The 60,948-nt window shown below is 38.5% G+C and overlaps 1 long non-coding RNA gene across 2 annotated transcripts; it reads right to left on the bottom strand.

The window, feature by feature from the left end:
• Window positions 1–4,506: 4,506 nt before the first annotated feature.
• On the bottom strand, window positions 4,507–33,048 carry LOC148214263 (uncharacterized). Of its 2 annotated transcripts, XR_015798392.1 has the most exons (5): window positions 32,961–33,048; window positions 12,906–14,060; window positions 9,354–9,472; window positions 8,769–8,913; window positions 4,507–7,178 (listed from the first exon to the last, which is right to left on the bottom strand). It is a non-coding gene; the product is annotated as an uncharacterized LOC148214263 (long non-coding RNA). The 2 variants fall into 2 exon arrangements; XR_015798393.1 differs by lacking the exons at window positions 12,906–14,060; window positions 32,961–33,048 and adding an exon at window positions 11,824–12,565.
• Between the last annotated feature and the right edge of the window lie 27,900 nt (window positions 33,049–60,948).

Genomic DNA, 60,948 nt, shown 5'->3' with positions numbered 1-60,948 from the left:
CAGGCCAAAGCATATTTCAAGCAATGTGCCAGAGATATAGCCCTGCCAAATGATCTTAGCCAGGCTCCACCATATATTAATTCAGTGAACTCACAAAAAAAGTGTTGCTTCTGCACATTACCTCTACAATATTGTCCCTCAAAACCAGAAGAGCTTTTACTCTTGCTCACTATAATGTCCTCCCCTCCACTCTCTTGGGGGGAAGGTTCTATAACATACCAAAAGAGCTGTGCTCTGTCCTTGTGGTGAGGGGAAAATTGAAACTATGGGTCCTGTGTTGTTGCATTGCCTTTTTTATAGAAATCTATGAAAAATGTATATTTCCTCATGTATAGCACAATACCTGGGCAGGCCAGAGATGGATTACCTTAGTCTCTTGCTACCTGACCAGACAGCAGGGATTTCAGACAATGTAGCCCATTTTTGTGTTGGAGCTACGATTAAACATGAACAACTCCTCCAAGTGAAATGCTGCTGAGTCTTAACTAGACTTCCATAAATCAATATATTTCCTCTTCCTTCCTCCCTGTTTCTTTCTTCCCCCCTCCCCCTTTTTCTTTCTTTCTTTTTTTCTTTTCTTCTTCTCCTTTTAAATATATGCATGCCACTCTGTCTTGCTATTTCTTCGTTATAAAAGTTCGGGCCATGATGGTCTTAATCCCAGCAAACCCTGGCAGGGTTTCAGCAAGTACTAGACTTAATATAAGTTAGCATCGCTTCATGTTCTTATAGTGTTTTCTAAATTCTAGTATTATTTCTGGACTTTTATAGTTATCTGTCCTAGTTATAGTATTTAGATTATTCACTATAAAAATTAATTGTAATTTTATAGGATTTTTTTGTGTTTTAATAATTCTAGTCTGTAATTTTACCTTAATAATTTTATCTTTACCTTATTTTATTCTATCAATATGACTTTTTATTTTTATTTCTATTTTAGTGTAATTGTTACACTAGTTCTATGCTGGTCTATGACTGAAATGAAATTGATTGATTGATTGATTGATTGATTGATTGATTGATTAAGAAAAGTGCTGATGATCTGGTCCACAATCAGCAGAGTTGCAAAAGGGTCAGTAGTCATGGGCTGGGGCTAGGAAACTTTTTAAAACCTTGATGTCATTAGCTTTCCCATAAGAAAAGGAATAGGAATTTCTGGTTGTTCTGTCAGACTTCTCTCAGATTGATACCTAAACTAAAAGGCTTGCAACCCTAACCCTGACTCTCAATATCAATGCTTACCCACACTTCTTAGTTCATTCTTTTTCTCTTTGTATCCCCAAAAAGGATATAAAGCTAGGATGGCCACTGCTGATCAAAAATGGATTAATGTATCATAGACGGTCAGTATATTTCTTCATCAATCTCTTTCATCTCCATTTTAGTCCTCTAACTGATGCCTGATTCAGCTTTTCAGCCTTTACTATTCCTGACCAGGAGAACAGGGTTAGGAAAGAAGCAATCTTCCATCTCCTTGTAGTCACTTTATTCCTCCCCAGAAAGCACTGCTGAGGGCCATATGCAAGAAAGTTTATTAACTGAATAACACTAGGATCACACTCCTCTCCAAAATCCCCCTTTTTCAAGAACTAAGGACATGTCTGGAAAAGCAAATAGGCCCATAAACCTCACTCCAAGCAACAGTGAGATGAACCGTTACAGAACCAGCTTATATCCCTTTATCTGCATGAGCACAAATGTCCAATGGAAAATAAAACCTATAACAATATGGCCTCAAGAGAACAGCTACTCCTCAACTCAAAATAAACTCAGGCTTCTAGACTCTACTGCACAAAACTTTCCGGCTGTTGGAAAGGGCTTTATAATAGGCCTGATTTATTGTTGTCAGCATGGGACCTGATTCGAAAGCTCAATCACCGTGACTCCCCATGGTGGGGTTTGCATCCTGGAACAGGCCTTGGAATTGGAGGGGAATTTACCTCCTGCTGCAGAACATTACATAACAATCAACTGAAAACAAGCGGAGAGCAGCGGGTGGTCCTGTCATTAGCCCGCACAGTCATGTTAATGGAGATGACATGCACACACATCTATCTGTACTTAATATAAAGCTTGCCAGCCTGAAGGATGCTGCAGAAACAAGAAGATGGAAGGAAGAGGAAGCATACGTTCCAACAGATTCCAAATTAAAAAACAACAGTTGGGAATCCACTAACCAATTCCCACAATGGCTGGGAATTCTGGGAATTGTGATACTACATATCTGGAATGTGCCAGTTGGACAAGCTGCTCTACATGGATTCCACAACATATCTATTAATCTTTCCAATGTCAATATAAAGCTCATTTCCAAATCATGTATCATCTTCTGAGATATACTAGATACATTCCTATCCAAAGATATATCCAGATCCTATACAATTTGTATTACACTCTCAGTTCTCAAGAAGGTAACTGACATAACTCATCATAGATCACTTTAGTTTCATGGCCCCTGCCTAACAACATCTTTCTTCCTTTTCTTAAGAACCTCTTCTGTTTTCTGTCTGCAGATAAAATAGTTAATGCTATTCCCTTGATTTACAGCTTGGCAGATCTCTCTGTACATATTCTTGATGTGTGCTGTTTTCTAACAAATTGGTCTGTAGAATAGGTATGTGCAAGTTATCTCTTGATTGACCTGAAAATTAATTAGGCTTTTTAGGCAGCATGGCTTTGCAGAGCTTGAGAGAAGTCCACTGGCAGGAATTCTTGTCTCTGCTCCCATTGCCTGGGCTCAAGTCAGCTGTTACCCACTTCTGGCCAGGTGCAAGAGGTTCAGCATCTGTTATCCAATTGTTTAGAACTCTTCTCACCATTCTTCCATACAGCTGCCACCGTAGAATACATCCAGTGGGGAAATGGCTGGCATGTTCTCCTTTTATCTTCACAAAGTCACAGAGACTTTTCAATGCCACAGAAGAGTGGCAGAATGGCAGCCAGGAAGCCTTTGGGGATTTCAATGATTTTGTTTACAATTGTCCTTCTCTTGCATGTGTGTAGTGGGAATAAGGAGACTTTTTGCTGCTCCACGATCAAGTGGTAACCAGGGAATGAACTGCTGATGGAATGACATTTTTTGCATTTCCCTGTTGGTCAGCTGATGGGAGCACTAATGGCCTCATCATGTTCGGTGCCTTTCAAGGTTACCAGCAGTGAAAGCAAACACAAGTTGATTTCAAATCATTTTGTGAGGGTTTGGGAGAGGTAACTCTTGTGTAGAAGCACTGCCATCCTCTCTTACATGAACTGAAGCAAACGTTTTGTACACCTACAACAATGAGGAATGTTAAAAGGGTCAAGACACTGAGAGCATGCATGCTGATTTAGTATGAACAAAGCTTATCCATTTTCCTTCAATCTAACATTACCTAAATGCATAGCATTTCTTTAATGGCCAATAACCCTCTCTTTTTAATGTTTTTTAATATTCTCTCTGCTGATCACAAATTTATTGGCCCATTTCCTATTATATTTCTTTTTAGTCCTAATTAAAAGTGACAGTGTTAAACAATCATGATTTCATAATCAAATCGGCTGGCATATCATTAGTTTGTGGGCTGCCACTTCTGTTTGCTGATAAATGCTATGGTTTTCCATTAAGAACAATGACTCTTTCTCTTGCAAGCCATAAGTGACTAGCACATTAACCTAGCTCAAATGGACTATTTTTATCCCTGGGCAAGTGATTAATCAGAGAGAAACCTTCTTAGAAATTTCCTCCTTTGCCTATTCTAGATTCTCTCATCTTAATTTCATGCACACCTTCCCCCAGGTGTCAAGAAATATTTGCAAACTAATGACTATTTCATATTGAAACTGTATATTTGACAATGCATGATTCACCTGAACAAGAAACTGAAATATAGTCATTGAAAAGACATGACCAGTAAGAAAAGGTCATCCAGTTACCTGATAGTGCCTTGTTTCTCCTTTTTACTGCAACTACCCCTAACAATACTAGGCTGCTTCCAAATCTTCCTTGTCAGATTTCTCCTGTATCAAAACTTCTTACAAAAGAACTGATCATTGTCAGAATTCATGATTCTTCTGTAGTTCCAGAACACATACTGTATTTAAAGAATTCATTTTTAAATGTTAAAGTAATATAGTTCTTTCATTTATAGTTGACCCCCAGTGAGAAGGAAAAAAATAAAATTAAAATGCTGACATTGGAAATAAAGGGAAAATGCAAAAATCCAGGATTTTAATGTATTTGTAACTTGGATGCAGGTATGAAATTGTGCAAGTGCTCAGTTGCAGGAAGATTACATTGGACCAATAACAGAACTGGAGAAACCATTCATTCCTAATCTGAACACTCTTAGGTTGTCATCTGAAGTGTATTTCTCTCTGAAATCAATGAGATTTAGTCCTCATAGACATGCTTAGGGTAGGCTATAATAATGACAGTCAAATCACATTGGATTTTTTTTTTAATGTTGCTTGATTTTTCTTATTAGCACATGTGTTTTCCAGTCTTAATGGCAAAAGCAGTTCCACGTTTTATAGCTGTAGCACTTTTTCTGCTTCCTCATTTGATCTTTTCTTCCATGAAGCTGGATCATAAAGGGAATTATAGTGGTTAATTTGATTGAGCAAATCACCCGTTCTGTTATTACAATGATCACACAGTAGGGTTGTGCAAGCATTGAAAGAGATGCTTAGCAACTTGCACTAGCATGAACAAAGCGTCCCACTTCAAACATTAAAGCAGCCTTGTCATTTACAAGGTTCATGAGACTGCTTTGAAAGTTGCTCCCAGCTATCTCTTCATGTGTGCGCATACACAGCCATTTCCTTTGCTGGCAGTTGCAGTGGAAGTGTTGTTTGTGCACTGAAATACATACACAGAAAGAACTTTTGAAACAAAAGATCCAGCTGCCTTAATAGCTCAAACAGCAATGTTTTGTTCCGGCTAATGCATTGCACAATATCTTTTTTGAATGCTATATAGTGTCATATCACACACTATTTTATTATGTTATTGTTTTCATTAAAATGCTAAAATGCCATTTTAAATGTAAAAACTAAAACCCAAGGATATAAACAAGAATATTCAATAAGAACCACTGATTAAAAGTTAAAATCATTAAAATAATACAATCATTGGGAATCAGAATATTCAAGCAAAGTGTTAAGTTTTTAAGCAGTAAAAAGAGTACACACTAGGGACTTGCCTAATTGTAATGGTAGGCCAATCCACACACAGCCAACCCAGAGTTTTAGCACAGACATCTCTATGTGTGCGGTAAGCAGCCACAGAAATCAACCTAGGCTCTCCCAAACCACTTCAACAGTAGCTCTACTTAGAGCATATTATAATAGTAGCCCAGCCTTGAAGTTACCAATGCATGAATCACCAAGGCAAAACTATCCAGGAAAGTCTGTAGCAGCCAGATCTGGTAACAGAGTTTCTTCTCTGGTAAAGCCACCTGGACTCAAATGAAAACAATTAATTGACAAGTATCCCAAACTTCATGTGTGTTCCTGCAGGGCAAGTACAATCCCTTCCAAAACTATTAAATTGCCCAGCTCCTTGACTTTACCAAGATTTATGTTCAGCCTATTTTCCCTCATCCAGCCTACCCACCCTCTGCTTTCTGACTGCATACAGTCAAACTTTACTCTGGTGCATGCACAAAATTATATCAATCTATTGATCACATCTTGTCCCAAATCCCCTAATGATTGCACCCAGCTGCTAAATACCATTGGTGATAAGATGATGCCCTATAGTACCACACACTACAGTTGCCAAGGACCCAAGACAATTTCCCCAAAGGCAATCCCTGGGCTAAAGTTGTGGGTTAGAACAGAACACACAAGCATCACACATTCTATTCCATATAGGTAGACTTGTGTGTCTTCTTTTTTTCTTCCTTTCTGTACATAATTTCTTGTAGCAAAAGCAGAAAGCTGACTGCCACGCTAGTCTTACAGCAGCTTCTAAGTTCTCCCAAGACAAAGCTTCATGCCAAACAAAATTGTCCTAGTAGCATTTTCTTGCTGGGCGGCTATTTCCTACCTTCTTGATAGGCTATTCTTGGCTGTTCCAGTACATTGACTTGAAGGACAATAACCTCTAGCTTGTTTAACAACTTGCACAGCAGGGGCAATTACACTCCCTTTAATTGGCTTGTGGGGTTTAATCATCCCCTGGGACACTACTTCCAGCGTTTCTCATTAATTGTCAGCTTGCAGAGTTATTCTAAGGAAGATAAGATCTACTCAAGAATGACAAACTAAGGGCAGCTTGGGGTCTCAGGATTCAAAGATAGTAATGGTTCCTACCAGCATGATGATATATAATGCTCTTCAGCAAGTATCAGCCAAATAATTAACAATTGCCTTGTACCATCCCATGATTTCAACAATTCCCTGTTTCACATTAAAGTGAACTATTTGTTAGAGAGAACTATGTATCCATCCTGGTCAATAGAAGTCGAAGTAGGTCCTTCCTTACAGCTGTTATCATACAAAATACCCCTCAAGCTATATCTGTTAACAATCATCTTGTATCTATTTGAAAAACCTTAGATAGGTTTCATCTGTTTACATTTTGTTAAGTTTCTTTACTGCCTAGAATTGTGTGTCTGTATATGCTTATCTATCTATCCAGAAAACAAGAAATCCTTATTTTATCTCTTAATACCAAGGATCCAACTCTATTAATACCTTATGAGTTTATTTTTGCAAGTTATCAGCTGAATCATTATAAAGCATCCAAAAGCCATTTAGCTGGGTTGCAGAAGTAAAGAAACAGGCAGCCCTGCATAGCATATTACAAGCCCAGATTTGGTTAGATGGGATAGGAGAGATCAATCTTAAAGGTCAGACACTGAACGACAGCTGCAGCCATTTGGAGGCAGCTGACAAGAGATAGCTCATGGGAAAAACTACAGAATAGGCAGTGTGAGATTTAAGGAACTGCCATTGGCAAGACAAGCTCTAATCAGGGCTATGTTAAACTGAGTCAATCGCTACAGCAGTCAACCAAGTCATATTGTGCCAAACATACGGTGTACAAGCCAGAGGCCAGGATTTTCCTTCCACCAACGTTGCAATGACTTGTAGTTGCAGATCACTGTCCTCCAAAAATCACAATGGGCTGTATGTTTATTCCTCCTCATGTCATGTTCAATAAAACTACTCATCAGAAGCAACTGGCACAATTCCTGTGAAAACAAACAATATTTTAAGCATGTACAAAAAGACAAAGTTCAAAAGCATGCTAAATTATCCAATGAAGAATAAAAAAAGGGGGGAAAAAGTGTTCATGCTAACATTTGACGAGGCCGCAAGAGGAACCGAAGGACAAAGGTCTGTCTGAGTTGAACAGATCAGCAAGGATGCAGTTTTCCCCAGAAAGCTGGGGGGAAAAAAGGGGGGGGGCACAGTAACAAAGTGGCCAGTGCTTTAAGATTTGAGGTTAATTATCACACAGCAAATCCAGTTCCTTTAACTGAGTTTTCTTTATTCTTAAGCTATATATATGGAAAACCAATTTACATCAAAAACTGATGTTAAAGAGAATGCCATAATAGAGTTGTTCACCTAAAATGAATACTTATTTTGTAAACAGCCCACATATAGGGTATAATAGACCTAGGGACTTGGCCCAAACTGGAAAAAAACCTTAATAGATAAATTTTATCTTCAAGGCTTGTTGTTTCTGTTTCCGATCAAGCACAACCATATGTATTCCTCAGGATAATTAGGAATATTATCTGGTAATGAAAATATTCCATTTCAAGTCCTCTGCTATCAGTCACCACTGAATCTCCAAGGTTCACAAAGCCAGACATATCAGTCCTATTTATGAAGTCATTCACTGCCTGGTCCAAGTTCAAATTAAAGGCAAGGAACTTTAAAAAGGGAGTGCTTTGAAGTTGCCCATCAGCCATTAACAGTAGATCAACATTTCTCAATCTCAGTAAGTTTAAGATGTATGGACTTTAACTCCCAGAATTCCCTAGCCAGCAACTGAAGTCCACACATCTTAAAGTTGCTGAGATGCTGAAACACTACCTTAAAGAGTAGACTGAGAAGGGTGCTACATGGCTATGTTCTTCTTTATTCTGGTGAGGTCTACTATATTTCTATTTAAATGACAGAATTATTTCAAAATATCTATCTAGGCATATAAATAAATATATGCAGATGTTCTGCAAAGTGGTATCCCCTGTTTTTCACCTTTTTTATGACAAATAATTGACTATCCTAGAAATGGATGTATATTTTAAGAGTCAAATAAAAGAAGAAGAAAATCTTATGGAAGACTGTGTGATCACTGTATATCGAAGGAGGACCAGAGGGCCTTGAGAGCCAAGGAACTTTCTATTATCCTTCAGCTATGCTCTGTAGATTTGTTTGATTTTTCCATCAGGATCTTGCAGTTTTCAGTTCTTTTTACCACAGGGGGAAGTTGCAGGAAAGGGGACTTAGGAGCAAGGATCTGTCAAACAGTTGTTTTATTTCCTACAGTGCTGGCTGACTTGCCAAAATCCTATTAAAAAAATCAAATTTAGGAAAACAACCCTGAACATGTCAAGGCTGTTGGAACAAATGACACAATAGAGGGCTTTCTTCCTTTTTTTTTTTTTTGTCCTGCTACAGGCAAGTTTTTTATTTATTTATATCAACACCTTTTCTTTTGCTGTAACACACTGTTTCCCCCAAAGAGCTACAAAGGTTCAAAAGGACTCAGAGGACCGATAAATTATGGCCATATAAATGTCTGCTCATAAGACTTGATGCTTATTTACCCAGAGCTTTTCTGCCAATGTTCAGGCTGAATTCAGAGGAAGTAGATTTATCTCCTAAGAGATGCCCCCAATTCACAGAGCATACATCTCTCCAATTACATCACTTCAGATTCTTGAAGCCAAGATGGGAGCCAGATTCCAGCATCTGTTTGATAGGAGATCAGATACAGTTACAGTACTTACTTCTACCACTACTACTACTATTTTTTATATTGCTGTTCGCACATTAAAATCAAGTATCTATCTATCTATCTATCTATCTATCTATCTATCTATCTATCTATCTATCTATCTATCATCTATCTACCTATCTATCTATCTAATTTATATAGTTCCCCATCTCACAAAGCCAGTGACTCTGGGCAGTGTACAACAGAACTAAAACAATTAACAAATACCTAAAACCATTATCATTATAAATTATTATAAAAACTATAAAAACAGAGCTAATGCAAAAATAAATTAGTAAGTAAGTAAGTAAATGGGGAGATGTTAATAATAACAGGACTCCTGCCGGATCAATTGCAGAAAGGGCAACAATGAAAATATGGCTGAATAACACCTTTAAAAAGACCCTGAACTTACTTCCAGTTGACATGTCACTTCTTGGCATAGCTCGGTCTTCTTTCAGAAAAATGCTTATAGTTCAGAAGTAATGAATCACTCTGACTATACTAAATACCATATGAATAGGTGATACGGTGCTATCAAGAAGCAAGAAAACATTTAAAAATATTGTCATTAAAAAAAAAAAAGACAGCTCAGACAGCTATAACCATTAGACGCCTCTATTTTAAGCCTATGACACATTTGTTAAATAACCTATTTTATATGACAGAATGTCAACACCAGCCAGATGGTCATTTACAAACTTACGATCATATCTAAGAGATACTACCATGCCTTCAATAATAAGCCAGCTAAAATATAATTCTTAATTTTTGTCTGTAGCAGCATTATAATAGTTGTATACAGCAGGGGTGTCTGCAGGCTATGGTGAAAAAAGTCAAGATGGCAGTCATAATAGTACAAGCAAAGCTCCACTTGTTTTTTATCTGCCTCCTCTGATGTGTATAAAAAAATAGGTGGAACTTTAATAGCATTGTTGTGGCTCCCATTCTGACTTTCTTCACCATACCTGGCAGATGGCTGCAGATACTCCTGCTATATAGGATAAGTGGGGGGGGGGGACTTAGTAAGTTGATGCCCCCTTCAAAAAATGACCCCAAATCATAAATCATTGTACTATGTGATGAGAACTAGGCAAGTTGTGATAAAACTTCTGCTCCTCTGAAAGTAATAGACCAATTTATACATAATGTATATTAAAATAAAGCTATGAAATCAGACTGCCCAACTTAAGTAAAACAAACATCTGTCTTTGACAAGTGAAGTGTTATATACAATTGCTTGGCTGTTTGCCTTAAACACACCAAGTTCAGCATCTAATTTTGTAAGAGCTTTCTGGGGTTGCCTCTATATTCTCTGTCTTCTTTCAAGTGCGCTATAATTGATCTGAAGAAATAGAAGAGTAGCTAGTTAAGAATCTAAGAAATAAATAAACCGCACTGAAACCATTAAGTCATAATTTACACTAGGAATTCTACTTCCAAATAAGATTGAAATATAACAAGGGAAAGACTGAAACTATGTTTAGGAAGAAAAAAGATATAGCGTTGGCAAAAATAGAGCACATTCAGTTTTTCCGTTTTGCAGAGAAGGTCCCTGTTCAGCCTACAATTGCACTGTTCGCTAGGAAAAGGAAGGGAAGTATACACTGGGTTCATCAATCATGCTAAGCTATAATGTGATTTGTGTGGTTTTGGCTTTATGATGCTTTTATGGCTTATTCCACAAGCTTTGATTAAGCAAAATGCAGCTTAGCACACTGTGTGCCCCCAGCATTACTGGGATAATATAAGAAAATCAAAACAACTCCTGTAATGACTTAGTATAGCGTTATGCATACAATATGAATCCAGTGTATATCTTTCAATTTTGTTTGCACAGTGCAGTTGGGGGATAAACAGCTGGTGAGATTGCTCCCACTACCCCAACATAGGCTGATGGGCATAGTTCCAAACAAAGCCCCAGCCTGTAGTGGCCCATCAATTTTATTTTCTAAGAATGCCTATGGAACTCAGAGGTATCTTTGTAAATAAAAATCATACTAAAAGCTGGCACTTTGTAGCGTGTCAGCTTCCCATTCAAACAAAATGTTAAAAGATTGTTAAAAAAAAAAAAATAGTTGAGGTAAGAAGTCAAGGATGGTGTCCAGGAAGAAGACTGCTCAGCCCCTCCTTAACTTCTGTCCTATATTGGCTTTCCATTTCTGAAAGAAAATGTTGAACCCTGAACCCTGTACATCATCACTGAAACGAGTGTAAGCCTTTTTCCTCTGAAATTTCTAATGGACAGTACACAATGGTAGAATTTGGATTAAAATGATGAACTTCACGCCATTAGAATAATCACCGTTGTTTGTTTAGCTTGTTTCCCATATCCTTTCCAGGGAACAGACCATACTTACAAAAGAGATTCAGTTATCTGTAAAAGGTCAGCTCAGTGGTTTTAAAACATGTTTCTCTCCCTTTTTCTCTCTCTCTTCTTATCATAGCTAAGAGCATGAGATAGAAAGGGAGAAATGAAGATTCCTTTGCTGTTTTGTGTCCCACCACCACTACAGCCCCAGGAAAAATCTAGTGGCCCTAAAAAAAGTTTTCTTACTAATAGCCATGGACATACGTATTGTGAGTAATATGAGAGAATTCACAAAAATATTGATGACGTTAAAAGAAATATAATGAAGGAGTAATTAAATGAAAGGCTTTGCAAAGAAGCCAATTCTAGTTTTCCTAGTCTTCCAGAGAGGAACTATCTCCCAAATGTTGTTTGTATGAAGCTAAGAATTTGTCCTTCTTTTAAAAAAAAGTCTTGATATATGTAAAGAAATAGAATTTATGCAAGATCATTTTATCTCCCCAAAGAAGCCAAAATACAGACATTCAGGATAGGAGGCATTGACTTAAACAAAGCATAAATAGTGATAGCCTACCCATTATGTATCACGATCCCATCAGCACTATTTAGCTGTCGTCAAGATAACATCATATTCTGGAAAGCAGTATGATCTTTTGTATTTGATTATCTCCACCCATCAGAATTTTGTTAGATGTGCCAAGCCCCACATCACATGCAAAAAGCAAGCAGGCATATATTCCAGATTAGACCACCACCTAGTACATTCTAACAAAACAGAGAAATCCGATGACCTCAGGAAAGCCATAGTTCCCCAAACTGTTGTATATGAACCCTACAAGAATAACTCTGCTTCTTCTCTTCTGTTGTCTTGAGTTGCTGCGGACAGGGATGACCACAGGGCAAATACAGCCTCAGTACAGAAAACTGAGGTGTCCCATCCGTTTCAGTCACGCAGTCAAGGTGGCCCGCTTTTACTCTGCTAGGCTTTAATGTTGCTTTAACGGAATTATTTTTGTGCGTGCAAAAAAGACTACTGAAGGCCACTTTTATTATGACACAGCAGCTCCAAAATGACACCTAGAAACATCACTGAATAAAGATGGATCAAAGATGGACATTTTGTTGAAAGCTCAATTAAAGCAAAGTCCCTTTAGGATCTCCACACAGGCCCCGGAGATAGATTCTTTGTTATCTACTGCCATTGAAATGTTTTTATATAAGAAATGAAATTTCAGTATGTTTTCCTCTCACATCATTCACACCTGTTATTAAAACAGGTGCTCTACTCATTTGACCTATATAATATACAACAAAGAAAACCTGTGCTTGTTTGCTCAGAAATAAATTCCTTTTGTCCCCTTATTCCCTGATAAGTGTGCCAAGCAATGCAGCCCCTTCTAGCCTCTTACCTAAAATAATCAAACATTATTCCACACAAAGTGCTTGCTTTGTCTTTATCATTCCTACTTCCTAGCTCTGGTCGCCTGGTGTTGCTAACTGTTGTTCGAGGCTTATCTCATTCTGCGAAGGGCTATGTAAATGCATGACATGCAGTAATTACTTTACACTCACTAGTTGGCCTTGTGAGATTTTGCTCAGCTAGGCCAAGTCATTATGTGAGATGAATAAATAAAACGTTATTGGAATTTCCATTACCATGATAGTAAAGGCAGATGCTGGACAAGCCAAATTTGAAGTCAGCCAAGTAAACACGCATAATCTGAAAGTGCAGGATTCACAATATAATATTTCAGCATTAATCTGGATGAGAACTGGTACAGGAAAGAAAGAGAAAATGACTGGGAAAGGCAAACAAAAGAATATGATTTTTTTTTAAAAAAATCAGAAATTATTTACTTTTTTAAACAATGCTTGCTTCCTTCTACGTGATTTTTAGACAAGAACAATCTCAAGCATATTTATATGGAAACAAGTATCTAATATATAATTATCTGTGTGTGTGGACATACGCATGTATAGCTTCTACCCTATTTTCCAATCAATGACAGTGAAAATCTCTGTCTCTAGCAAAATGGACAGATAGAATTGCCACGCACACAGAGAAATGTGTGTGATTGATACAAGCAAAATGAAAGGTGGGGAGGCTGGAATTATAATGAACTATAAAGATCTGGATGGAAGAGGGGGAAAAAAGGCAGGAAATCATTTTTAATATGATTAATATTGCAGTAAAAAGGAGAAGAAAGAAAGAAGATGGAATTCTTTTCCTCCTTCCCTGTTATAACACTTTCTCCCTTGCAATTCTGCTTAGCAGGAAAAGCTTTCCAGCTGAGGGCTATGAAACAGTTATCACTGTTAGGTGATTAAGTTACTAATCCTTCAGGGAGAAGACATTTAGAGGCCCATATTAAAGGAGAGTGAGGCAAAATTACATTCCGTTTCAATTTAGTTTAGCAATTCTAGTGATTTAGTTAAATGAAAAGCAATTGTTCCAATTAATAGTATTGAATGTTATTCATCAAAAGTGTCAAAACAGCTGTGTTGGTGCATTAGTAACCTATTCTCTTGTCAGAGATATGGATAATTCCCCTGGACTGAAGCAGAGAAATGGCATAACATTTCGAAAAGGCTGCAGAACAACAGTGGAAAGAGATTTTTGTTGCACTTAAATTAAATTATTTGGTACAGTTTCAAAAGGATCAGAGACAAGCCACTATTCCTAAGTGGAGTGTGCATTTTGTAAAGATACATATCAAGCTTCTTCAACACAATATGCTCCATCTACAAGACCCATCATCTGCAGTCAACAGATCCATGTCCTTATTTCTTCTGCAGTAATCAGTAAGTTTCCTAAAAAAAAAAAAAATTAAAGGAAAGTAAAAGTATGTTCAATTCATATTAGAAGATATATTAATCATTTTTTAAAATCTTTAAGATAGAAGACAACTAAATATAGATAATATCTTTAAAAGGCTTCTTTTATCTTAATCTGGATATAGAACTGCTTCTATAATTGCTTCTATAGTTCATTTTTGGCCTTATTTTGAGCAAGTATGTGTATGTATATATGAATTCAAAATTCACAATCGTACACTGTACAAAATATTTAAATTGGCCAATTCAAACCTTCCAGAGAATTAACTGACCTCAGCTCTGAAATGTGATATGCAGGACAATCTTATGCATCTTTTTTCAAAAGTTCCATTCTGTCCAATAGTCCTATTTAGAAATGCAATTACTGTTATTTCATTGATCTAAAAAGAATAGCATTTTCCTTTTCCAAGTAAAAGCAGGTCCACATGTTACCTTGTCCTTACCAGATTAATTCTTCAAAGTCATATCACTACTAAAAGGAGCAAATGAGTTGTAACAATGGCTACTATTCATTCTTGGTACACAGAATATTTAATCACCATCATAGGATGGAAAAAGAGTTTAAAAATGGCATAATATTACTTATCCTAAGAAGGCAGTTGGCACTGCCAACTGGTATGATTTTGAAGTAAACGGTATGGTTCTAAATGGAAAAAAGGGAAATGGTACGGTTCATTCAGATTCAGTTCTAACTACCTGGAAAAAGTGAGGTGGCTGCAGTTTTGCAGAATAAAATGAGCAAAGGCCAACTTACTTATGCAATTATTTTTATAATGCCTGAACAGGAAACAGAAATTCAACAGAATTCTTAATCTGCAAATCTGAATGACTGGGAAAACTGACCACTTTAGCAATGAATCAGTGTACTCTTTGTCAACAATTATTATTTCTCTTTTATAAGAAATAAGACCTAGTTAGTTTCCTGACTCTGCAAGAATAATACACAGGCTTGCTAAACAAAACTTGGCTGGGCTCTGGCTAGCAATTTCTTCCATGCAGATTCAGCTGGCAGCTATATGACCCTCAAGTGAATGCTTCATGCCACATTCTTTTATATACAATGGATGCATAACTCAGGTCAGATGTTTCAGGGGCTCTTCTCAGGGAATCAAACCGTCAAAACGAGTAATTAAGGAGCAAAGAGGAAAAGTTCGGAAGTAACCCCTGAATACAATGGGGTAATAAAACACAATGGTGCTGATAGCCTGGGAATATGACACACTGGCACAAGATGGAGCCTTCTATTTTGGGAAACGGAGACTGGTCTGAACATGGCTGAGGGCATCCTGGAGCTCATTAATCTGTATGGGAATGACAGAGACAGGATGAAAGGTCTGAGAAGGCTTTCCTCCAGCCTTTTCCTTCCAGAACATTGGCCCTGCAGCCGCCACAGTTATCTCAACTCAATAAGGCTTTATTACATTTCCTCCCGGGACTTATAATTGCTGTCTCTATACGGGTGATACTATCATCGTCTTCCTTTCCTTTCAAATTTCCACAGACTTTAAATGAGAGCTACAAAGCCCTTGTCTTTTCTGAATTTCATTACTGCAGATTTTCCCCCCGCCTGAGTCATTCAACAAAGGGAGAGAGAGTTTCAATGTGTGTAAAACACTTGCAAGATGAAGGACAGAAGATGGGATAAGAATTTTTAGAACCAGCTCTTTAGGAGTCACTGACCACTGCTTTTCACACCAGGTAAGAATATAAAAAGAGATTTGGAGAACAAAATTGTAGTTTTCATTACTGTCCAAGCAACTCATTAAATAGCAACCCATAACCAGTAGGCTATGGGCAGGATCATAAAAACCAAGGAAGCTGCCTTATATTGACCCAGGCTATCAATCCATTAAATATAGTGTGGTTGCCATTGACTGGCAACAGCTGACTAAGATTTTTCCAGAAATATAGCAGGGACTAAATTGGGGCCTTTTATTTTCCTAATAAATGCTGTACTGCTGAGCTATGACTCCTACATGATGAATGATATAATAATGAACATCAGATTCCATTTAGCCAAAAGCAAAATAGATGAGCTTGACATGGCCGCTACACTGTGGTTGATTAGACTGTATGGGATGATTGGGAGGACAAAATGGTAAGCAAGTAGCCACGTGGTATCCAGAAAGATAGTAAATGCACGTGAATGGAAGATGTGAATGGAAGGTGGGGCTGGAAGAAGAGGTGGCTTACTCTGCATTGTGCTTACTGGGCAACTGAATGGAAAGAAACACAGAAACACCTCTTGCCTACTAGGATAGGTCACGGAGCTTCTGAACAGCACCTCTGTTAATTGCATCAATAAAATCCTGGAGCACAGTTTCTCAGTCACTATTGCCCCATTTTACCTTCAATAACACAAATGTACAGTTGACCCCTCAATTTGGCAGAGCCTCAGGAAGCTGACTCTGCGTGCCACATAAGAGGGAAAAAAAGTCAACAATTTCATTTATTATTGACGAAGGAAAAGCATTGGTAGAATTTTTCAGGCTTAAGTGCCAAAATTAAATGAGCTGACTTTGGGTACAATAATACTAGAATGGCATCACGGGGGGAGAGAAAATGAATTGCCCCGAAAAAAGACTAAAAAAGATTTGCTTAAAGCTTCCGTATGGTAATTTATATGTTTAAATATTTACCAGTATGGAACTAAAAATACAGTGCCTCATACCAAAGTGGTAAAGAGCATAATAATCAGGTGATCAGTCTGCACTCTAGAAGCTAGCCGCTGATGGGGAGCTTCAAGTACGCTTTCTCTCCTTTGTGTCCTTTTTTAAGGGTTCTTTTGCTTAAACTGGCAGCTCTTCAAAGCTCTCCTTTAACAGATCTTTAAACAGAGGAACATTTCTGTAAAGGAATGTCTGTCTCCTCACCCTGAGCCTAGGTTTTCAGAGAGGCTTCTAATCATTAGCCCATATTGGTAGCATTTTGAGTACAATGACCCTACTGAGAGATTTCTGGGCAGACTGAAGCTTTCTCATAATTTACCATTGTTCATATAAGGTTGTTTAAAACTCTGAAGATTTTGAGGCATGTGTAGAATATTGAGGGTCATGTAGCGCACACTTAATCTAGCTTCCAATGGCTATATTCAGACATGGTAAGCCAGGAATTCTGGCTTATACTGCCTTGTTGGGTTCTTGGTGTCCTTCAAATCTGGCTTCTCTTCCTGCAGACATTTTATTACTAAGCTAGGTAATATCATCACTGCCTGTAGGAGTGGAGTTTGCTGGCTGGTTATATGTGCTAGCTTGATTGGGATATTATTTCTTCCTGTGTTGCTTTTTGGGGTAGGGTATTGTTTCTTTTTTTAATTGTTCTTGTTTATCTGGTGCTGATCCCTACTTATCTGGGTATTGGTTAATAGGTGCGTGGTGAGGAAAGATGTCTTTAGATCTGTTTGCTTCCTTTCTTAAATAGTTTGTAGACAGAGCTTATCTCGATGTGTCCATTAATGGATGATTTGACGGAGTGGCACGCCTCTAGGAATTGTCTTGCAGTTTTGGATCTGGCTTGGTCTAAGATGTCTATAGTCTCCCAGTTGAAACTGGGATTGAACTTGCCAATGTGCTTTAGGATTAAATCATTTTCTTTGTGTCTTCTGACTGCCAGTTGATGTTCATGGATGCATCCTCTCAATCTTCTGCCTGTTCGCCACATATAGTGGTTTTCACAGTCCTTGCATTGTGTGTTGTAGATGATTTCTATTCTGTCGTCTTTGGCCATTGGGTCTTTTGGTTTGCTTAGGGTGCTTTAGATAGTTTGGGTTGTTTTATGGCTTACCATACTGCCTTACTGTAAATGACCTGTATACTGATGCATTCAGCCCATCTACTTCCATTTTACTCTTCATACAAATGAGAAATGGTTAGTTTAGCATTGCTTATGAATCTAGGATCCTGGTTTGTTGATCCTAGTCAGAATTTGAAACCTAGCAATGCTGGTTTAGTTGGAAGAAATAAACCAGGAACTGAGACTGGTCATAACATTAAGCTAAAAGTGTAAAGAGAGCTTTGATAGGCTACATTTCACATCCTCACAAGAAATTCCTATTACCTTCAGACTGCTGCCAAAGAGACATAGCTGATACATACAGCTGTACTTAGGGAGCAGGACTAGCCCACTTGTGCATGAGGCCCCTTCCAGTCATTCAGAGGAATGCCTCATGAAAGGTGATACTTCAACCTCCTTTCAAGTAAATGAAAATATCTGGAAGTAGATGAAGGTAACATGTCTGGTGATGAAGGGTCAAATTAGAGCAATGGAAAAGCTAACATTTATATTATAAGCAGTGTTGCTGCATTATAAATAAGGTGACAAGATGCATTATTTATACATTTAATATATTGGGCTTGCTCATAAGTTATGTTTTCTTTCTTTCTTTTTTTAAATGCGTTGCCAGTAGTAATGGGAAAAAAGACCAAACAAATGATTAAAGTTATATACAAATGCTTGGAAACTTGGAAAGTGTCCTTCTGGAACGGGAAATTAGAACAACATTAAATGATGCACTGTTTTGGAATTTGTAACCAAAGACTTTGATCCTCAGCAATGATCTACTTTTTACTGGGATTCAGAAAGTTTGATTAGTTATAGTGCATCCTTCTCCCGAATTGTGTGACTCTTTGACAGAGGGAAAATACTTTTTGAGTAATTACAATCTGTATGTCTATGGAGGGAAGAGGTCTTTCAACCCTTAAACATGTCTTAACAACTTAGACCCCACAGATTTTACTTTATAATGAGTGCATTTTAAGTTTATCCAAGTGGTTGTTTAAAATATGATACACAATTACCTATATTTTAGGGTCTTCAAATCAGAAAACAATAGTAACAACATCAACCAAAAATAAAAACTCCACATTCCCAAATAGTTATTGGGTTCATTTCCCCCACTTTGTTTGGCATATGTACATAGTGAAAGGATTGTGTCAATGGATTAGTAAATATTTTCATGTGGCATGATTTTCCACATTACTGGACAAATAATCAGGTATGTTTTGTTTTTATGTCCATATAGTATATGGACGTAGCATGCTGGCTGGAGAATTCTGGGAGTTGAAGTCCACATATCTTAAAGTTGCCAAGTTTGAAAAACACTGGCGTACACCTCACCAGCACTCAGAAGTTTAAATATGTATTGTCGACAAACCACAGCAATCATGGACACAGCAAGGTAAATATATTGATATTAGTCTTTAACTGAATTGCACCATTGTATGCACTATAATATTTGGAAAGCAGAACTGTTGCCTACGGCTTAAAGCTGTGACTGGTTTTCAGGGGAAAAAAATATACCATCAAGAAAGGATTCAGCCTTCGGAAGCCAACTAACACATTTTCTCATCGATTGACAGTTTACTACAAATTCTAAAAGAACAGCTGTATTTGTGTGCTGCAGAAGTTAGAAGAAAAAGTGCTGTGGCACCTCAGCAACATATTTAGTAATTGTGATATGAGCTTTCATAAACAATGTTGTATTTTAACAGATCTTGCTGCCATGAGCAAAAACTTCAAACTCTGAGCTGACACAGAATGCTTGGAAAGATTTAAAACTACCTAGCATGTAGGAATAGTGATTGGATCCTACGCCAGCTTTATTACTGGATAGGAATTTTGTATACATCCATCTAATTTAAGTAACTAAAATGAATATGTGGTATAATCCTCACAATACTGTACCACTTCAGAATTCAAATATGACATTTTGACTGTTCCCTCTAGTTAACAATGTGAAAGACAGCAGATCAGGAAAATCTCCCTGCAAAACTTTTCGCATTTTATGACAGATAGATAGATGATAGATAGATGATTGATAGATAATAGATAGATAGATAGATAGATAGATAGATAGATAGATAGATAGATAGATAGATAGATAGACAGACAGACAGACAGACAGACAGACAGACAGACAGACAGATAGATGATAGGTAGGTAGATAGGTAGAACACACACAGGAAGATTCAAAGCTAATAATATTGTTCTTTTTCCTTTCATCTGGAACAATTTCAGCTCAAAATCTACCTTATGTGGGATAATCCTAGGTTTTCTGCATTTAACAGCCAACTTCCATGGCCTGTTTTGTCCTGCCATGAGACTATCTATGTTTCCCCTTAGGATTTGTCTAACCTCTAAACCAGCTCGTTCACACTCACACGGCCCAAAGTGATACAACATAGCTGCCAGTTTCCAACTGATTGAGTTCCCTTCTGCTGATAAAATCTAGAAAATTGCATCTGGAATTGGCGTAGTTTCCTGTCAAGATTGAATAGGATGCATATGCCTCAACAGCCTAAGCATTTCTCTTCAAACTATATATGTTTTCCAGATGAAGTGTGTGTTGTTCCCATACAGGAAAACAGGGAAATACATTTTCTGTATGTATTTGGTAACCTTCACGTAGTTATATTCTCATAGTTTGTGTATATTCAACTTTGGTTAGAATGAACAGAAGAAGGAATATACAAAAGAAACAACCAAAAAAGCTGGAAGTACACTAAACACACTTCTTGCATAACACTGCTTGCTGCCAAGTAAACCTTGACCTAGATTTATCCCACAATCATGATTAAGGGGAACATATAAACCCAGAAAAGAATCAAATGCCATTTCTTTTTTTAAACTACTTTTAAATTACAGGATGATGATGTATACTTGGAGAAGATTGGATTGTATAAATATGTAGTTTACTGCAAATGACAGTATATGAAAGTTAGTTATTTACAAATATAAATGTTCCTTCTATAGGATTAATCTAACAAATGTTTTCATGATCACCAATAAAAATTCTCATATACTCAGAATTAAGAAGTCCCAAGTATTTGAGGGCCTGATACATATAGTACCTGTAATGGGCAATAGGAATAACCTTGAGAAACAGGACGAAGAGCCACAACCAAGACTACAGTCAGATAAAAGAAATTTGAGTCCAAGGCAGAAATGTAATTTTTGAAAAAGCATCTCATACTTGATCCTCCCTAGTTCTCACAAAGATAAAGGGGGGAAGGGGGAAGGGTATTCAAACTTTCAAGATTCTGTTACTGTAACCTTTTAATAAAAATAGTATTAGCATTCATAACTTTGGTTTCCTGGTTGGGCCTACCTCAAAGAGCTGACAATACCAGAGGTTGCATCTGGTTTTTAATCTCAGGGCACTTGTGACGTGATCTGGTGTTGGAAGATATTGTCATCATTCTGTTGCTGTAGACATATCACTTTCTAGGTGTCCTCCAGTTTGCTGGTACCACCCATATCCATCGGGAAATAGATCCTATACAATTGGCCTGCCCCAAACAACTGATATGGACCCAGTTGGGTTCCAAAGGGAGCTTGGGGTTTTCCCTGAAGCTCTGGTGGGCAGCTCAGGTGAAGCCTTGACTGAAGCCTGCAACAGGCAGGCCTTGGAATGGATTGCTCCTATGTGGCCTCTCCCTGTGAGGCAATCCAGAGTACAACTTGGTTCTCTGAGGAGCTCCTGGAGATGAAGGGCAAAAAGAGATGCCTAGAGCAGGGGTTCTCAACCAGGGGACATATGGTCCCCCAGGGACCCTAAGATATTTCAAGGGGGCCACAACTGAAAAACATAACAGGGGGGCTTGGCACATGCCAAGGGGGCCACAGAAAAGCAAAGTATATTATACTGTAAATACTGTCTCACACAAGAAAATGCACCTGTTACTGTCCCAGTAGGGCAGAGTAGGTGCATTCCAGGTTCCTTCAATTAAAAGTCATCTTGCAGGACTGAGGAAGCATCCCTTCTCTGTCGTGGCCCCTGCCCTCTGGAATAGCATTCCCCCAGATAGGTCCGTGGCTCCCAGCCATCAAATGCCCTGAAAGTCTCTTAAGACCTGGCTCTCTTCTCAGGTCTGGGGCTAGAGTATTTGTGGATCCCCTGGAAAAAAATTTTTCCTGGAAGTTATTTATGTGATTTTGTCCAGGCAGTCATGTTCTTTTTTTTTTATTATTATTATTGTAAGTTTCCCAGACTCAGGTGGCCTCAAAATCCAATAAATAATTTTAAAAAACCCAACAAACCTAAGTATAAGCAGTTCTATATTTGAGACTATACTATTAAACAATATTCAGAACAGCTTATAATGGATTAGTTCCAGATACAGTATATTCATACTTCAGACAGACTCACTGAAGCTGCAACTTCAGTTACTTGTAGCTGAATCAGTAATTTAAACAACAGACTATAACACACAAATGTATAGCAATAAACAGTAACATCAGAAATAATGAATTGTTAAATATTAAGAACAAGAAGATCAATACAGTGTCTTTTTGCCTAATTGGACTACCCTCACCATCCTGGAAACTCCATGAATGAACAAAGCGCATTTCACGCTAAAAGAGCTATATATAGCAAGTTTGTTTTCCTGAGGTTTCCTGAGGTTCTTTCTACCATATGACAATGTCACAAAAGGCCAAATCATACACTGTATAGAAGCAACAAGAAAGTGTCAGTGGTGTACCTAGTGCCTTTGACACCTGGAACACATCATTATTTAAGACTCACTTTGTGACTGCTGTACCTCTGCCAAATGGCTGACCAGCACACCAGCAGCACAGGACCAACTCCACACTCATCACCAACTCTCTGGACAGACTTCATCATCCCCAAGTCACCAGACAATGCACCCCCGTATTGCCTGCACCCAGGGCAAACCATCCCCAGTGCCTTGCCCTTGGTATGCCACTGAAAAGTGTAAGCAACTTTGGTTTGCTTTTTCTCCCTCAGCCTCTATGCTTCATGGAAAGAAAATTAGCACACATGACTCATTTTCTTCCTGAGGTGGGAACAGAAAATTCCTCTCTTTCCAGGTATTTGTGATCTCCCCTACATAACGTGTCATCCAGAGGCAAGTGGGTGATATACCACCCATTCAGTGGCCTGGTTCATGGATAATGGAAAAGTATTTGAAAATCCTGGGTTAGCATTATGTTTAGATGCTCCCATTCTTCCTCTTTCTTTATTCTTGAGAAAAATGTGACAATATATGGAGAAAGGTGAAATAATCATGTGAATTATGGAAGCCAACATGTAACATGCATGTTATCAGAAACGGAAAGACGACTTTCTTCCAGACACTTGCACTCAACAGACAAATGTCTACAAGGGGTGATACCATTTAAGTGACTTCAGCTGGGGGCAGAGGCATCACTGGAGCACTTACATTATAAATGTTCCACATTTCATAATGCCTGAATGGGCCTCTTAGCCTGGTTTCCTGGAATGCTGCATTTTTGCTAGCTTGAATAAAAGAAATATATATTTCCATTCCATTGCAGAATAAATAATTGGATCAGACATCTAGAAGCTCATAAAAATTATTTTAAAATACAAGTGTAGCTAGTGAGCATCTACTGGCATTCTGCACTGCAAATACAGGGAGAGCTTTGAAGAGCAAAGGGGGGGAAATCTCTCTGTAACAGGTTGTTAAATATTGCTATTTGGGATGGAAAAGATAAATTTCGAAGTGCTAGAGCAGGTCTCAGAACCCCATTAATAGAAATTAGAGGGAAATCTAATAGGAAAAGACAGAAAGAGAACATTCTTTGCTCCCTGGGGGAAATGTGTAGACTGAGGGATGACACTTTATCTCTCTGAATCCCCACGAGTCCAATAGTCATAGCACTCACCCTGCAAATAATAATAATAAATACAGTCTGAAGTGACTCTGGCTATTCCAGGCTTAATAAATGGGCTGGAATAGTGGCAAATTCTGATACATGGAACATCTTTTCAATAAAAATAGATAGGGTTGTTAATAATGTTAATGGAGTATCATACAGCTGAGAGGATCACGCAGCTTATCATGCAGTTTTATTATTTTTCATAAGTATTCTCCTGTGTTCCTTCAGCTCCATCCACATCTAATACCCTGCAGGAACATTTTATGCCAATATTTCTCCTTAGGGTTCAGGGTAGTAAATACTTAGTTGACCCTGGAGACTTTGTGCTTTTTGTTGAACTATGGCATAAGAGGAGCCCTGAAAAAGAAGGCAAGAAGCTTTTAGGCCAGCAATAACAGGCGGAAAGTCTGCAATTAGAATAGGAAAACAATATACCTTTCCTGTTCGCCAGACCAGGACTCTTGATACATTGTTCTGAAATATGGAAGTTCCACTTCAATAATCTCCAAGGAGAGTTTCATTTTCAGTAAATTTGTGTAATCATCCTTTTGACAAACTCTTTTGACAAAGGTTTTGAGAGTTTCAGACTCTTCCTTTTTGTTACAAATCCTCCCCCATGACTATTTCTACTAGCAGTCCTGTTTAAATTTCAACTAGAAGACAGACACTTCTTGAATTCACCTCAGCCTGTAAAAAAAGATGCAGTTTTTCCCCATATAAAGAAATCACCTTCAGCCATGAAGACCAAGTATAAGCAGCTATGGAAAGTATCACTGGACCTAATGTGACTTATGCTCTTGTTGGTGCCCCAGAGCAACACATCTATAGGCTGATGATGTTCTAAAACATTAAAGCAAATACAGTTTGTTTCTTTTTAGATCCTTCTAGTCACTTACAAGGAAGCCTTCCAGAAATGTTGGCTGCTGCTTATAAAACTTCTCCTTCTTCTCTCTGATAATATTGTGTTAGCAAACTAATTGAAATCTCCCAATATGGCTCCCATTCATGTGGTTGTTTAAGGGGGCCCTGCAGGGGTCAAAATACTGACACACCCAAGGAAATTGAAGGCAGATGGCCCTTGCGCTCTCTTTCTGTGGACTTTTTCACCCTCCTTTTCAGCTTTGGTTTACCTAAGGTGCACTTGGTTAGCAAACAGGGAAAAAAGAAGTCTTGAGTACAGATGCACGAAAGAAATAATCAAAAGCCCAATTGCTTTATATCACAGTGCTTTCTTTGCAGAAGTTAGTGGGAGGAGAGAGAGAGGAGAAAGAAAATTATAGAGTAGCAGAGAAATGAAATGTTTGAACAGAAAATAATTTCCCTAACTTGTAGCCTGCAGGCATAACCTGTCATAACTCTGCATGAATTGAACAGTCAGGGAGTTCAAGTTTTCGGCAGCTTACCATAAACTAATATGCTTCATCACTTCATCTTTGGGTGACAGGCCTTTCCATGTGTTAGGAGAGACATTAGTCAGCAAAGGAAAAGATGGCTTGTAATGGACAGGAACCACTGCATATCTAGGGATTGGGTCCAAAAGAAGCTATTAAATTCCACTAAATGGTTCCTGTTCCATACAGGCCAACTTCCAGATGTGTTGATCAAGGACAATGAGAATTATAGTTTATCATATTTGGCAGGCACAAGTTCGAAGAAACTGAACTGTCTGAAGGTCCAGATTTGAGGAGATCTCGATGAAAGTGTCCTTGATGACAGTGTCTTTTGGGGATTGAAGACACTACAGAAAGAAAAACTGGAGCATAGCCATACATTCATACTTATTTTCAGGAGAGCTATTTTAACAAGCTTAGAGAAGTATTAGGCAGGATTCCCTGGAGAGAAATCCTGAAGTCAAAGAGAGCAAAGCAGGGTTGGGAACTTCAAAATAAGATACTTGAAGTACAATTATGCAACATTCTAAAGAGGAAAAAATGGGATCAGTTTAGGAAACTATTGTTGATACATCTCTATGAGCTTGACATCAGCAAAGCATTCAACAAAATACCCCATGAAATTGTAATGAAGATGACAAAAAGTGGTCAGGCCTATGCTACCATCAGCTGACTGCACAATCAGACCCAATGAGTATATATGAACAGTTCCATATCAAGCTGGAGAGAAATGTCAAGTGGAGTACCCCAGAGCTCCATTCTACGTCCTGTGCTTTTCAATGTATTTATAAATGACTTGGATGAGGGTTTAGAAAATAGGATTTGCAGATTTGCAGATGACATACTGTACCTAAAATATTGCAGCCAGTTCTGGGCACCAGGTTTTAGGAAGAACATTTTAAAAACTGAAGTATGTCCAGAGGACAGCAACCAAGATAATAAAGATTCTGGAAGGAAAAAAAATACAATAGTTGGAGATGTTAAGTATGCTAAGCATGGAGAAGAGAAGACTGTGGAAGGCTTGATCATTCTCTTCAAGTAATTGAAGGGCTATTGTATACAATATGGGGTAGAATTGTTCAGAGTTTTTCAGAAGACAGGACAAGAAACAATGGTTTTATATTACAAGGAGGTGGATTTGGGCTGAATAACAGGAAACAAATCCTAACCAAAGAACCATTCAGAAATGGAACAGACTGCCTTGGGAAGAATAGAGACCCCTTGACTGGAGGTGTTTAATAGAGCCTGGATGGCCAACTGTCAGGGATGCTGTACTTGTGGATTCCTACTGCAATCCTTTGTCATCACTCTTTGATTGCTTTGGCATTCTTCAAATCTGCCTGTGGGAAGGTAAGACCCATTTGTTCAGTCTGCCCCAGGTGCCTGATGGACCTATTCAATTTCAGAGGGAACTTGGGGTTGGTCCTGATTGGTGCACAGTTCAACAGAGGCCCCAGTCAGTGCTTGGAAAGACAGAGTGACAACAGCCTTAGATCATAGATTCTGGGGAAACTAGTTGTCAGATGAACTCCAGAAAAAAAAAACAGCAAAAGCAAAAACAGACAACAGCACTTCTGGAGGAAGATGAGAATGATTAATCCAATCAATAAAGATAAGAGCCTTTATTAAAGATTATCTTCTGGATTAAAAATGACAAAATGTAACTATTCTCCCACTCTTATCATATCCACAGATTGCCATCTGGTAGCCCCATTTCAGGTGAACCAGTCTTGGGGAGAGAGGGGCCTGAGGAACATCTTCAGGGCTGTTATGAAAAGTATTTAAGGCATTTAACAGATAAAGTCATTCTGGTTGTCATCCACAAAGCTCTTCATGGCACCCAGCTAGTTAATTGCAGGACCTCTGTCTCTAGCTATTTCTGCCCATTTCACATGATCCAACAAGATGGGCATGCTTCCTTTTCATTAAACAATGTCATCTGAAGGGACCTGGGAGATGTGCCTTCTCTGTCACTGCATCTGCCTGTGGAACAGCATGGCCTTGACACTATCAGTCTTCTGTAATATGTTGAAGACCTGGTTTTTCACTCAGGCATTGGGCCATGGTATACATTTAAGTGATCTATTTGTTATGGATGTACAGTATAAGCTGCCTCAGGTGCAATGTGTTTTAATTTTTGTTTGATTATTTTGTTGCTGTTCTTAATTAGATATTAGCTGCCCAGAGTCAAATGGTAAGTGGGTGGCCACCCAAAATGAATGAATGAATGAATGAATGAATGAATGAATGAATGAATGAATGAATGAATCCCTGCAATGGGCAGGGAGCTACCTTAGATGATCTCCAAGATCATTTTCAATCCTTAAATTCTTTGTGATTAGCAATTTAATCTTATCCATGTTAACTCAAAAGCTAAGTTGCAGTTCCTCCAATGGGACTTACTTCCACGTATGTCTACAGCTTCAGCCACTACTAGATAAATTAATTTTTCTTCTTGTTTGCCTAGCTAAATACACTGATCAAAATGCTGAGTTTCCCTTTTTTTCTAAGTAAAAGGTATTTTGCACTAATCAAAGTAAGATCTATGTGTTTCTCAAGAAAAGATAAAGTAGGCAATCCAGGATGTCACATTTCAAGCCTTCCTGGACCTATAAAGAGATTGCCACTGAGACCTCTCAATACCCTTCAGCATCCTTCGATCACAAGAGCTTGGAAATGCTGGAACCCAAGGCAGCAAAAGGTCTTGTTAGACTGATGTGCTTCAACAGCTCAAGGTAGCTCTTCAAATTTATGTGCTGCCTCTATACAAAATATCAGGTTGATATCCTAGAGTTATAAATAGCTGTCAAGTCTGATGGGCTTCTAGCATCTGAGCTTGATTTGAGGCGTAACATTTTTGCATCAATGCACCTCACTGAAAATCCACAAGAGTACAGCAAAGATTGTACCTGTGAGATTCAGAAAGTTGTAAAATAAGGGAGATAATCACTTGATTTGCCAGAGATTTTGGGAGGGAAAAATAATAATAATCCCCTCAGGCAGTGTTTATCTGACCTCCTAAATGAGTGAGAGCTGAAAAAGGCGGTAAGAATTTATACCAAGAGCTGGCATTTTGATTTTACTAAGGGCTGAAAGCAGATGACCAGTGCCAAAATTAGAAGAAAGCACCTATTTTCTCTCTGATATTTTTTCCCCATCTTCTCTTTTTGGGGCAACAAGCTGCAGAGAACAGACATATCATTCTTAGAATTTCAGCCTTGCGTAGAGGCTTTGTAATTCCCAAGGGCCACTTGAACCTAATCTGGGCCCTAAATTTGTCCATATCTGATCTATATATTTGTCAGGCAATGGGAATCTCTTACTTCACAGCAGAGATTTTGCATTCTCTGCCTGGAGGAAAAAAAACCTCTCTTACTGTGTCCCACAAGGAAAGACTTACTTCAGTTCTAACTACAGATGAGTAAAATCAGAAACATCTTTTAGAAAGATGTTCTAAGCAGTTACAGAATCCAGAACCCAGCACACGTAGTCATGTTCACCTAGGTTGCCACCTTGCCAATGTATCAGAAACAGAATCCCAAATATAATTTTCAATGCCAAGATTATCTAATCTCTGGGAGTTATAATTTCTAATCTCTGGGAGTTGTAATTTTTTAAAAAGATGAAATGTCTTTGATCATATAGAGATTGTCTGCTTTCTTTCATCAACACATCCATTCTTTGCCATCTGGGAAGAGGAAGCAGTATTTCTAAAGAAGAATGTCTTGCTGCGAGGCAAGCTTTAACCCTAGCACCTTTTTTTTTTTAGAAACGTTTCACTGCTTGTGACAAATACAAATTAAGCAATTTCCACTGGTCTGTTTTTTATCATATGCAATGCTCTGCATTTAGAAGTTCAACTCTATAAGACAACCCTAATTTTAAAATGAACAGATAGAGCACTGTACGCCAAAGGGAGTTCCCTAAGCTTGCTGTGTTTCACTATTGGTGCATTTCTAAGGCACCCACGCTTAGGCCAAGAAATTACAATAACATGTGGTGTATGCTTCTTGAATCCTTCACGTCAATGTCCAGCTTCCTTTCTTTGTCCCCAGTGCATCGCGAAAATGCCCGGGATGTGACCTGCTCAGTGATAGTGGCTTTCCCCAAAGCACTCCATCTGACCTCAGCATAATGAACAAAATTAATATGGCAAAGCCACTAACACGGCACCACTTCCCAGCAGCGCAGCCACAGCCTCTAATTGATTAGTCCATAAAAACCTGTGCACTAAATTGAAAGGAGCTGCACTAATTCTCTTTTATGTTAAATTTCTGTCTCTCTCGTTTATCGAATTCTTTGTCCAATGCCCCCTTTTTGCAGCCTATTGTGGGCTTGCTGTGGGCCTGTTTTCCTCTTGGCCAGATTAAGTACCTAATCAAAATCTTGTCTCCTTTAATGGCATAAAATTGAAAGATAGATATTGCACTTTACACAGCTGATTAAACACTGGAATGTGGCTAAATGCTTTACAGGGCTTGTTACATTAACTAACTCTGTCATCTGCCAGCTATCTTATAATTGCATATGCTCATGTTCCTCCTGGTGAAGCCAAGGTAAGGATGCTATCCCCCCCGCCCCAAATTTCTTTTTTATTCTTCTCCCTTCTCCAAGATTGCCAAGGAAGTGAAGGGTCAAAGATTATCTAAAATCTCCCCCATCCCATTGTTGGATGCAAAAGACCTCCTGACCCCAATGTAACATTTTTAAAACTGCAGGAACCTCTCTCTTAATCCTGGCAAAAAAAAAAAAAAAAATGAAGTACCTAAATGATCCAAATGATAAAAATAAAACCTCTTATAACTATGGCTAGATGGTTAAGTTATAACTGAGAGATTTGTGCTTTAGGAGGAACACTTCAGACTGCAGGTGAGATCCCCTTCTTGAATGGTCAAAAAATTAAAAGTAAGCTTGCCAGCAAGTCAAAACTAACATGGTACAGTAACATCTTGCCCTGGTGTTACAATTTTTATTTCTTTTTTTGTATACAGGAATTAAGAACAAATGAGTACTTCAAAAGTGTACTGTCTAAAATGATGCAGTGCCCTCTACCTCTGACTACTCTTTAAATGTGTAGGTCAGTCCTTCTACTCCACTGATGAAAAAGCAAGTAAAATAGTTGCCATTCCTTCCACCCATGGTCTTTTTATCTGCCGCCTCCCATTGCCCTATGATCCAGACCTGGACTCCTATTAATTTCAACATGCACACACACACACAACACACACACACACACATTTCCAGGCTTTAAAAGAGCTTGTTAGTGGCCTGGACAAGATAGACCCTCTCCTGCAGCATATCCCCAAGAATTACAGCCCAATCTGCTGTCCATGCTTTCAATATATGCACGTGCAGAACCCCTTCAGATAAGAAGAGTCTTTGCTCTACTCGTATAGGCATTCCACAGAGAAATACAAGCAGAGCTCTTTTATACATTGGCCAGACATGCCTTGTTATGAACCTACCCTCTGCCATAGCTGCTTGGTGGCTGTTCATGTATCCTTGAATCCATGAAGATACTCAAACAAAAGTTTATCCTTTGTGTTGCTGACAAGGAGCTGGGAATGGAAGATGTTTTAGCTTCTTGTAGATCATAGGAGAAGGATGAGCCAGATATGGAGTGGGCAGAGAAGGCTTAAAAACTCCTATCATGATGTGGCAAGATCAGAGAGAATTCTGGAGGGAAGAAGTTTAGTAACAGAAACTCTGGCTGGCATCTAAGAGTGCTCTGTAATAGATTAGGCAGCTCTAGTTGCTTGCTGTTGAAGATGCCCTGTTGGTGTAGTGTGTTCTATTCAGAGTAAGATTGGCTGGTAAACATAAAAATGGACTGAGCAGTTGACACTAATTAATATTTATGGAATGGTGGGTAATACTGGAACAAGACTCATCCCAGCATTGGAGAGCATGCCTTGCATAAAGGGAACAGTGTTGTGGGACACATAATTAAATGACCCTACAGTTTGGCCAAGGTTGAAGATAGACCAAAAGTTTAGCTGCCAGAGAATAATCAGCCAGCCACTTACCATCTCTTCAATCTGAAAGTGGATGTTAAAAGGCAGATGGATTTTGTAAGCCCTTTCCTTAGATCTAGAGTGGTTAATAGGAATACAACTAGTATTTAGGAATTGGAGAAATACACACCTGTTAGAATACACATATGTAAAGCTTATATAGTGTTAAGATTTGCTTACTTAAAATGCTTTTGGAAACAAATACACATCTAGAGAAAGAAAATGTGTAAAGTGCATAAGACTACATTATTCTATGCTTGGCTAATGAAAGTGGGGTGCAGGAGAATCACAACAGAATGCAAAGCAGTGTAGTAAGTCTTGCAGCCTGCAATGTAAAGTGTCTGTTCTGATAAGGTCTGGCTTATATCCAAATTCTCTTTATTTCTAAATAAAAAAAGAGAAGAAACTGAAATCTTGGTGGTCTTGGCTGTCCAATCAAATCCCAAACACTGTGTTCAGGCATCCTTGGATCATGGGTAAAGTGTCCATTGTGTACTGCAACAAAAGTGGGCTAGTTCACATGTTTCCACAAGCCCCTCCTGTTATCATTTTTTTCAACATCTATGTGTGCAGAGGGAGGTTAACGGAAAAAGTAAACAAAAGGTAGAGGGGGCTATTTAAGTAGAGGAAGCCAAAGCTGATTCATCTCCTGCTTTATCTATGGATCTAAGGAAAAAGAGCAATACTTCAGGTCCAACTTAGTAACCTCTCCATGAGTCAAAGAACAACCTTCTACTTCAATTTACAACCATAGAAAAATCATGGTTCTGATCTTATAGAATGCCTACACAAGTAAAACAGGCACTCCATGGTTGACAATCAACTTCCACCTTGTGAAAAGTGACAAAGTGGAATTTTTCTCCACACAAGGTTCATTCACTGGCAAAACAAATAGCTTTTCAATAAACCCAATGATATGGTGTGGATGGAAAAGTTTTGTCTCCTTTGGAAGAGGTACACATTCAGATTATCTGCACTTTCCCAAAATGGACAGTGTGTTTGTTGCTCCAGGGCCAAAATGCACAGCAGAAATTGGATAGAAAATAGCTTACATTGTAGATAATATACTCCCTGCCTTATTTCTTTAAATTGTTGAAAGGAACCAATTTTTTGAGTAATGTTGAATAACCTTTCAGTGAGTTATTCTGTCAAACAAGAATCCAGCCCTGTTTTCAAGACACCATATTTTTAAAAAGCAAGTAAACATTTTCCAAACCGCAGGCAGGTTATTTCAAAACTATGTAGCTGAGTTCCAAACTCATTTTGTTCCCATACTGAAAAGCTTCCAAAATGCAAAGAGTAAATATTCCCCAAAGAAATGTAAAAATGCCCTCCCTGGACCTGTGTTCATAGCTACTAATGAAAGTACTACATATCCTAGCATTCAAACAGACCCAGAGGCCTACTATATTCCCACAGGATGCCTGGCTATTGAATGAAATACACATAATTTTTCTTTTACATTTAAGTGGTGTTGAATTAAGAGACATGAATCAGACTCAGCTGTCTGTACCAAAGGCAATTAATAATCCATCCATCATTTGTTTTTATTCCAGAAGGGTTCTTCTGCCCAAATAGACTTCACATGAAACCCATGAATGAGTTCATCAAACAGCTCAAAATCTAAGCTTGATGAGTATACTGTGCAGACTTTACTAAGTGCCTCTTATTAAAGATTCATAAAGGCATAATATATATTTTAATAAATCAGGTTTTCAGATATAAAATTCAACCCTGAATTAAACACTTTCCACTAAGATAACTAAGTTTTATTAACATTTAGAATGTTCCACCTCACCACTGTATTGTCTTAATAGGTATTGTCTTACCAAAAACTGTGTGAAATAACAACACACAAAGCTGCACTCCAGCATAGGTATTGCAATGCACAGATGGCAGATTCTGCTGTCCCCTTTCAGTAAAGGGACTTCTAGATGAGTAGATGATGCCACTCTATCTCCTCACTCTCAGTGGTACTCAAAAAAGATAAGAGAAGTGAGAAAAGAAATAAACAGATACAGCAGAGGAAGAGCCAAGGATTTCTGAATTAAAAGTACTGTATGTTCCCAGAATGTTTTATGGAAGAGTTTTGGTAGACATTCAAGAACGTTAACTCTTGATGACTCACAAGAGCATTATCATATAAAGTAAAATATAGCATAAAAAGTAAAAAAAAAAAAATACAATCAGGTGAAACCATCATTCAAAATTTATGCATTACCATTTCTTGTTTATGAATTACTAGCTATCTGAAAGTTTCTGCTTCCATATCCATGCTTTTCTGTTTTGGAAACCGCTGGAGGCATCAAAAGAATGTATTCCCTGGGAACATAATGTTGCCTTTCTAAGATATTATGGTCACAGTCTATCAGGGTATTCTCCAAAAAGCCTGCCTGATGCTTTCTTACTGCAGAGTTGCAGCAGTTCTGAAAGACAAATTAGACATGACAGTAGATCCAAAATCAATCTTCTTTTGTGGAGGAGGAATCTATATGGTGCCTATATATTTTGTACCATGGGCCAAATAAAAGTTGTTGGGGGAATAAGCTTCAGTTTGGGAAAATGATGCAATAGGAAATGACTAACCCTATTGACGTCACTTTCCTGATCAAAATCAAGAATCTATCACACCTTTTGTCTCTCAAAGGTCTGTGAGATATTCAATTACATAATTATTTTCTCAACTGGCAAACACTGCATTTGTACCATAGACAAATAGCCTTTGCTTTTTATGTTCCAGTTCAAAATTCTGGATAAGTGCAAAGTGTTTCCATACCTGTGGAATCAAATTACCTTTTTATAAATACCAACAAACTTCTCATAACATCTCTCCTTCAGTTCACCTCCTTTTGTTCTACTCAAAGGGCATATGCAAGATTGCAAAATGGAAGGAAGACAAAAAGAAAGATAAATACAGTGGTACCTCTAGTTACGAACTTAATCCGTTCCGTGACTCTGGTTGCAACTCGAGTTGGTCTCAAGTCGAGGTAAAGTTTCCCATAAGGTTCAATGTAAAGACGGTTAATCCGTTCCGCCCTCTGAATTTGGTCGCACCACGAGGCAAATTTCCCCATAAGGTTCAATGTAAATACGGCTAATCCGCCCTCCAAATTTGGTCGCACCCCAAGGTAAATTTCCCCCATAAGGTTCAATGTAAATATGGCTAAACAGTTCTGAAACATATGCATTTTATTTTTAAACCTCAAAAACCTTCCAAACGCCACAAAAACCTTCCAAACGCCACAAAACATATCACAAGCCTCACCAAACGTCTCCTTGCTACGGCGATCTCGCCCACAGGAAGCCGCGACTGCGTGGCAGCAGGGAAAATGGCTGCGGATCCGGTTCATAAGTAGAGGTAAATTTTTGGGGCCGGAGCTGGTTGTATCTTGAAACATTCGTAAGGAGGGGCGTTCTTAACTAGAGGTACCACTGTATTTTATCCCTTTTGAATGGAGCTAAATTAATAGTAATTTGGATCACTAGGTCACAGGACAATTCATAATCATTTAATCAATTTCCTTTTCAGACCTAGAATCCCATTCCTCTTTTTTAAATAAATAAATAAATAAATAAATAAATAAATTTTTGCATAAATAAAAGGCATTTTCTTTCTGACCATGTAGCTAAGTTAAGATGATTTTATCCATCTAGCCTGATAGATGTTAAAAAAAAAAAACCTTCTAAACTTCTATCTAACTTCAACAAAATTGCATGTAGATATAATAACCAACATGAAATTAAAAATCAAAAATGCCTGAAAATTTTTAATGCTTCAAAATAAAATCTTTATAATAATAAATATTACTTTCTGGAAAGATAGATGTTTTAAAATTTTATCCTTTTACATTAAAAAATTGATGTAAAAGTGATTTCATCCTGTTTAAGAGAATTATAGCATAAGTAACACCTACGTTTTTTCAATGAAAATGACCACTTGGAAACATACAGATCATCTTTAATGTAGAAATCTCCCCGCAAGAGAGATGGATGGCCATGACTCTACTGGCCTTTCAGAAGGCCATGAAGATTTGGCTCTTCCCTCAGGCATTGGGGCCTGGGTGAGAGTTACTGAAGGTCTGGCAAGAGTGAATGTGATTAGTGGGAATTGAGATTCTTATAAAGGTCTCAGTTAGGTTTCTTTTTTTGCTTTTAATAGATTTTTTTTTCAGTTTGTATAGATAAGCAGCCATATAAATTGGATAAATAAATAAATGATTGGTTCTCCAGAAATCCAGAGGTCATTCTTTTTCTTCTTTTGTTCTTATCAACATTAAGATATCCTTGTTACCTTTAGGAATTTGTTTGTTTGTTTTAAATAAAATCTGGGAATTTTCTGCATAATACAATTGCAATTTCTGAGACAGTTACAAGTCGTCTGTTGGCCCTCATCCAAGAAAAACGGTCCACAAACAAAGTCAAAGTTTGATTGCCATTCACAAATTGCAGATGAGTGAAATCCACAATTACACTAAACTGCAGAAGGAAACCATACAAGAAGAACTCCTGCCACCAGTCTAATAGTTGCAGGCATGGTTGTCTTTCATTGTATGTACAGTACTGCAGTACAAGGCATTGTGTCTGGCTAGAGCAGTCCTCTGCTGGGAATATGAACTGTTGTTAATTTATTTCACCTCCAAAATGTACATTATCTGCTTTCTCTGTTAGATTTTGCTGTTATTTTGTTGCATTTTTATTTGAAACTTAACCTGAATTTATAAAAAATGCTAAAATACAAGGTGGTTTCTTTGTGACTGAGCATGTTGTATAAACCTGTTTATAAACCACAGTTTAGAGTTTAATATGTGTCCTGTGAACCTGGCTAACCACAATTTATTCAGTAATAAATATAGTAGTCTGATCCAGTGTTTTCCCCTTAATTTCCCCTCAGTGCCAGTGCCCAACAGGCACTGGCAAAACTAATGACAGAATAATAAAAACAATCTGATTGTGTTCTCTGCCGGAGGACCAAATATTTAAAATTCTATTTTCACAACCTCACGGAAACAGATACTTTTAATGACAGTTCCATCAGTTTGATTAACAGTCCTGTCAGATGGATCATTAATGGAATTAGCTGAAATATTTGAAGTAATGGCATGCAAAACCTATCAGTGCAATTTAGATTTCTGTTTTCACCATAATAGAGTTGTTTGATTCATATTCTTTATTTTTAAAAAAAATGGTGTACATAAATTTATTTCTTGACTGTTGCATCATTGGTTTTGTAGGTTTATAGCAGAGGGACACTCTCATGTGCTGCTTTTTTGCTTGATTACACCTAATGCATTGGTCATTCTGTGGAATTCAAGTTGCATTATACTTAGCCAAGATAAGGTACTTCTAGGATGATAATAAAATTGCTAATGACAACGTGATGCAAATTTGTAGAATCTCAAATTCCAACACAAATTCTAATTCAGGCAGAATTTGGTTATAATTCTAATTTGCAATACTATGTCTAGTAATTATTTCCTTTCGTGTTGCAACAAGAAAGAATGTGCTTGCAAGAGCAGTTTGGATCTTGCTTTAAATGCAGAGAATAGGAAAATAGGTGAATGTGTATGAATTATTTAAAACTACATGAAAATCATCCTCCCCTCCCCCCCAAATCTTCTAACTTAAACCTACTTTATTGTTGCAGGCTCTAGAGATGAGTGACATTTAACACAACTCTGTCATGCTCCCATACACACTTCCTGTCTGACAGCCAGAGGGGGAAAAATGTATGGATAACAGGCAAGCATATGCAGATTTTCAGTGCTTCAGCCTATTTGATCTATCCTTCCTCCCAGTTTCTCCTGAACCAAACTCCATGCACCATAACAACAATCAAAAGGAGAAATATTGCCATCTGGCAAAATTTCAAAATAATATCACCTCATTTGTTGCATGACTAAGAAACGCTTCCCATCCGATAAATAAGAGATACTGAGAATTAATGCATGGAAGGGGTGCTTAACCTATCCACATTATCTGTAGCTCTTCCTGCTTGGTTGCGTTAGTTTTCCTAAGTTTAAAGAAAGGGAGTTGTGTGCACATATGTGTTAATCAGGGTGGTCGGGGGGAATGATCTAAAATGCCAGATCCTCACAATGAATAGCATGCTGAATATTTACACTATTAGCTGTAATCTTGTTAAAACAAATATCAACCAATTTTCAAATGTTGTATTCACCTGAAGAGACTACAGTAAAACTTTGGGTTAACTTATAGATGATCTAAAGACAGAAAATGGTTTTGGCCCATAGAATAATAGTGGAGAGACATTGTTCATTTAATTCACTCACCTCTTTGTCATGTTCAGGGGTGTCTGCAAGTTATAGTCAAAAAAGTCAAGATGTTGGCCATAATGGTGTGCTCAAAGTACCACCTTTTTTTAATGTGTTCTACACACATAAAAAACAGACAGAGCTTCAATTGCACCGTAATGACCACCATATTGATTTTTTTTTTTTACTGCACTCTGCAGATTCTCCTGGTGAGTTTACTCTCTCCCAGTTCACAGGTTCACATGCTACTTCATGAAATTCAGAAAGGGGCAAGGCTGTTGTAAGCCTAAAGCTTAACAGCAAATGATCAAAGGAATGAATGTAGAATGTCCCACGTTCATAGCGCCATTTTACTGAGAACAGGTCCAGATACAAGAGGACATTCAAAATTAAATTCAAATTTGCCCAGTTTTATTGGATTCAGATTGTTGTTTTTTTAAAGGCAGTCAGAATAGAAACAGGCATCTGCACCTAACATAACAAAACATGAGTCATGATGTCAACACACAAATGCCACCTTTTTATAGCTGCATTGTGATGTCGCACTCAAGTACATATAGGGCAGAATTTGGGTTGTGATGTCATAATACCTATTTTGCCACCTATCCCTCTTTGAACTTTCATAGGTTTGTTTGGGCTATTTGACAGGTTAGGGTGAAACCCTTCTAGGTGACTAGAAAAATGGTCAAATACTAAAGCCCTAGACTTTAAAAAGAAGAAGCCGGGGGGGGGGGGCACCTCGCTACTCCAGAAAAATAATAACTTTAAAAAAATGCTTCTGTCACATTTTGAATTGGCAACATCAGTTCAGCTCAGCAAAACATTATGCTATTTTCTAATTGCTGGCAAGGAGAGGTACAGAACCTATTAGAGTGCATGATAAGCATCAGCTTAGTAGAAGAGGTAGTCCTTCCTCTGCAAAGTAGCCTATAAACTACTGTAGTCAGCCTGCAGCAAACTGAAACACTCTGGCCCAAACAGACAGGCATTCTCAAGCTGACAGGGAGGAAAAGGGTAGTTTTGAAGTGGAGCAGAGAAATGCAAGTGGAAGTTGCTTTCAGGGTGAGTAATGGATCAATAGAGGGTGACATCCATTTCTGCTCTCCAGAAATGGTTGCTAGCCAGTTCTGATGACGGGGCAAGTCCAGATCTGACCTTAGTGACATTGTCCTGGAGGAAAACCAGTATGGATTTATCCTCTATTGGAAAAGCTTTCCAATTCAGTGGTGGATGATGGCCCAGGAGTCTTTATCAGGGGCAAGTGACTTGCACTTCTAAGATATCTTGCAGCTCATGGACCAATTTCATAGGGCCATTGACTTGCTGATTTATTGATGGACTTAATCAATTTCTAAAGCCAGCCACGACTTAATCAATTTCTAAAGTTATCCACCCAGTGAGTGTTCTGATTTCAAAGTCCTACAGAAGAGATCATTTTAAATCTCTAGTAAGAGCTATTCATTCCTTCTTTGCAGCTTGCTGCCTGGGAGAAAGGGGTAGAATAAAAGTCAGAAGGGGTAGAATAAGGATCAGAAAAAAACCACCAGCCCATCTGCCCTAGCCTTCCATAACCTGGCATTCTCTACATATTTTGGTAATACAATCTCCAGAATTCAAAGTCATAGTGGTCTTTTGGAGGGAAATTTTGGAACTTTCAATCCCAACACATGTTGAAGGATGCTAGATACAACAGCATCACACTCTCTAGCTTTCAAATCGTGAATGAGCTAATAATCCAGGAGGACTTTACTGCAAGTAAAATTCCACCTAGCAAATTCAAGACTCAGAAATAGAGGACATCCATACTGAAGATTACTCTCACACCTATGCAGCTCTTTAACCTGATGTTAGAAAACATCACAAGTTGGTGCTATACCTAATGTTTCCACTCAAATACAGAACCAGTCAGAACATTTTGTTTTGTACTCTCTTCCTGTGCATTCCAATGAGATCCACCCTCTGATTTGGCCATTTCTCAAAAATTGGCTTTTCTAGATATTAGAATGAAATAGAATCTAAGCATTGGCTTTCTACTGTTGGGAACTATTCATCCTTTGCCCTGTGTTCCATTACATTCCCCTGTAAAGACTGAGGAATTTCCAGAGAAGATTTGAAAAGATACTAGGGATGTAGAGAGAAAGAAGAGATGTTGCATGACCTAAAGTTAATAACTTAATACTGCTCCAGGTTACTCAACATCGTACAAGATATTGTTAATAACGTTAAACCCTAAGCAAACTTTATTCTCTTAATTTCCAGGATGCGATCTGGTCAGATAGCTTTATTGCACTGCCTTTTCCAAAAGAGACAAAGGGGAGGAAGAAAAAAAGAGATGGGTATAAGAAAAAAATGATAATTTACGGAGTGTTGTACCAGAATTCCAAACAGATTTTATTAAGACAGTTTACTAAATCTGTCAGAGACCTCTTAATCTAAAACTGAGGTCTTCTCATAGACTCACTTTTTAGCTACTGTAAGGTAGGTTCCCAATTGTGCAACTGCCTCCGGTTGCTATGGACATGTCATATCACCCTGCTAAATGTTAGATATAACTCACAAAAACCAAATGCTCCAAGAGATAAATTCTATGTGTATGTTTTCTGCAGCAAGTTGAGATAAAGTGTTTGGCAAGGTCTTTTTTTATATATAGAAATCTCATTTAAAATACAGCTGAGTGCTCTCTGAGCTATTTCTTTTGATTGGGAAAGCAAATAGTACATGACACAGAGGAAATGATAGATTCTTGATGTGTGACTGGGTAAAATAACACAACTGTAAGCACATAAACTGCTCTTTTCTCAACCAGGTGAGCTATACTTTTCTGCGTGCAACATCTTTCAGTAGGGCAACCCTATGGGGCTGCAAAAATCCAGGCCATGGCTGGAATAGAGAGACAGAGAATGTTCCTGTTGTTGTTCCACCACCTTTGGTGTCATCTGGTGATCCTCCAGATTTTTGCACCTTCAATTTAATAGCCATATATTGGAAAGTGTACATATTTGTATTTTGTTCCACCCCAAATTAATTATCATCAACCTTTAATCATTACACTTTTGTCTTTACACTGGAATAATACTCTTTTTTTTTTTAATTTGAAACTAATAACATCACCCCAACAACTAAGACCAACTGCAAGTAGCTTCAACACGAATCAGTTTACTGATCCTTCTAATTCAGCACCTCCTGTTCTCATGGCAGCTGCTCTTTAGAGGCTCTAAACCCCTAAATATATTTAAGATGAAACATTTCAGAGCACCACAGATATGATGTTAGAGAAATAATGCAACAACAGTTAGCAAAACATGAATTAAGTCTGGGAAGGGAAGAAGGTGTTGGAAAGAAACTTGAAGTGTTCCCACCTTGACTGTCTTTGGTATAAGAGGGAGGGTGAGAGAAATGCTGTCAGTCTTTCAGGATTCCATTACTATAGCTTATATCAATGTTCTTCAAACTTGGCAACTTTAAGATGTGTGGACTTCAACTTTCAGAATTCCCAAGGCAGAATGTTAGCTGGGGAATTCTGGGAGTTGAAGTCCACACATCTTAAAGTTGTCAAGTTTGAAAAACACTGGCCTATATCAATAAAAATAGAGTGCCAATATTTCTTCTGGAGTCCACTTCCTGGCCTAGTCTATCCTGAAGGGTTGACATGATGGGGATTATACCATTTTTTTAAAAAGTGTACTGATCTTGTTTTCAGTATTACAATTGTGTGTCTGTGTGTTTTTTTTCTCATTTTAACATGGTTGGCTTTTGAGCACCTACAGTTGGAGGGAGCCACAAAAAGGAGCTGCAGAGTCATTGGGAGTCGGGCGGCATATAGATATTATTATTATATTATTATTATTATTATTATTATTATTATTATTATTATTATTATTATTCACACAGTCAGCCAGATGTTTAGACTGGATTTGGCATTTTTATCCATCTACTGAGTCCTTCCCAAGGATCTGGGATAGGCAGATGTTGTTGTTTGATGGTGTTAGAGGTATCGTCACAGGCTATAAGCTGTTCCAGATAAAGCTGCCTTTTGCTGATGGTGATTTTGTCAATGCCAATGGTTGGTGTTTGGATGTTTTGGAATTGCACCCAAGGTGCCTATTACTATTGGTACTATTTTTGCTTTCTTTTGCCACAGTTGTTCTACTTCTATTTGCAGGTCTTTGTATTTTGTGATTTTCTCCGGTTCTTTCTCTTCTATTCTGCTGTCTCCAGGTATTGCAATGTCCACTAGCCAGACTTTTTTGTCCTTCTTGTCAACAATTGTTAAGTCTGGGGTGTTGTGTGGCAGGTGCCTGTCTGTTTGAATTCTAGAGTCCCAGAGCACTTCAGCTTCTTCATTTTCTATTACCTTGTCTATTTTGTGGTCCCACCAGTTCTTGCTTGCAGGCAAATGGTATTTCTTGCAGATATTCCAATGCACCATTGTTGCTACTTTGTCATGCCGTTGTTTGTAGTCAGTCTGTATGATCTTCTTGCATTATCATCATCATCATCATCATCATCATCATCATCATCATCATCATCATTTGGCCCTGGGCCTACAGTTGCACATTTTGATTTACAGGCATTGGTAGAACTCTGCTGGCTCCTTGACACATTTCCCTCTCTTAAACTGGCAGTGTAGGAATGGTGCTGAAACCCTATGAGATAGCAGGGTCCTCCACTTGAAAGGTGACCATGGTGGCACAGAGAATTAGGCTCTCCAAGTCCTGGAATTCTTAAGCAAATCACACTCCCTGAACAAACTGCCCGTACTGACAATTATATTCTTTCCAGTGACAAAATGGCAAGCCAGTTACATTACAATGTTGTGCATGAATATTAATGACTTGGAGTAGGAAATTGAAAGTTCCACCAGCTGCGGTTTTCCCCCAAGTATCCATTAACTAATTGTAAGTGCATCACAACAGAGGCCATTAGCACTCTCAATATTCCCTTCCTTGAAAACTTCAAAGTTCACCTTGAACAGGAAGAAACGAGCTCACTTATAATGTTATCAGGTGATAACCCCTCTCCCTTTTTTCACTGCTACCCTTGCAAATGAAAGCCAGTGTGAATGAAGCCAGTTTGCTTACACTTACATAAAGGCTGCAGGAAGCAAGAGCTTAATTTGATCTGAAAACCTCCCACAGCCTGCACATTTTGAAGACCCAGCCACAAAGCCAATCAATAGGGACCATTCAGATATTTGCTGTCAGGAGCTAAAAGAAAATAGATACCAAGAAAGCCATAACTATGATAAATTTTGGTGCCGCTTCCCTCTGACTAATGTAGGCACTAAAACACTGCATGAATATCCTACTTTGAAACATGTCATATTTCTGAGAGGCCAATCAATCTCAGGTCCTCTGTGGACCACATTAAAATGCATTTGTCACTGTACATTTATGAAATATTGATGGTATTTTTAGGGGGAGAAGTGTTAGAAGGTGGAGAGGTGGATCAAAAAGTGGGGAGGGAGCAGCTTCAATGAATTATCTTTAGGCTACAACAAGAAGAAACGGATTCAGGAGCTTATTGTGGGTGAGTGTGAAAAACATCATCTTAGTACTGCATGTCTGAAGCAAGCATGTGAGCAGTAGGCAATTTCTCACAACTGAAAGAACTGCTGTAGTGCCCTAGGTTCATCAGTTTCAATGATTTTGTAATTTTCTTCATCAGAAGAGGGCATGGAGTCTACATTTCTATGCAAGGTACATTTTAAGAATGACTACATGGGTGGGTATGTGTCTCTGTGTGTAATGGTAAGTGGGAATGACCTTGGGAGACAGGAGGAAGAGCCGCAGACTAGACAACTGTCATGTAAAAGATATCTCAGCCCTCAGAAGGAGAAGAGGCATGAGAAGTGTTTCAGAAGGGACCCTCCCTAGTTTTCCAGAGAATAAAAGGAGGGGAGGGGAGAAATACTTTCAGACTTGCAAGATTCTGTTAATGTAATCTTACAATAAAGGTAGAGTTAGTGTTAATTGTTGTGCTTCTTGTCTGGACTACCTCGAAGGGCTAACAGCGTGGGTGTGTTTCTGGGCATTAAATTTTATAAACATAACTAGTGTACCATATTTCTCTCCGAACATGTTTCTACATTATCAGGAGTGTAGCATAAGGCAGACAGAAAGACCAGTTTTGACATAATATGCATGACCTAATCAAATACATTTCAAAATGCTGTTTCATATTTAAGTACATAGCACCAATATTTTTGAATCTGAAAACAAATAAAGCATAAGAGGGGCAAATATCACATAAAATAATTGGTAAAACTAAAAGGGGGGGGGAGATTAAAGGGGAAGAAAGAAAAAGGATATATGAAAAAGATGGGATAATATGAAGGCAGAATACCATCATTATGCATGATAAAGAATAAAAACAAAATTCCAAACCATGTTTAATACATGTGCACCTGAAAGGCACTGCTGAATATATGTTGCAAATAAACTTCCCAGGTCTTGCAGAACTGTGTACCATCAGTCTGTGAAAATGAAATAAATATAATTAAACTCTTTTAAAATATGATATCGGTAGGTAAGTTAGGCACATTGGAGTTAATAGAGCCAAAATCTGAATCTGGTAAAGTTGCACCCACTTCAGAAACTTACTTTGGGGGGAAATTATTCCTAAGGATGCATTTTGTACTTTCATTTTAAATGCTATAAGCCACCTTGAGTGCTCATTTAAATGGAAAGGTATGGTATAAATCTATAATAAATAAAACTGGATTTAATGAATGTCTAAGGTCCAGTTTTCCAGAATATCCCCAGATAAATCATAGCAGTTACACAATACACTGTTTGTTTGTTTGTTTGTTTGTTTGTTTGTTTGTTGTTTTTAATGGTTTTATGCCCAGAAGAATTATTCCTAAAACTTGTCATGGTGCAGTGTTAGCATTAACACTGACCAGTAAAAGAAAAAAGAACCAGTACGGAAAACATGCACAACAGGATGTGTATGCATGTGTGCACATTTCTGCTCTGTGTATTCTTGAATCCAGCAGGATATAAATACAATAAATAAATAAAATGTTTATGGAATGGATATCTGTTGCTTCTGTGTATGTGTACATGAAAGAGAATGGGGGTATATATATTGCCTCTGTTTATATGTGTATGTGTCTAGTGTTAGTGTCAGACCTAGCCCAAGGAACTCCAAGAGACCATGTAAATTCAGTTCAGCTATGTTTATTAGCTACAACCTCTAGCAAGAATCTTCCCAGACTGAAACCCCAGCTCCCAAGTCAGCCAGCCACAACAGTGTGAATTCCTCAGGGAAGTGCCAGCCTCATCCTCTTGTAGTTCCCATGCTCCATCAGTGAGCTAAGAAAATGCTTATCTCCCTGAGCCTGGCCTTCATAATTCCATTCCATCACAGTTAGGGTCTATTCAGGATAAGTATGCAATGTGTGTATGTGTGTGAAACATAGAGAGGATTTAATCAATGAGACTGTATATGTGATACATTTAAATACTGAGAGTATGTTTGTGAGCTCTCACAAAATGGTTGTCACGGTACACATGGCCAATCTCAAAACACCATTTATTATAGAATAAAAGGGTAAGATTTGTCTACAGTGATCCCTCTAGCCTCTCAGGGTGCTGTCTAACATCTCAGCTTACTTCTTGCTTTTTTCTTGGTGGGTGGTATAGTTTCAGTCAAAGCACTGGTCTCCCTCACCTATTGTTTTTATGCTTTGAGAATGCCTCCAGTATATATCTGGAGATCGACGCTGGTATTTTGCCTTGCAACACACTAGCATCTTGGCTATATTTTTAATTTTTTAAAATCTTAAATCAGGGGAGAAGAAGATACCAAGAAATATGTTCGTGGATCCTTGGCAGCCTGCAGGCTCCATGCTGAGAACCCAGAACCCTGTTATGGTTGTATGTGAAGTTGACCAGGCCTATGGTGGTTCCATATTACAGCAGGTGAGTGACTCTAAAATTGTACTGAGAGGATTTCTCTTTATTAGAGAAACCACTTGGTATTCAGCCAAACACATAGTGTGAGAATGTGCCAATTCCAAATCTAAATGTTACAGCCAGACCCTCATTTTTATTCCTTTCCTCCTACTTTATGCATTCATTTATCTATCAAACTGATAAAGATAAAAATAGAACTAACACAAGGCAGTAAAATCAGTTGCCAAATTCACTGTGCACAGGGAGGTTCATTATACCATCTATGATAATGTTTTATAGTCAGCATTTCCCAAAGACCCTGTATTTACATTCCTAAGCACTTTGCAAATAGCTACTCCATGCACAGAAAGGATTGGCAGCTTAGGTGTCAGCAAAAGGTCTTCACAATTTTGGAATGTGTTCTGACTGGAGCATAGCCAGAACTAGGTTTGGCAACGTTCACAGCAGAACATTATGCATTTTCAGCTCAGTCAATTGTTTGATTTAACTTATTCATCTCAGCCAGTAATGGCAACAACAGTAGCTGTGCACTTTAGAGCTTAAAACACAAACAAAAAGACTCTCATTCCACTTAGAACAATTAAATACACAACTGGGGATGTGCAAGGAATTACAAAGGTATGAAGAGCAGCAAAACTAGGAAGAAAAGTTCTTTGCCAACCTACTCTCCTAAGTCATCAGACTGAAAACTAGAGTTCAACAGTGCAGTCCTATGCATCAGTAATGCAGTGACCTAATTGTGGCGAGCTTAGCAGCTGGGCCTTAGAAGAGGTCTATCAGGAGAGATTCCCCCTCCTGCCTTCATTGCACATCAATAGAATCAGGGGAGGAGGGAGAGGAGCACATTCTCACTGATAATTAGAATTAGCAATTAAGAAAGTGTTAGAGCTGACTGTAGCAAAGGCCGCAGTAAACCATGATGATGCCATAATGACAACATGCACACCATGATATCATCATGCAAATCATGCTGCCATTACATACTTGCATCTCAACATCTTACACAAGCGCATTAAGTCACAGTATTTGCATGATACAGGTTTTACCATTTGAGATTTCCCGCCCATCCAAATTCTCCTAGTGGATTCCCATGACTGAATGGTCTGCCTGAAAAAGAGATGGTGATAGACTCTAAGCCTGTCCTTGTCCCATACCCATATGTATCTCATGGAAGTACTTTTAAAAGGACCTTGGGTTTATAGTTGTTGCAGCAAGTTTGTTTTTTTGGCTGAAAGCTGATCCGGTTCTCAATCCAAACATTCTACAAATAGACCTTATTTTGACCATCTAGATAATTAGGGTGTATGGTTCTAACTTTGCAGGTATCCACCACAATATCTTATAATCAGCCCTACTTAAGCATTTGGATATAAAGAACAAAGGTGTCCCCACCCTGGCCAGGAGCAGCTGGTAAATAGAGGGTAAGGTGGTAGCTAATTAGAAGTAACTAGTTATTTATTAAGGTTTGAGGACTTCCTAAATACATGGATATGGAGCTCATTCTCTTCCCAACCCTTCTGTCTATTTTTCCTTCCTGCTTGCTGTATGGCACACCTGGAACCTTGATCAATTATAGCAAATTGGAAGGGTGAGGGATGATCCAGCAGAAGAGAGAACAGGCATAAAGCCATGACCACCTTATGTCCTACTGTAGCAGATGAAAAGACATCCTAGAGAGTGAAGTCAAGTGGGCCTTAGGAAGCATTGCTAACAACAAAGCTAGTGGAGATGACAGTATTCCAGCTGAGTTATTTAAAATACTAAAAGATGATGCTGTTAAAGTCCTGCACTCAATATGCCAGCAAGTTTGGAAAACGCAACAGTGGCCACGGGATTGGAAAAGGTCAGTTTAGGTTCCAATTCCAAAGAAGGGCAATGCCAAAGAATGCTCAAACTATCGCACAATTGCACTCATTTCACATGCTAGCAAGGTTATGCTCAAAATCCTACAAGCTAGGCTTCAGCAGTACGTGAACCGAGAACTACCGGATGTGCAAGCTGGGTTTCGAAGAGGCAGAGGAACTAGAGATCAAATTGCCAACATTCGCTGGATCATGGAGAAAGCACAAGAGTTCCAGAAAAATATCTACTTCTGCTTCATTGACTATGCAAAAGCCTTCGATTGTGTGGATCACAACAAACTCTGGCAAATTCTTAAAGAGATGGGGGTACCAGACCATCTTACCTGTCTCCTGAGAAATCTGTATGTGGGCCAAGAAGCAACAGTTAGAACCGGTCATGGAACAACCAATTGGTTCAAAATAGGGAAAGGTGTACGACAAGGCTGTATACTGTCACCCTGCTTATTTAACCTATATGCAGAGTACATCATGAGAAATGCCAGGTTGGAAGAATCACAAGCCGGAATTAAGATTGCAGGGAGAATCATCAATAACCTCAGATATGCAGACGATACCACCCTAATGGCAGAAAGTGAAGAAGAACTAAAGGGCCTCTTGATAAGGGTGAAGGAGGAGAGTGCGAAAGCTGGCTTGAAACTCAACATTAAAAAAACTAAGATCATGGCATCTGGACCCATCAATTCCTGGCAAATAGAAGGGGTAGAAATGGAAGCAGTAACAGACTTCATTTATTTGGGCTCCAAGATCACCGCAGACGGAGACTGCAGCCATGAAATTAAAAGACGCTTGCTCCTTGGGAGGAAAGCTATGGCAAACCTAGATAGCATATTAAAAAGCAGAGATGTCACCTTGCCGACAAAGATCCGCATAGTCAAAGCTATGGTTTTTCCAGTAGTAATGTATGGCTGTGAGAGCTGGACCATAAAGAAGGCTGAGCGCCGAAGAATTGATGCCTTTGAACTGTGGTGCTGGAGAAGACTCTTAAGAGTCCCCTGGACTGCTAGGAGGTCAAACCAGTCAATCTTAAAGGAAATCAACCCTGATTGCTCATTGGAAGGACTGATAATGAAGCTCAAGCTCAGATACTTTGGTCACCTAATGCGAAGAGAGATCTCTTTGGAGAAGACCCTGATGCTGGGAAAGATTGAAGGCAAAAGGAGAAGAGGACGGCAGAGGATGAGATGGTTAGATAGCATCACTGAAGCAATGAGCATGAAACTGAGCAAACTCAGGGAGGCAGTGAAGGACAGGAAGGCCTGGCGCAATATGGTTCATGGGGTCACAAAGAGTCAGACACGACTTAACGACTGAACAACAACAACAAGCAGATGAAAGGTATACAAATGTTCTCTGGCTTTTCTACTCTGAGCTTTCCAGAATGAAGCAAGAAACAAATAAGGTGAGGGTTGGACTGAAGCAGGAACCAACCGAGTAACAGATGACCACATTGCTGTATTCTGCAGTGATGAGCAGCAAATATTGATAAGGAGGGGCAAAAGAAAGAAATGTCTTCTTCCAAACTCTTACTGACAGAAATCATCTGGGAAGTAATTTTACAAAAATATAGATGAAATCATTGCAAACTACTGTGCAAAGATTTATAAAAAGCAAAGGGAAAGGTCCTGAAAAAATAAAAAATTTCTCCCTCCTTGCTTTTTCCATTACCAAGGATTTGTAGATATGACATTTCCTTTGTTTCAAGCCTTTTTAAAAATGTTAAAACATATTAAGGAGTCGGTCATGCAACAGTGGTGGTTGATTTGCATATATTAACATAATTCTCTCTTAATTCATCATATTCTACCTAGCACAATAAAAGTCTCATCACTCAATAAATATGCACCTAATATTAATTATTTGTTTGTCCATTCATTCCATAATGAAGTATCTGTGGGCAGATTAGAAGAAGAAAACCCCACAGATAGTAAAATCTAACAACAATCAGCATGAGAAATATAAAATGTATAAAAATAGACATTTTAACCAAAGGCATTACAATTTGCTATAAATCTTGGATGGAAATCCCTGTGAGGGCATTCCATAGATGGAGTTGCTGATAAGTCCCTCTCTCTTGTAGCTCTCTGCCTAATTTCCTTTGGCAGGGACCCCCAGAGAAGAACCTTTGAAGATGACTTAAGGGTCCTGGCAAGTACATATGGATTCAGTGGCTCTAAGCCATTGAAAATTTAAAGGTCAACATCAACATTTTGAGCAGTCTGGAAATGGATTGGGAGTCACTGTACCTTACATAGGAGAGGCATCATATGACCTTACCCTTCCCAGTTAATAATCTAGGGGCTCTGTTTCAGAGAAACGTAATTTTCTAAATCATTTTCAAACGTAGCTCTATGTAAAACACATTGCAATTAATCCAACTGGAAGATTACCAAAGATCATGTAACTGAGGCCAGGTTTTCCCTACCCAAATACAGTCCCATCTAGTATATAAGCTTAAACTGATACAAGGCACTCCCACCCAGGTCAGAACTGAAGGTTTTAGGAAAGGAGTCTAATAGTATTACGAAATAACATAATGAAGTTTTGTGACTGTCTTCACTTCAGAAGATGCAGTGGAGTTACTGATTTTCAGCGACTCTGAACTAAAGTCAGTCAAGATGACAAGAGATGAAATTTTAGATCTTATTGGCAAACCAAACATAAAAATAAAATTTATGTGTATCCATGTGTGAATGTTTTACAACTCAAAATGTAAAAATATATCTAACATAAATACATAACGCATTCCTTTAAAAATGCTTCTCTGCCACAGGACTACAAAATGATCAGTTTTCAAAATGAGATCAGGGAGGATCCAAGGAACTACAAGCCAATTGGCTTAATGTCTGTTCTGGGTAAACTGGTGGAAAGTATTACTAAAAGATAAAATTATCAAATGTATAGAAAGACAAATCTTACCATAGGAGAATCAGCATGTTTTCTGCAGGCTATCTGTTATCCCACTAACTTTTTAGAGCTCTTTTAAAGTGTGAGCAAACAAGAAATTTGGGGTGATACAGAAGATATAATTTACTTGGACTTTCCAAAAGGTTTGACAAAGTCTATTTCCAAAGATTCCTGAACAGACTTAAGATTCAAGAAAAGAAATTGGTTTTTGATTGACAAATAGTTAAAGAACAGGAAGTAATGAGTAAGGAATGTAGATATATAAACATTGAGTTCCCAAAAGAACTTCAATGAACGCTTTCTGTTTTCATAAATGATCTACAATTAAAGTAAAACAATTAAATAGCTGTTCATGGATGATACCAAATTATTCTGATTGCTTAAAATAAGAAGAAACAGTGGAATGTTCAACAAATAACCATTAAACTAGCAAATGTGCTTTTATAAGCAAATTAAAATTATGCACATACAGCATGAAGTCCTAATTTCACATATGTGGTGAGGTCTGATAACCATCCAGGGAAAGAATCTTGCATTGAACAGTTTAATGGATAACTCACTGAAAAGACTGATTTGCATCAAATGATCTGAAAGAGGTAAATTCCATGTCAAAATCAATAGGAAAGGAAGCAAAAATAAAACTGCCAATATCATAATATCTTCATGATTTATGACCTATGGTTTGACCACACTTGCAATACTATGAACACTATATTCCCTTCCCCCAACCACCCAAGGATACTAAAAATGCTGGGAAAGGCTAGCAGAATGATCAAAGAGTTGGAGGAAAAGTCCTATTAGAAAAAACACAGAGCTTCTTAATTCAGCAAAAAAAGACCATTAGGGGAACATGATAGAAATGTGTAAAATTATGCATTTCATGGAGAAAGATGAGAAAAGATAAGGGAAGAGGCCTTTCTCTCATAAATATTAGTGCTAGAAACATTCAACGGAGGAAGATCCAGGTGTCAGAAAAAAAGGACCTACACAGGACAAAGTAATGGGAATTCAGTACTTCAAGATAGTCCCCAACTTTAAAAGGGGTCACTATAACTTTAAAAAGAGAATGAATCCATTCTAGAAGATAAAGGATATAAATGGCTACCAGTTAGGATGGTTGTGTATTACTTCCAGTTTTATGCCTATTCCATATGGGGAAGGTCTGCTTGTGACCAAGGTGAATCCCCATTAATGAAATCACACAGTGAACAAGCACTTACCAATCTAGGCTCTGGCTTTTTCTTGTTGCTACTCAACCTTTCCTCCAACCTGTGAAACTACTTCAAGCAATGACTGCTTTTGTAGAAGTAACAACTTATTTCTATGCTGTGTTGCAAGGTTGAGGACCAGGTAGTCACTAGAGGAAAAATCTAACTCACTCTACTTCCCAATTCCAATTATGACATCAAGGCCAAATGTTAAGACTAAGTAAAAGGAACTGAATTGATAATATCATAAGAATCTTAGCAGCTCTCTATGATGAGCACAGAAATGCCAACTGTGGAGTTTTATACCTGCTTTATGGAGGTAAACCTTTTCAGTAGAAAACTGAGCAGGATAGGATATGGCACTCCCCACTGGCCAGAAGGGCAGTGATTGGCTGAAATGTGTCTGATCTTATTCACTGAAGAAAAGGCATATACTTGATTCTCTAAGTGCTATAGAGACACCAAAAATTAAACAAGCCCATATCCATAATATTATTATTACTACGAACTAGTCAATCCCTACTTCACTTAAATTGTAAAATTAGATATCTTGAGATATGGGAAAGCAGATAGACTGGAGGTACCCTCAGAGTCATTGAGCTTCTCATTAACTAGGAATCAGGTTCATCCTGCTCTGTGTGCCTATGACAAACTTGTAGGAGGTCTCTCCCCACATTTCCCTGCCCTTCTACTCAATTCATGACATTTTCTACATTTGTATAAAGAGAGAAACTTCATCTGTGTTGAAAAGCTGGAAGATTGGTTGGTAACCCTGAACTTTTTTTAGTTTAGATTTCTTGATTTGTCTTTTTATTGAGGCATGAAAATATGGACATGTATTAATTATACACCAATGAACTAAAATGTTCTTCTGGATTGTATTCCTTGCTCCTACTATCCACAGTTGGGTTTCCATGCACTTTAGAAGATGCCTAAACAATTTCCTCACATATATTCTGGGCCTATGAATTACATCAGGACTACTGGCTCCTACTATCTGGGACTGATGTCTGTCCTTTTCTTCTTGCAAGATGGATTTCATGTAATATTTCAGATGTTACTTGCTCCTTTCTAACTTACAAGACCAGGGCAATGAGTATGGACACTAAGAAACAGGTTTCATACTCCTGTCCTTGTAACATTGGCACACAAAAAATAAGACACATGGCCACCCTCACCTTATTTTAATGTAAAACTAGCCAATCAATTTAATCTGGGGGGAAAAGCCAAGTTCTGCCAGCTGTGTGTTGCTGGTTCTATTAACAATTAGTACTTTATAGATGTTCTCCTGCTCTTGGTGATAAGAGGGCTTACATGGCTGAGTCTTATACTATGTTTATTACTTGGGTGGGCAGTGCCATTTTGCCTATATTATTGGCTACTTCCATGTGCTGCTGGGCACAGCCATTCACACCACTACTTCAACCTACAGTGCTGCTCCAAACTTCCTTGTCTGCCTGATAGGCCTCAAGAGAGGAGAGGTTCGTGGGATAAAATGGGACAAATACTTTCAATGATCTTTGTAACATCTCCATCTGCAAATCTGAATATTGCTGAGTATGGGTCTCATGATCTTTAGAAAGAGCCCCTGTCACTTGGGCCACTTGAAAGGGGACTCTGTAGGGACATCCACTTATAGCCCTGCCCCATCACATATTAAGAAGAGCAATTAGTGGATTTTTTTTTTCCTGCCAATGAATGGTGCAAGGGTGGGGAGAATGTAACCAGGAAAATCCACCAATCGCTGACCTTAAATTGTCCTGCAGTCCAACTGTAAGGAAAAGTCACTCTCAAACCCCATTACAGAGGCGGATTAGAGTTCAGCCATCCGTACAGCACAAATTATGCCTGTATACTATTTTGGCCAATTCAGGGACTGGCAGATTGCATGTCAAAGTGACTGTATGACTTCGCCTATAAACTTGAATCCGCAGCATAATTTAGAACTTTATTTCAAGCTTGTTATTGTTTTATTTGTAGGCTTGTGGCTTAGGCTAGCTCCCGGTACTCCTAGGCTTGGTAATCTATAACATCCTTGTTACTCACATTATGTAGCTTTGCTTTTGAGAGCTTTCCTCTTCTTTTGGTTTACTTAAGGCATTGCCTGATAGTGTTGCTTGTCAACCATCACATGCCAGCCCAATGGCCAGGGAGACTTTGTGACTATGAATTAGATACAGATCCTAATTCCACATACAATTCAAGGTAAGATAAATGGGTGGAAGGAATCTGTTCATAGTGGGGTGAAAGTAATTATGGAGGTAGGGAGATTAGAAATGTTTGAGCCTATATATTAACAAGGAGCTTGCCTCTGATCAGAGAATCACTTGTTATCTAATTCTTTCAGTTCAACCTATGGAATTAGTGGAAAAATCAGATAAATCTTGAACTCCAGGGGCTATATATCAAGAGGCTGCTTAGAATATTGCTGGAATGCACAAAGAATTGTTTAGGTGGCATCTGGAGCAACAGGGCAGAAAAAAAGGTCATTTGTAGAACAATTAGAAGTAATGTTTCAGCTTGGGGGTCTTCCTCAGGCCATTGAGAAACTAGGACATAACCAAATTCAATGAAATCCTGTTCCTCTGTAGCCTGAGGAAAGCCCTAGAACCAAAATGCCATCTCTTATTTGATTCTCTTGTTTTGACAGATCGAACATTTCTCTACTACTTTGTGGTCTTGGAACTTAGAAAGTGTCAATGAGAAGTTATTTTACCCTGAGTCTTTTGTGCAAGTCATCTGTTAAGATTCTAGAATTTTTTTTCCATTATTTTCCTATTGGGAAAATGACAGACCAATCACATGGCTTACAAAAGTAAAAGCAATAGTGTGGAGAAGTATTGTATCACTGCAGGGAGATGCACACTGTAAACCAAGGTTTCAAACTTGCAGCTCATGGGCTACATGCAGCCTTGAGATCATGTTGTACAGCTCACATTTCACCGACACACACAGCAGAACAACAACAGCTGGAGGTATTTTGGACAGGCATTGTTGTTCCCCATTAGCTAAGAAAAAGGCTCAACTCCATGCCCAGACAGATCAGAGGGAGGGGCAGCTGCATCCCTCACCTCACAGTGAGGAGCCATCACAGTTCAAGCCAGGACCTAGCAGCTCACTGCCGGTAGCAAGGAGCTGTGGCAGGGGCAGTAGTGGAAGAAGCAGCCTGCTCTTTTCCATCTGAATACTCCCTCTTCACACTTCAACTACAGAGGAGAAAGCAGCAAGGCAAGGTGAGGACCTCCTTGCCCTCCACAGTCATTAGTCAGGATGTCAACAAATGGCCACCTCAGAAGAAGGCAGAGATAGACAACTGCAGCTGTTGCAGTGTCTCATCAAACACCAGAAAATTTGGACCTAAGAAACAGAGAAAAGGATGCACTCCTGTTGTAGCCTCTGACAGCCACACAGTGCTGCTTGGGGCCAAGGCGAAGAAGCTGCTGCGTTTTCTGCAGAGCTCCCATTAGACTAGGCTTCTTCCTTGCCTATTGCCCAGGAGTTGTGACTGGGTTGGGGGTCCCAGTGTACACTGTCTACTGAAATTTTATTCAACTTTGTCCATGACTGCTTGAGACTTCAATCTTTGCCTCTCAAGTAAATGAACCCTAATCCTAACCCTCATGTGGCCCTGTAGAGCGTAAGGAAGATGGCCTTAATGGAGATACGCAAGATCCATCACCAGGGCAATGGGGTTTGCATGTGTGCATGTGTGTGTGAAACATTTTGTAAGTCCAGAACAGTGAGATAACATTCAGAAGCGGTTCAGGCAGATGCCTCTCTAATTCACTGAACTATTATCGCCAGTCTCAATAAAAATAGCTTTAGCTTTCCTGTGGAGTTGATTTCTTTGGCTGGTCTACCTAGCAGGACTGACAAGCTCTCAAGATAATTTAAGTTTGAGACATCTGCTGTAAACTGTCTCCACAATCTGAGCACACCTCAGTGCTGTTTGCATGTGTAAATTTTCTTTCTAGGTGACACCGCTATGTGGAAAAGCATGAAGTGTAAAGCACTGGTGCTTCTTCACAACACTTTTGCCACTCAAAACTATTCTTCCTTTCTACCTCTAGCCTGAAGTTTACCTAACAATATGGATTGTTTTGAAAGCATACAAGAGGAAGGTCTTCTTTATTCAAGGTATAATAAATGTGTGAAATTTGAAATGTGTTGATACAAGATGCAGTGATAACCGCTAATTTAAACTAAGGAAAGTCAGAAGTAGTTAGTTCTTGGATGGGAGACCATCTGGAAATTGCAGGGTTGTAGACTAGACTTGGAAGTGAAAAAATACCTCAGAAGAAGACAGTGGCAAACCATGTCCATATTGTTGCCAAAATAACACATCCATGTGGTCACTAGAAGTAGAACTCAGTTTCAAGGAGACATTATCTTTATGAAGAATGCTTATTAAGAACTATACACCATAGAAAAGTGATTTCACTTACAGGTCCTGCTTGCAGGTTTTCAGGAGCATTTAACTAGCACTAGAAAGACTTGGCTGCCAAATTATTGGGATATTCCTCAAGACCTTCTAGAAGCCTTATAGTTCTGTTAGGTAGCTGAGATAAACCAATCTAAAGATCCCAGTGCCCTTGCAAAGGTCCAGTACTACTGTGGAAGGAAGTGATCTTACTACAGCAAAGGCCAAACGTTAATTTCTACCATTTCAGATCATGTCTCATCTGCTCCATAGTGAAGACCCATTCAAGCATATACCCATACATGACTGCTGGAACTGCAATTACTTGTGACCACGCCCATAGTTACCATAGAAGCTATGAACTCAGAAGTACATTAGAACCCCCACCCAGGGCACGGAGGTTGAAGACATCCAAAAGTAAAAGCCTTGGGAACTACAAGACCAATTGTGAGATGAACTCTAGGAGCTTCTAAAGGGCCACTGTTGAGTAACTAAATGGTCAATACAGCAGAAATAGCCCTAACCTGTTGGTGTAGCCCACATCTACACAATCTCAACCAGTTATGACTGAGGCAATCCTCCTAATGGTCATTCAGGTCTCATGAACAATCACAGCAAAATTTCCTCCCTGGCCTTATTTGCCAGGCAAATTTCTAGTAGGGCTACATCCCCATCATTGCTCAGTCATATCTCAGTAATACTCTTACCGAACTATACAATTCTCCATCAATTTTTTCATTACTTTTTGTATTGGGATCTGAATCCTTTTGAAGACCTTGCTTTAAAAAAATGAATAGAACAAGTTCTTTATTGCACTGTGTCCTTTTTGAAATTTATTTATAGGTATTCATGTCTACTTCACATCTAGGGAATAGGTAAGCAGCTGAGACTGAGAAATTCACAAGTTGGAAAGTTAAAATGACTTTTTTTGTTGCATAAGTTTATTGCCACCTGGAAGTGTCAAAGGAACAGAGGGCATATACTATCATGATGTGCAAATGCTTTATGAATGGGGCCCTTGTGGCTTCATATCAGGAATGGATCTGAAGCAACACACCCACACCCACACACTTTTTTGGGATCCTGAAGAGCTCTCTCAAAGAGCTACCTTCAAAGACTGAGCTCTTGAGATCTGTTGATTGATGAGGACATTCCAAGACAGGTGAAGGTTCTTTGTGAAAAGCCGCATTTATGATTGCCATTATAGCCTAAAGAAGGAGGTTTTGGAATATGAAATTTGCTTTGCTGGCAACTCCAGCAAACAACTGGATAACAACAACTCTTCATCAGAAATATAAAATAGATATAGGGTTGGGGCTATCAAACTTTGTCAAGTTAGCTTCATTGTCATTGGTGTAATGGATTTCCTTTCATGATGACATCACTAAAAGCTTGCTTTGGACTCCTAAAAATGAATGAAGAAATTACCCATACTGTAGTTCTTTGCCAGTTCTAGTGGATTGACTATCAAAGTTGTTATTCAAAAAAGGTGGTGTCTCTGGGCTAAAGATTTCTTCTGCATCTTGACTAATGCCTGGAAATGCCAAAGCCACCACTACATTAGAAGGAGACCAAGAATTTTTCCTGGAGATTTCTTGAACTTATGTCCTGAGTAAAATCCATACTTTGTGCTAATTCTAAAATCAGTTTCCCTCTATTTTATTTTATATAAATAAAGGCCACAATACTGAACTCCAGTTCTAACTTTGGATTGTCAAGCAAGTTCAAAAGATTTATATTTAAATTAAGTATATCACCAAAAAAGAGGGAATATATCCAGAAAGAAAGAAAGAAGACACTTAGCTGCATAAGATATTCATATCCTAAATTGTAATTTAATTTAGAATAAAAATAAAAATATACAGTATGGAAATTGAATGACAGACACTGTAACCAGATTCTGTCTATTGAATGGCAAATACTGTTTGTTGAATGGCAACTTCAAGGTTTCTGGTCTTCCTCCTTAAGATCTGTTAAATTAACACTTGATTTGCAGTTCTTGAAATGGATGATGTTGTTAATAGATGACTGCCCTCTATAAAATAAGACACATGGCCATCTTCACCTTATTTTAATTCAACAGACATAACTGTGCACATTTATTTGGGGGCAACACTTAAGCTGCAAGTAAACCATCTGATAGTGTAAAGACTGCTCTCTCTTAACCACAAACTGAGAGCTGTTCTGTGACTACCACATGTCTCTGCCTGATCTGATTTCAAATCTGAAAGATATACACTCCTCTAATTGAAAACTGGTGCATGAAAAGCTTATTAATTTAAACTGTGATGCTATGGTGCAGCAGTGACAGAAAGTGCCCTTGGGCTGATCGTCTCTGGCCTGTCATTAAACATGCTTATAGTTAGCTCTTGGTGATGGCAATTTCTTAGTGCTTCGGTCAGATCACTTTCAGGTTAAAAAAGCCAGGACAAAACAAAACCTCTTTTCTTCAAAGACCCTTTGGTTACTGGCAGATTTTTATAAAATTTCTTATGAGCCTAAAGGTTATGTACACAGACAGTACAAGTTATTAGAGTTTTAAGGGATGCTGGAGGGCCTTTAATTCACCTTTAAATGCAAAATTAATGCTTGTGACAGCGATAGTGTTCCTATCCTAACAATAGTGTTCCAGTTCCTAACAATGTTTGAATCAGAACTATTACTATTGCTGAAAAATACTTTAAATCCATTAATATACTTCACCATTCATAAGCTGTATAAAAACCATTTCAAACTTTGTAAGTCAAATAAGGATTTGTCACTGAGTAACTTGAACATAGCTGCCTGAGATGTAAAATGTGTGTTTATTTTTGTTTATACAGTTTTGCACTTTTTTAAAGTGTTAAATAATACATTCAATTTCCAAAAGCAACAAAAATAAACCATAAATACTTTAAAGACTAAAATGCAGGCCATCATCAAAAGAGATAAAAAGGAATAGCAGCACCAGCTTAATATGGGTCTTAGTTGATGCAGAGTTTATAAGGCTTGGCACCAACTGTAGCAAGACAGGGAGAAGCCTGCATTAAGAATTTCTTCTCTGAGGATATCACATAGGGAATTGCTGGTAATGTGCAAACTCTAGACACACTAGACTTTATTAAAGCAGAAGATACTCTGTTAGATATCCAGCTATACCATTCCAACTACTTTGAATGTGACTAATTTGTCCAATTTTATATTTTGAGACGCATCTCCAAAACTAAGGTGTGTCATGGCCTGAAGCAGAGTTTGGACATAAAGTATCTGTTTTGCAAACCAATGGCAGAACACAGTTATGGGATGACAGCATTTTCCCTTAGAAATGTGGTTGAGAGGAACTTGCTACCAAAGGATACAATTTTCAGGATGCTTAAATGGCAACACTTCCCCATCCCACAAACGTAAGACTTCTCACTTGCTATATTTTGTTTGCCTACAGTTTGTTTAGCCCATCGAAACTTGTACAAGCAGATTTTAAACTCTGCCACATTGTCAATATTTTCAGGGAATGCATGACACACACACACACACACACACATGCTTTGTTGCTTAGATAATACTTCACACAGTATTCCTTTTTGGTTTTTCTTTTTCGCCTTAGAGGGGAAGTAAGGGCATTTTGCATAAGATAATTTTTTTTAGATTTTTTTTATCCCACCTTTATTGTCTTTTTATAAATAATTCAAGGCAGCAAACATACCTAATATTCCTTCCTCCTCCTATTTTCCCCACAACAACAACCCTGTGAGGTGAGTTGGGCTGAGAGAGAGAGACTGGCCCAGAGTCACCCAGCTGGCTCTCATGCCTAAGGCAGGACTAGAACTCAGTCTCCTGCTTTCTAGCCTGGTGCCTTAACCATTAGACCAAACTGGCTCTCAGTCCATAATTATAACAAAATGAGAACGTCAAAAGAACTATAATGCAGTTCTGGCATTATAGGAGCATGGATGGCACCATGGTGCCTTTTACATGTTTGAACACAAGTTTCACAATCCCACTGGCTATTTTGGCTAGGAATGTGAGAGTTCAAAGCATCTTAGGACAGGGGTGGGTACTAGTATGATTCCTTCTACAGTAGAATAAACTGTTCCTTCATAGCCTGATTCCCAAACATTTTCACAGAATCTTGATAATCTATAGGTCCTTCCAGACGTATAGCTCCTGCTCCAAAAGCAGGTGGAAGCTGTTGCCAGAAGAGTCTTTGCACAACTCCACCTGGTGCACCAGTTATGATCATTCCTGGATTAGGAGGTCCTGCTTCAAATCATGCATGCTTGGTTACCTCTCAATTGCACTACCTTTTATATGAGGCTGCCTTGAAGACCACCCAGAAGCTATAGCTGGTGCAAAATGGTTGGTTTGAATAGTTATGGGTGCTCATTTCACTCAGGTAACATCACTACTTCAAGAACTGCATTGGTTGATAGCTTCTGGGTGCAACTCAAGGTATTGGTTTCACCTTTAACCTCCTGCATAGCTCAGGCTCTGGGGATCTTTGTGACTGCCAGCTCCCAGCAAGACAGTATCTGCCCATCCAGTAAGATCTGGAAGTGAGGTCAATCTTCAGATCTCCATTCTGAGGAAGTGTCACCTTCACAGACCACAAAGACAGGCCTTCCCCACTGCTGCTCTTCACTTCTCTAGAGCAGCAATTGCCTTGAGATTAGAGCATTCTGTTGAGGTTTAGGAAGGCCTTGAAAACCTGGTTGTCCCAATAAGTCTTTGGGGACTGCAATTGGATATGACCCCCTCCCTACAGTATGTGATTATTTATATCGTTGACAGTGTTTTCTTTGGTGCAATACAATTGATGAAGTCACTATGTATTATGGTGTATTGTTTTAACTCCTGTTACTGATATATTTTAGACTCAGTTGTGTCTAAACAGCATAGAAACCTGAAGGAAAAAAAACAAATGCACTTTTATAAAAACCCCATGTTCCTGCACTGAACCCAGGTTTTTAATCAATTCATCCAAATCAACTTGAAAAATACATGCTTTGGGTTCGCAACAGTGTGGATTGTAGTTTCCAAATAATATATACATTTAAGCAAATAATGAGCTCTACATAATTATTATATTTCATGATGATCATCTTCATCATCACCATCTCACTCTTGGAATTCGGTTTTGACACTGCTGCTAAGTCATGCATTGAAGAGAGGAAAATCTCTGTTCTTCCTGCCTTTGGAAAACACTTCCACTACAAACACTGTCCATCCAGTTCTCCTCAGGACTTAAGGAGAATA

This window comes from Python bivittatus, unplaced genomic scaffold, assembly GCF_059951505.1.
Source record: "Python bivittatus isolate LINGU-HERP-01145 unplaced genomic scaffold, Pbiv_v1 ctg000700_np1212, whole genome shotgun sequence".
In the NCBI taxonomy this organism is placed as follows: Eukaryota; Metazoa; Chordata; class Lepidosauria; order Squamata; family Pythonidae; genus Python; species Python bivittatus.
The sequence above is the reverse complement of the archived record's forward strand: the minus strand, read 5'-3'. Positions and strand labels throughout refer to the sequence as shown.